The following is a 72089-nucleotide window of genomic DNA, read 5'->3' on the forward strand; positions in this document are numbered from 1 at the left end:
AAAGAAGTGCGAGTTGGCCATTCTGCAATAGCATAAAGCTTCTCCGGATATGCCTGAACTCCTAATCCAGAAATGTTATGGCCTAGATAGCCAATAGAAGTGACACCAAAGTGACATTTGGATAACTTTGCAAAGAATTCATTTGCGTGCAGCAATGATAAAACCTGTTCCACATGTAACAAATGATCAACCCAAGCAGGACTAACACAAATTTGCGTAAATATGGACGGAGCATATCATTCATTGAAGCTTGAAAGGTGGATGGTGCATTCGTAAGTCCGAACGGCATCACTAAAAACTCGTAGTGACCGTCGAAAGTGCGAAATCTAGTTTTTGGAATGTCTTCTTCTCTCAATCTAATTTGGTGATAACCGGATCGTAGGTCAATTTTTGAAAAATAAGTGGCACCTTGTAATTCATCGAGGAGTTCCTCAATGGTGGGAATGGGAAAACGATCCCTAACAGTGATAGCATTCAGTGCTCTGTAATCCACGCAAAACCGCCAAGTGTCATCCTTATTTTTAACCAAGAGGATCGAGGACGAATAAGGGCTAGTACTAGGTCGTATGATGCCGGAAGTAAGCATTTTAGAAATAAGGATGGACATGGCTTCCTTTTGATAGTGAGGGTTGCGGTATGGTTTCAGGTTGATCGGGTTTGAATTAGGAAGGAGGTGTATACGATGGTCATGTGGTCGGTTTGGGGGAAGTTGTGTGGGAATGGTAAAGATGTAGGAATAGCAGTTTAATATGGTAATGAGGTCAGAGGGAATTTGTTTTAGTGAAGCTAAGTCATCATCAGTAAAATAGGTGTTGGTATTGGGTTGAGTGGGTGGTGTTTGTGTGTTGGTAATTGGGAGCATGGATATGGTGTAGAGTGTATCAATGGCATCAGTTTGAATTAAGCGGTTGAGTTGGTGAAATGTTGCTGGTGTAAGGGTGGGTGTATTGGAACCTTCAATAGTGATGAGTTCTCCTTAGTGGTAAAATTGCATAGAAGGAATGGTGAAATTGGATGAAAATGGGCCAAGTGTTTGGAGCCATTAAGCTCCTAAAACAACATCAGAACCTTGGTTTGGTATGATGTAAAAAGGAATATGGAATCGGTGATGTTGGATTAACAGGGGAACATTAGGACAAAAACCAGAGCAGTGAATTTGTTCCCCATTTTCAACCATAACGAAAAAGGGATCAGTATTGTGTTAAGGAAGTTGGACGAATTTAGCAATTTTGAGCTGGATGATGTTGTGGGAACTCCCTGAGTCTACTAACACAACAACATTATGTCCATAAATGGAAGCAGTGAAATGCAGTGTGGGTGGTGAATGTTGGCCGATAAGCGCGTGTAAGGATAGGTGGAAGTTCTCCGGTGGGTTGGGTGGTGGTGTAGCAAGTTCAGTATTTTCTAGTGGTTCAGTGTTTAAAGTGGTGGAATCAGTGAGAAAAACACCTCTTCTTCGGTGGTATCATTGGGTGATGGCGGTGGATCTGGTTCATCAGAAAGTAAGAGGAGAAATTGTCGGGATTTGCATTTGTGACCTGGAACGAACCTTTCATCACAGTTAAAGCACAACCCTTTGGCACTGTGAGCTTGCATCTCTGCCGGAGGAAGACTGCGAACCGGCATCACGACTGTAACACCCATACTAGATGTATCTAGAAAGTCTAGCATGTGTATTAGTTTAGTACTGGATACATTAAAAATTTACAACAATACAACTACGAATGAATATATATACAACCAAATGCGTTCGTACATAATAATACAACTCAACTTTCTAAAGTATAATAGATGCATCCTTGAATTTCCACATCGTCCTACAGCGGTACGAACGAACACTTGTCGCATCATCCATTCGGCTACTAGCTTTCTAATCCAACCTGTTTATCTGAAACAAATAAGGATTGGGATGAGACATAATGTCTCAGTGAGTTCCCCTAAATCCTAGGCTATAAGCAACCTCAGGGGAAACCTACGGTCACCACGTGTCTAACAAAATCATGACACGGTTCTAAACCGGACGATTTGGGGAACCTAAGATCGTCATCGGCATATGTTTCTCTATTTGCTCTAATGGAAAATACGATGTTTCTAACAACGTATCTTATCTTGCTATCATACTAGTTTTGACGATCTACATCTATGTTCTACTATTCTTGACGATCTACGTCAAGGCTCTATGACATAACATAAATATGTCTAATAATTATGCACAGTCAGATTCAGTCATTTAGTTAGTGTTTAACAAACAAACAATATCTGAATTCATTTTACGGAGAGCCCCGGGGTGGAGTAAACCCGAGTACAATCCCATACATACCGAAAGTACCTAGCTAAGGTAATCGGACTCCCTCAGTGAAGTGCGGGCCCCTCTCGAAAGAAGCTTATCCCGTTCTCACGTTACTTACGTCTTACTTACTCATTTACCACAAATCCTTAAGCGATCCTAAGTGTGATAAACTACACATACATATCATGGTCTTAATATTCATAAACATTCATATTCATATATGAAGAGTTTGCTATCAATTCACGGCTTATCTTACATACTTAATCATTCCTAATCACGTGCGAAGAAAATATACTTCGCGTCTTAACCTACATAAGGTTCATGCTTAACTTCTAGTTCTCGACAAGCTATGTCGAGGCTCTACGTTCATTCCCTTTCTTAGTTCATCATCTACCCGAGTAAATCGGCTTAAACTCTCATAAGTCATTCTTGCCATTCATGTTAAGATTGCCATGATTTTCATTTCAAGTATCATTTGATGTTATGTGCATTGCCTAGATGTTGTTTTGGGGTTATAAAGTTATCAAACGATGAAAGAAAGGCTATGGAATGCACCACCGACTCTAGGATGGACCAACAAGCCAAAGCATGTTGGCCAAGACCAGTGAGCTGCGCTAATAGCTCATCTGGGGCGTGGCTCATCCTGAAGAATTTTGCTATTAGCGTAGATTTCGCTAATAGCGTAGTTCTTCGGGTCTGTGGTACCAAATTTCCAATTTTTGACCCAAAACTCATTCTAATGGTTCCTGCAATGCACCAAAACATCCAACAACATATATATACCTTATAAAACATCTTTCATGGCAATATTAACATGTACAAGACTAGATCAAGGCTAGGGTACTAAAAATCATTTTCCTCTAAACTTAACTAAAATCATGATTTGCTTGCAATTAAACACATAATCCCAATGGTGGGTTCTATCTAAGAACTCACCTAATGATTTGCACTTGATCTTCAAGCTTCAAGCATCAACCCTAGCTTCCACTTCATCCTTGATTCCTAAACTTTCCACCATACCATGCTTAAATCCATGCTTCCACTTGTTTCTTACTTGTTAAGCCATCTATTGCATGAATTTGGAAGGCTTAGATGACTTCTTTGAGGGAGGATGGGGCGGCCAAGAGAGAGAGAGGGAGAGAAAACTCTTTACCCAAAACATAGAGAGAGTAGGAGAATGGGAAATGAGATATTTTTGGTGTCAAAACCATATAAATATCTCTTTTTCGTGCAATTACCAGAATGCCGTTACCTCAGGCGTGTTAAATCCGACACTGATGCTAAACTTGTATTAAGTTGACATCACATAATAAATATTTTCGTCAACTTACTTTTCATAAACTTTCTTCCTCTGGCACGCTTGACTGATAACATTCCGATAGTGATAAGCGGGATATTACACTCTACCTCCCTTTAAAAAAATTTCGTCCTCGAAATTTAGAGATCATCTACAATCATCGCAACTATAATTTGCCTCCTTGGTTTCAGTTAAACAAAGTCTGATCATACTTACTCCAAAGAGTTCGAAGCATACTTATCATCAAAACATGTAATTCCTTCTCTTTCTTAAAATCCTTCAGCTATCTTAGAATATCGTGTTTAACACATCTCTGCTTCATGTGGAATAGTTATCTCAGATCCATAACTTATCCGCTTGACATGGCCATTCATATAAGTAACCTTTCATTAACTAAACACTCAGGATTTTCCTTTCAACTGGAGTTTTACAGGAATCCAGGTTTGCCCTGCAGTGCTCGCTTGCATTTAGAACATCTTATCATGGAAACACTTATTTTATACATCATATTACTTATTGTACCTTGAGACACATGCCTCTTATCTCTTTTCAGAGCCTTAGGAAATCTTCCGATCTAATTACACCCGAACTAAAGGGTAACTCATGTAGCTCGACATGGAGAAGCGAAATCAACAATGCCGATTCATCTGATAATTTAATAACCAACGTTGTGGTTCACATGCTCTTGAAACTTTCTAGTAAGTCCATTTGCACTTACGTCGAACACTCTTAACACAATTCCGTGTATCCTGTATGATATTGGATTTATACGAACATTGTTGTTTCCATAACGTGTACATACTTTCAAGTGCCACTTCTTGTTAAATGATAACGATACGTGTTCCATCATCTTGCTTTAAAATTTTTTCTAAACTTTGGTACACGGGTTCTTGGAACGAATAAACACTTGGCTAAAAAGAATTATCATTTCAAAACTGAGTCTGTAATGGTACTACATAACCACAAGACGAGTCTTTATATTTTGAAAAAGGTTTCACAGCTCGTCTTATGTGAACTTACTTGTTCGCGATGTACCTCCTTAGTTTCGACAATGAAAAGTTTCAAGTTCAAAATAAGCATCGTTCCCAAGTTCGTTGATACCAATCTTAACTTTAAAAATTATTAATCATCTGTTAACATTTCTTAACAAGTATCGTTTTCACTTAACAATTATTGCATACAAAGGTATGAATCTCATTACACAAAACTCAAGAGTTGCGTCTCCTTCGTGATAACAAGATTAATCTTTAAGAGTAGATTCTTCCTTTCTTAACTGATATACATAAATCCATAGCATAAACCTTAGAAGATCCTTGACCCGCTTGACATTTACTTGTTCCTCTTCTTCAAGAGCACTAAGCTTGAATCTTCACATTATCTTATTCGATTATTACTTGAGTCACGAGAGGAAACTGTCTGAATCCAACATGCTTTCCAATATCATCATTCATGCATCCTGATAATTTAATAAATAACGACTCCAGTCTTTCTCATCTTACCTAGGTAAAGATCCATCTTTTAAACTTTTACCTTAGCCAACACTGACTAGATAACCATCCATACTTACTTATCTCATCGAGAACTCCTCGCTTGTCTTATGATGCTTCTTGCTAAACTTGTGTTACCAACCGAGAATTCTTCACGAAAATTCATACATACTAAAATTTCCATGTTTCGTGATTAACGATTAACTTCCATGGCGCTACTCTGATTCTCACCGGTTGGCGTAAACCATTACTCTAATTGGTTAGAGCGATTGAGACTTCACATTCCTGCTTACCACTTGAATACTAACTTCATGAACTGTTCTCAAGATCCTCCATGTTGCAACCAACGTCACAACCTTACACTTGTCTTTACCACTGCCTTGTAAAATCAAAACTCATGATAACTTATCTTATGCTCATAATACTTGACTTGGGGATAGACCTTTCGTCCTTGTTAGTTGAGTTTGCCTGTTGAGGTATACATATCATATTTAAACTTGTTTCCAATCAAACTCGATTTCCCATGCCAAACTCATCTTGCTCTTGAACATACCTTCCTTAAACTTCTAACCTTGTACCCCCGCATTCTCGCATAATATGTTTTTCTTAATCATACCAATGCTTGCTTGTTGATTTTTCTTTTAAAGAAAACTTCATAAACTAGCGCACGGGACATTGACGTTGATGATTTTCTTACTATATATAAAAACTGAGTTTAGTCCCCGGTCGTTACTCTAAAATCATAGAACGAGTTGATAACACATATGTGCCATCAATTCGTAGATCCAATGAGTTTAGCCCACTCAACGCGAGTCGTAACAACCGGTACCTATAAAAATCTCTTGAAATTTTTTTATTCTTTTTTGGAATGTCAACTTCAATCACCCATACGCATACATCTTTCTAAAATTATTTAACTTTATGATTCAACTTCATAACGAGCCTTAGCAAGTCTATTAAGAAAAACATAGGTTCGAGAGATACGTCATAATTCCACCAAAATTCGAGAACCTTGTGATTCCTCATAACTTTGCACCGCTTTACTTCTTACTTCTTACCTTCACACCTATGACTTCCATATCAATACCGGAACTCCCAAACTCTTGATCTGAGCTCTTTCTTGACTCTTGGCACATTAACTTCCAAAGTTACCTCAAACCGTATCGATTCCGTTAATGCTTGCCCATGCCCTTTTTCCCTTGGAAACTTTAGGATATGATATGCATTTATTACTTGATGTCATAAAAGTTTTCGTCGCGTATAAGATTGTGAAGACAACTCCCCAATAGTTACTACAAACCCTAGAGTCGAACTGACAGTTTTTGGAAAAACAGAAAATTTTGTCCTAGGTTCGCTATTGGCAAGTTTCTCCAACTCAATTTTCCTAAAAACATTCTTTGCATGAAAATTTCTTATTCTCAAGTATCCAATGCACATCATTCAGTCCTAACATCGTGAATTATTCTATATCGTATACATGGCGAACATCAACCTATTTCGATACAATTCTCAGCACATCATAAACTAATGCCTTAATCTCGTTAACATGAAACTTCTACTACGAGTAGCTTACCTCATTACATTGCCGCTTAGCGTAACTTTCAAAACACTAGTACCTTGTCCACTCAGAACTGTTCCCCAGAACTGATGCTACTAGCTCAATTGGTAGTGGTAATGCATTGAACTAGTACTTATCCCCAGGTACTAGGTTCGATTCCCACGGGTGGCAAAAACCCTACAGGGGGTAGTGATTAAGCTTGTGAGTAACAGTGGCGGAGCTAGGCCGGCCCCGGACTTAAGCGGGATGAGTCGGACCACTGGGCTGTTACAGCAACCTTAGGTGTTGTTGGTGGTGGTGAGCTAGGCGTGGAGGCAGCTGTGGCAATAGTGGTGTGTTGTTTGGATGAAGAGTGTTTGGTTTTTGATAAAAGGGTTTATTCTGGGATGTGGATGGGTTGGGCTTAGTGGCCGATAGTTTGGACTCAATAAGTTTGGCAATCCCAATAGCTTGTGAGATGGTGGTGGGTTGCAATAGTGCTATTTCATTTTTGATATCCCATCGCAGGCCATAGACAAAGCAATCAAGGACTGCAAACTGAGATAAGCCCATAACCCTATTGCTTAGCCTTTCAAATTCTTTCTGGTATTCAGCAATAGTTGTGGTTTGGGTTAATTTGAAAAGGGCCTATTGGTGGTTTGTGTAAGAGGACGGTCCAAAGCGTATTTCAAGGTCTTTGATGAAAAAATTCCAAGTGGTGAGCATGTTGTTATTGCATAACCACTGAAACCAAGAGAGAGCATCGCCGGTCATATATGTGGAGAGGTATTGAAGGAGAACGGCCGGTGAGATTTGGTAGTGGGAGAAGAATTGTTCGGCCTGGAAAAGCCAATCGAGTTGGTTCCGTCGAATGCTGGTAGGTTGAGTTTGGGTGGTTTAAACGGCGGAAAGTGAGGTGGTGGTGGTGGTGGTGGTGTTGAATGATGGATGGTGGCTGTGGGATTTTGGTAGTCTTGAATCTGGGTTTGGATAATGTTAAAAGTGTAGAGGTAAGTGTCATGACGTTCATCTTGCTGAGCATGAAAGTCGTGGAAAGCGGCTGTGAGGGCGGCTATGGCTTCTTGGATTTGGGTGTTTTTCGATCGTTCTTGGTGGGGCGGCATGTTGGCGGTGGAGGTGAGTTACAGAAAACGAGAGCACCAATGATAGAAATTGAATTCTCAATATTTGGGAAAGCCTATAGAGAGAAGGAAATAATGATTGTTCAAATAATTTCTTATCCTTTTCATTCAGTACCTGTCACATATATATATCGAGTGACTACATAAAATGCATAACGGCCTATAACAGATGGCAATCATAGCCTTGGCCCTTAATTCTAGGAAAATCCAGCTATGACATACTGGCATACAAGGAATAAAATTTGAATGAAAAAAATAGAATGAATTCTGCTCTTTACCCAAACAGTATTGCTCACTCCCAAAGTAAATTACCTTTATACCCTTACGCATGTTAACTCATGCCACGCAAGTTAACATGTGTTAGCTATAACGGCAACGCAACTTAAGTTGCGCAGCATAACTTAAGTTGCGCAGCGTTACTTAAGTTGGTTTTCACCAACACAACAACACAAAACCTCCATTTTCAACTTTTCAAAAAACGAAAATTTCACCCCCAAATCCAAATTTCACCATTCTTGCGCCATTCAAACCGAATTTCTTCCAAAATATCAAGTAAGTGATTATTATACTACTTCTTTGCATTATTTTGGTTGAAATTTTCGAATTTTAGTAGAAAATTAACATTTTTAGGTTTTTAAAAAATTGTCTTCCATTTTAAAGATTATGGTTGTTAGTGATGATTAAAGTTAGGAGTTGTTGTTTAGATGTTGTTTAGGGTACAATGTGGTAGTTTAGGGTTTTGAAAATGCTAGATTACATAGTTGTTTGAAAAATGCACACTACGTGTTCGGTGAAATGTCTCATTGATAATTTTTTTGTTTTATTAGATTGTTAGTGATGTAATTAGTTAGAGTTATGTTTGTTAATGTTGATTATAGTTAATTTGACTGCAATGTGGTAGTTTATGGATTCAAATGTCACTGTCGACATTATAGTGTTGTTGTTGTATTGTTAAAGATTACATGTGAAAATGTGTTAAATTTTATTTGATATTTGTGCAGATATGTCTGAGCAGGAGAGGCTTGATAGGCTTAGGTTAGGGAGGATGGCCCCTACTAGTAGTGCACATAGGGAGAAGCAAGCACTACATCCTCCAGAGGGTCAAGGTCGAGGTCGAGGTCAAGGGGGAGTGGGGGCCACGAGTCTTGCTACTGTTGATGCTGCGGGGGGATCGACTTCACAGACGGGTGCATCCCAGATTGTGGACCCACCACAGTATTAGCATCAGTTTCAGGAGCTGGCTTATCAGGGCCAGCATTATCAGGAGCAGTCTGGATTTCAGCCGGGTTATCACTATCAGGAGGGGTATGAGTATCAACCTCAGTTTCAGAAGGGGTATCAGCCTGAGTATCAGTTTGTCGACCCTCCTCAGCAGCAGCATCCTGAGCAGCCTCCTCAGCAGCATAATCCTGAGCAGGATCCTGAGCAGCAGCATGCAGAGCCAGTTATGGAGGACGAGGATGGGGGCTTTTCAGGGGGCCTTACGAGTTGTCACTTTTACTGGACTTCGGTAAACACGTGGCATGCAAGCTTTGGAACGATAAAAGAGTAAGTATAATTTGCTTTATTTAATTTAATGAAATTTTACTACTATGTGAAGTTTATTTTACGTATAATATGTTATGTAGAATATTTATAGTTTATTATTTCATGTTTGTTTTACGTATAATATATATAGTTTATTCTATGTATAATATTCTAAGTATAATATTTCACGTATAATATATATAGTTTATTCTACATATAATATTCTATGTATAATATATTCTACATATTTTTATTTATGAAGTTTATTTCATGTTTAATGATATTCTACGTATAATATCTTACGTATAATATTATACGTATAATATATATATATATATATATATATATATATATATAGTTTATTATTTCATGTTTATTTTACGTAGAATATTTATAGTTTATTATTTCATGTTTATTTAACATATTTAATTATATTTTTGTTGTATTTCAGTTGCAAGCAGATCGTAAGATGAAAGGCATCTCTCACGGGAGGACACTGAAGCTTTCTTCCCTGTCCCTTCCAATGCCGGCAGATGCTGATCCTTGGTTCATGGAACCGGTTGATAGATCGGGTCTAAGGCCCCTCCTTCTGACTGGGTACGACAACATCTCCCACGGTTTAGTGTGTGCTATGGCTGAGAGATGGCATCAGGAGACCAGCAGTTTCCATCTGCCTGTTGGGGAGATGACCATCACACTGGATGATGTCGCTTGTCTCCTAGGCATCCCCGTCGCTGGATGTAACGCCCTCCTTTTTATTTAATTATTTTAAATGAGTTTTAGAATATATTTATATGATTAGTGTGATTTATAAGATTTATGTGATTTATATGATTTTAGAGAAATTTATGAGACGTTGTGACTTATTTTATTGTTTAATAAAATAAGATTCAAAAATAAAATAAATATTAAGTTGTGGGGTTATTTTGTGTAGAAATATATTTGTTATTTGATGAAAAGATATATTTTTTATTTTGTGTAGAAATATATATATTATTTGGTGTAGAAATATATTTGTTATTTTGTGTAGAAATATATATGTTATTTGGTGTAGAAATATATTTGTTATTTTGTGTGGAAATATATATGTTATCTGGTGTAGAAATATATTTATTATTCAATGAAGAGGTATATTTGTTATTTGGTGTTAAAATATTGTATCCTTATTTATTAATTTTGTTACGTCTGCAGCAACTTAACCTAATTTTTTCCCGCTCATTTGCTTTATTAGGTTTGCAATTATTTAACCTAACAAATTTCATCTAAAAAAATGCATTGCACACCAATTTCATTCCTATCCGCTTACCTTTTTTTTTTTGAAGAAAATAATTTCTACCATATCAATGATCTTACGGGTTAAAGATGATTTATTGGTCTCTATTATAGTCGAGAAAACCCGTGCGACGCACGGGTCAAAAGTCTAGTACATATATATTTTGATGAAATATGCTATTATTTGTTATATGGTGTATTATTATATATTTAGTGGAAGACTATATTTAGTAGAGAAATATTATTTATTAGAATATGAGGATTATTAGTGTGAGTGGATTTGGGGGTTAGAATAGAAAGAAGAATAAGTTGTTGGGCCTAAATAGATTTGGGAAGAATATTTTAGTATTATAAATAGAGAAGTTTAGGTTGGAAAGAGTTTACCTTAAAACCGCTTTTTGGAAAAGAGGAGAACAAGAAAGAAGAGAAGAGAAGAGAAAAGTCAAGAGAAGAGGAGAATACCTTAGGAAAGAAGAACGCTGCTGCTGATTCAAGAATTAATCTATGGGGAGGGTGAGACTATCTTGCTAATATTAAGTTGTTAAAACATTAGATTACATCTAACAAGTTGGGGAGAGTTTGTGAGAATTTGAGAATTATGGTTTTGAGAGAGATTTGATGATTAGATGATGAAAACTTGTTGAATTGATGTAGAAATTGTGTACATACCTTAAATAATCCATAGGATGATTATTGGAAGTAGTTTTGAGGTTAGAATCATGAGATTAGGTGAAACTTGGAGAAAATCTGCATTCTGCCCGAATTTTGATATTAAAACTGGAATTGATCAGCGCCGAATTGGTCTTAGGTCTAAACACGAAAGTTGTAGGTATGGATGTTAGCTTTCTAATGCCGTTGGTCTCATGTCAAAACGATTTATAGAACTTGAGTTATGGTCAAATTACTGCACATAGGTCACAGTGAATTTTTATGGACTTTCAGCACAACTTTTTCGAATTTAAAATGAAAACTGGTATTGATCGGTACAGAATTGGTGTTAGGCGTAAACATGAAAGTTTTAGATAATTTTGTTAGCTTTCTAGTGGCTTTGGTTTGACGTGAAAATGATATTTGATCTGTGAGTTATGATGAAAATACTACAGGGAGGTCTTAGCAAAATTGTACGGTGACAGCATTCTCTGTTTCATGTTCTTGCGTTTTGTTCATATGTTTCTGTTTTGAATTGATCTTTGTTGTAAACGTGAAAGATGTTGATATTTGTGATATCTTTCCAGTAGCTTTGGTTGGACATGAAAATATGTTGTGGATAATTTATTATGTTTTTACAAAGATACATAGTGAATTATTGTCGATGTTAAATACGATGCTATATGAAGTTGTTTATGATTGATGAATATGATGTTTTAAGATGTTATTTATTATCATTTGATATTGTTATATTATGATATGACATGAATTATTTATGTAATCCATATGTTGTCGAGATGCTAAGATGTCAAGATGTTAAGACGTTAAGATGATAAGAGTTGTTAAGTCGTCGAGTCGTTATGAAGTCGTCGAGTTGTTATGAAGTCATCAAGTTGTTAAGATGTTACGTTGTCAAGATGTCAAGATGTTAGGATGTCATAGATGTTCATGATGTTGTTTAAGTTGTCAAGTTGTAGGAAGATTGAGTCCATTGCATACTCATTAAAGATGGAGGCTTGAGGCCCGACAGCTTAATGCTCAAACTACGTTGGGGGCTTGAGGCCCGGCAGCTTTATGCTCACTTTTTGAAGAGCCTATTTACGCTCATATATGTTGGGGGCTTGATGCCCTGAATGGTACCACATGCATTTTCATATCAAGAAGTTTACGATAATTTAAAGTTGTTAAGAGTTGCATTATTATGATGAAGTCGCATAGTCGAGTTGAGTCGCATTGTCAAGTCAAGAGTCGAGTCGGTTATGGAGTCGTCTAGGATTATAATTAAGAAGTCGATTATGAGTTTGATTAGGATGTTGTTTTGATGATTATAAGATGCTAAATGATTATTGTTGTTGATGTCTATGATGTTTGATGATGATGTTTGATTATGATGATGATGTTTGACGATGATGTTGTTTATGATTGATGATGATGTTGATTATGATTTGTTTATGATGGTTGAATATGAAGTTGTTATGATAAGATACTATGTGATTTATGATAAGATGCTATGTGATTTATGATATGCTGATATGTGATTTATGATAAGATGTTATACGTTTACTAATGATAATGTATGATGATTCGTTGTGATTATATTTAAAATGGATTGTTTGTGATTATGTTTATGGTTGATATATAATGTATGAGATGATTATGATTAGTACTTGATGTTATATGATGATGTTTATGTCTATGATTAAGATGATGTATGATACTATGATTAAGAGATTATATGATAATGCTTATGACCAATATTTGTAGATATGTGATGATATTTATATGATGATATGATACGGAGTATATGACTAATATAGGAAGAATAGTGACACTAATTAAGGAAGTTTAAGTTGTTAAATATGATTAATGAATTATAAGATGTTTAAGTTGTTGAATGTACTTTATATGATTTATATGCTTAATACTATTGTTTGAGAAATCTCACCCCTCCTGTTTGAATGTTACCCTTACGTTGGTAACGTGCAGGTAACCAAGATTAGTTGCGGTCGTGAGTGGACTCCTCACAAGGGTGTGTGTCTTAGGTTCTCTGATACGTAATGGGATGGGGATTATGTCTTTACTTTCTATTCCTTACATATTGTTTTTATGAGAATTATAAAGAAGTTGTCGGATTGAACAAATTATGATGGTTAGACTATTTATGAGACATTTATGAAGAGGCCTTGGTGCCAAAGACTATTTTTATGATGTTGAACTAATTCCGCTGCAAAGTTTAGAAATACTTATGTTGAATGAATTTTTGAAGGATAAATTATTATTTATTCAGTTTGAGATTTTTATGAAATGTGACATTCCGTTAAAGATGTTAAACTCTGATTTTATTTTAAAAAATTTTATGTTGGGAAAACGGGGTGTTACACTGGACGGCTCATTCATGAGGAGGATTTAGATCATGACGCAGCTATGGATATGCTGGTGACCCACCTGTTGTTTCCGGTGGAGGCTACGGTTGGGTATGTGACTGATTTTGGTGCATCCGTCTCTTACACGGCCCTGAAAGACTAGTATGACTACCTGTTGAATAGGTGCAACCATTTGCTGAGGGAGGATTTATCAGGGGAGGAGGAGCAGGAGCTGAGTCGTATTAGGCCCGCCTGTGTGAAGGCGTTTTTGTTGCTCTTGCTTGGCTACACCCTTTTTGCCGGCAAGAACAGCAAAACTGTTAGTCTGCTGTGGATGCTTGCCATTCGGGATTTGGATCACATAGGCACGTGGTCATGGGGCACGATGGGACTTGCTTTCTTGTATGAGCAGCTGAATCTTACCTTAGATGCAAATGTTGGCTCAGTTGGTGGTTACATGAGCTTGCTTGTGGTAATATATTTTTTCCTCTTTTTTTAAGTTAAACATAAATGTATAGGTGCTTGTATGACATGTATATATTTTGTCTCTTTGTGTTTGCAGGGATGGGTTATAGCTCACTTCAGACATGTGGTTCTGAGGTCCAAATATTTAGATTACGACCGGGAGGACCCGTATGTGGGTAGATGGAAACCTCAAAGGGGGTTTGCTCATGCTGACCACTTCAGAGGCTTGTTGGACTCGATGGAGCATTGTCATGTCACCTGGAGGTCGTACGAGCACCGACGAGACGTGACGCCTTTTCATGACGTGTGCTGGTACTCTGGATGGATCTTGGCAGTAGTCAGAGGATGGTGCGTCACTTGCCGGAGCGGGTGCTGAGGCAGTACTGACATGTTCAGAGGGTTCCCCGACCTCCTACTGATGTTATGCCTCTTGCCGCAGCAGATGTGACTGCTGCCTTCTTGGAGTTTGCTATGCATGTCGTTCCCCACTAGCGGACGGGTCGCCAGGTCCCAGACGACGAGCCTTGGAAGCATTCAGATAGATACGTGAGGTGGTTCTACCGTGTGTCCCATCCTCTCATCGTCAACCCTGCTCCAGAGCCTGATATTGTCATGCCGAGACCTGTATACAGGATATTCTTGTTGACCAGGAGTGGGCCAGACATCCTCCCGATCCATTGCAGGTCATCGACAGCATGAGTGAGAGAGTGGAGCATGCGATGGGGATTCTAGAGGTGGTTTCTAATCCACTCTTCTTTGGCATTTTGGAGGGCCTCCGTACCGACTATAGCGTGTTTGAGCAGTAGCCGGTTCTGAGGAGGAGGTCTAGGAGTCCACAGGGGGACCAGTAGTGTCTTATTTTAGGATTACATTTTATGACTTTTTGGATATATTTGTAGTATTTTATCGACTTTTTGATTGTTGCATTTAGGTTTGGCATTTTGTATGATATTTACATTTGCGCGGTTTCACCTCTTTATGACATTTGCGTTAATTTCCGTTAAAATTGCATTTCTAAATTATTATTGAATGAATGCATGTTCTTTAAATTAAGAGTTTTGGTTGAATCAATGAATGCATGTACTGTAAACAAGGAATGAAGGAACAAGACAGTAGCTAGTGCCACTGCCATTCTGTTCTGGTGCCACTGTCAGTCTGTTCTGCTGCGAGCAGTGCACCAGCAGCAACGTGAGTTAAGTCACGCTAGTTTTAGTACTAGCGTGAGTTAAGTTGCGCTAGTGTTAAAACTTGCGTGAGTTAAGTCACGCAAAAGATCCTAGGCATGGGCTTGCTCTGAACCATGGTTTACACTAGCGTGACTAAAGACACGCTACGTGACTTAAGGCACGTTATATTTTGTACTAGCGTGAGTTAAGTTGCGCTACGTAACTTAAGTTACGTACGTTTTGTACTTGCGCAAGTTAAGTTGCGTAGGGTCATATGTGTAATTTACTTTGGGAGTGAGCAAAACTGTTTGGGTAAAGAGCAGAATTCAAATAGAATAAACTAGAGCATTCTAGAAGTTTGATGTGTAGTCCCTCATCCAAGCTGGTTTGTTAATGGGCCTTTTGTCTTGCTTTCCTTGGCCCATTTCTTCAATTACCGTATCAGTCCCCCCATTTGGCAGAAAAGTGTTTTTACACAAGAATACATTATTAATCACAAGAGCCATACAGTGTTGTTGCTGTTAGTCAAGTTCCTGTCTTTGAAGCTTCCGAGTTCTGATCTTCAACGGCTTTACATTTTCTATACGGATTCCAATTTGTGTACTAAGATTGAAATTCTCAAAACTCTGCAACCAGTATAATTGTGCTGCAAAGCATAGCATTACTCACTGCTGTTTCAAACAAGCAACGAATTCTGAATTTCAATTCAAATAGCCATACGACTACAGATGGTTTCCTGACAATGTACGGTCAACGAACAAGTAAATGCTTAGTTTTTACTTAATATTTAATCATTCATGTAAACCACATGTAGATTTTCGAGAGGTACATATATATAAAAAATTGATTTCATCTAGAGGGATATTGCTAGTTAGAGTGTAAACCTTTAAGAGTATCCTTCTTGTACACAACTTTCCATTCATATGATTTTCGAGAACTAAAATTCGTTTATTTACGGCATGTTTTGTTCCTGAAAGAGTAGTGTTGCTCACAAAATGTTGATGACAATACTAAATTTCTTTAGGCGATGATACAACTCCTTTTACTGGAGCTTTGATCTAAATTTTATTTAATACCTATTTTTATTGATTATTATCCCATATATGGATCGAATTAATCTAAATCAATTCAAAAGACCAAATTATTACTATGAAAATATTCAAATTTTATTGATCTAAACGTGACTATATATATATATAGAGTTTCGCTAGAAGATGCCTTTTATGAAGGTGTCTTTTAGCAAGTTATTCAATGAGCATTTGCTAAAAGACACCTTCATGTGTGGCTTCTAGCAAAACCCATATATATATATATATATATATATATATATATATATATATATATATATATATATATATATATATGAAAAACAATTAAACTTTGGTCAGTCATTAAATGTGATTGATTTTTGTTTTTTAAGAACAACACATTTTTTACAACTTTCATTTGCTTCAGCGTGAAGGTTTTTTTAATCTTTATAGGATTTACAAGTGCCAACATTGTGGTTTTACAAAAACTGTTTCAAATGACAACTTCTTTCACATATGTAATCCCTTTCAAAAAATACGTAAAAATGATAAAAGCTCATTCAGAAAAAGCGTCTAACATATCCAGTTAAGGCAAAGATGATGAAAGATGTTGTTCACCCAAACCTGTGTAAATCTGGATGTCGAAGGGGAAAGGTCGAAAAAATTTACACCGTAGAAGGTTGTTGGTTTATTGAGAAGTGCTAGCTACACCTTCTTTTTAACAAATTCTTTAATATTCACTCTTTTATTGGCTAAAATCAATATAAATATAAATATATGTTATTTTTTTTAGGAATATACTAATTTCTTTAAAAATACAATCGCATTCAGAATTAACTTTTCAGCTAAATTTCCACACATTCACATCACACAGTTTATAACCTGCAAAATTTGTCTTTAAATAAGATATAAAATTATTGGATATAAAACCCAAATTAATGTAATTATATAATATTTATTTGAGAATAAACATATAAAAGGTAATACAAGTTAAACCTATATATGATTTGCTCTCAAAAAAAAAACCTATATATGATTTTTAATGCTTTTTTTAATGTGTAGAATATTGCACAGAACAAGGATTATTAATTGCTCAATTTTTCAAAAGAGGAAAAATTAATAAAGGGTGATCTGTAGAGAGAAAAGTGAGCAATGAATAATTTATATTTTGTGCAACATTGCACCCATTAGAAAAATTAATGAATCATATACTATTTGGGGATGCTTCATAACTAAATCGGATCAAATCAGGAAAGCTCTTTCAATTAGACCCAACTAAGGAAATAGAAAACCACCATTGAGATGGTTAAAATCCAATAAGAAATCCTCTGACATATCGGTCATGTTTGGTATCATAATTTCTTCATCGTCATCACAGTTTCCAATAAGTTTGTTTCCTGAAGGAAGGATTTGTGATTCACCGGAGTAAACCTGGGCATTGCTACTCATTGGCTCATCAAACTGTAGCCTCGTCACATCATATGAAAACAAGTTTTCAACATTAGGAGATGATTCAATTTCTCTAGCAGCGGGTAAATGGGTCTCTATAAGTTCGGTTTCCGAATAAGTGATTTTTGATTGACCAGGGAGAACTTGAATATTCCTGGTCTCTGGATGATCGACATGCATCATCGTCACATTTTGAGAACCCAACTTTGAAACATTTGGTGACGACCTGAAATTTCCAACATCAGGTAATCTAGTCTTTGATGACTTGTTCTGGGAGGTCCCACCAATAGAGTTCCATTTACCTGCTGGTTTTTCATGGTTGTGTGCTCCAACAAATGTCACAACAAAAGTGTCCTCTTTGGTGTCACTTTTTTGTACTAGTTTTTTTGCTGAACAATCTTTAGAACTGCTACATTTAAAGTAGCTCCTGCAAAATCATTCATAGATTGTTTTCTTTATCAAACACCTCTAAATCGTATCACTTTAATAGCTAATATCATATACTAAAAATATATGTTTATTGGGCCAAGTTTTACATATATCTTACAACCCAACAAAATACAAACAATGAAAAAACAAAATGGTAATGTTAGAGACCACTATTTAAAACCCTAGGTATCATGTTTGTATTAAATCACATAATTATTGTTTTTATTATGAAATAAAACAAGAATATGTAAAAGTTAGATTTTTGGATGTGAAAAGACCTTGGATGTGGGGACCCGCTAATGTTTTTTTGTCCATATGTTGTCCACGACCACCAATCTTCTGAAAGCTTATCTATTCTCACATGGCATTCCAAAGTTACCTTGTTGTTAATCATTTAAATTTTTTGATTATTAAAATGCATTAAAATAGATTTATAATAAAAATAATTTAAATAAAAAGAATAAATGATTTACCTGATTCTTGAATTATGTTTTGCTTTTTGTGAATCTGAATTAGGTAAAATCCTAGATCTGGTGTTGGGTAATTGAATTTGTGATTGATTGAGCTTTCTTGGGGGTTGTTGTGGAACAAATGAATAGTTGTATGCATGATCAAGCACTTGATTGTTATTGTTTGGTTCAATTTGTTTTTGTTTGATGAGTATTGCATAATCTGAAATGGTAGGATATTGACTGGTTCCATGAACACTAGTGATAATGTTAGTCAAGTTGGTGGTGGTGCTAGGGCTAATAGGTGCAGTGGTGGTCGGAGTGAAAAAGGTTGTTGTGGGGTTAGCGAAAGCGTTGGTAGTGGTCATGGGGGTAATTCTAGTAGGAGCGCAAGGAGAAGTGAGGGTGGGATTATTGAAATTATTGGTAGGGGTGGGGTTAGCAGGATTTTTGTTGAGTATAAATTTATTTAACTCGTGCCCATTTGATTGCATTTCTTGTTGTTCGATAAGTGTTGGACAATCAAAAAAGGTGAATTTTTTATTGAAACCATGAGCACTAGTGTTAGTGATTGTACCAAATGTTATGTGGCCGGGAATAGTGGTGGTTGAAGGGGTTTGGATAATAGTGATTGGGGATGAAGTGGTTGTTGTAATGAGGGTTGGGATAGTGGTGGTAGTTGGGATGGGGGCATGGAAAGAGGTGGTGGGATTGGAATTGATTTTCAATTTGTCTAGATCTATGAAATCATTTTGTTTAAGTGGGGAAAAAGGAACAGGGTTATTGTCTTGGGCAAGGCTAAAATCATCAGAATAAAATGGTGGGATATTTTGAGGAGATATGACGTTATTGGTGGTGGATGTGGTGGTGACAGCGGTTGGTGTTTGAGATGGAGATGGGGTTTCAAAAAAAGAGGCGGGGTTAGTAAAGGTTGTAGCCTTGTTGCTATTGACAAAGGAAAAGAGATCCCAATCGTCAATGTCCATTGGAGAAGAGGGTATAGATTTTTGGTTATTTTCACAATTGAAGAAAATTGGATCTAAGTGCTTATGTTTCTGCTTAATATATGTAAAGGGGTATACAATGCATAAACTTCATGGAGATCATGTAACGACAGGCGCAAAAAATAATGGCATTGACTTTTAGGATGTACCAAACAAAAAGGGTTAAGAAATTATGTGTGTGTGTGTGTGTGTGTGTGTGAGAGAGAGAGAGAGAGAGAGAGAGAGAGAGAGAGAGAGAGAGAGAGAGAGAGAGAGAGTTGAGGGCAAGTAATTTGATAATGGGACATGACCAACACAATATTTATTATTCTTTTCCATTAACATAACCATATTTATAGCATTTCAACCATCTATAATTATTCCACTAACTACAATTAATAAGGGTGTTTTAATAAATGATACACATTTTACCATTGAAGTCAACATTATTAATCATTTACTTAATAACCGTGTAAAACTCAAATGGAACACCTAATATGAGACGGAGAGAGTAACAATTTATAAGAAGGAAAAAAATATTTTTAATGACAAATATACAGAAAGGTGATCAATATTTTCAAAAACAATTATAAAAGCTAAACTTCTTTGTTTCATTATTTTATTTGTTTTGTAAATCATTTATTATTACTATTATTTTATTATATTATTACTATTATTATATTCTATCCTCATATTTTCAACGATTTTTTTTTCACGAGTTCTTCTTTAAAGGTAAAAAAAAACCACTTTCCTTTTTCATTGACTTTGGTGATACATCAAAAGCATTCATGATTGAAGAAACGTACATTCAATGTCACACGCTCTCAATCTCAAACGGATATATGAGTCAATGGGCACTTAGTGTCGTTTTTAAAGAATTATGAATTAATATATTATATTATACTTCAGAAGTACCAATTTTTATAAACTAAAAATCAATTTTTATTATTAAATAAATATTTGACGCATAGAATAATTTTTTACAATTACTAACAAAATAAATTGTTAATTCATATGCTTTCAAACCATTGGTAATTGATATATTTTATTATTTTTTTACAGTTACTAACAAAATAAATTGTTAATTCATATACTTTCAAAACATTGGTAATTGATATATTTTATTATGAGTTTTTAACGGATTACTTTTAAGCTCTTGTAAACAAAAACTATTATAAGCAGAGTAAAAATCAAAATAAAAGATAATTTGTATGCATACTGATAATATAGAATTCCTTCAAAAAAAGATAATATAGAACTGTTTTACACATATATTCCACCAGTCATCACCTTAAATTGTTTAAAATAGCTTTGCACGCATAATATTTCGATCTTATAACTATATGGGTAACTATTTCATAAGATAATACTGTAAATATAAATGACAAATAAAGTTGCGTAAAATTCAATTAAAACAATCAATTATAGTAAAAAAAGTGTTGTGCATTATTAAACAAACAAAATATGATGATCTAATAGAATTATTCAAATAACTGCCAAAAATTGACATAGGTTGTATGGTAACACAAAAATGATAAAGTATACTAACGAATAAAATTGTACGCTCAAAACCCATATTAATAGTTTGAATAAAAAAACTACTAAAAAAAGAACCTAACTTGAAATAAAAATTCAACCATCGCTTTCCATTAATAGGCTCAACTTTCACACAAACCAACTTATGTGCTTTAGTGGCAGATGCCTTTCCAATTTCAACAACAAGAACTTCAGTAGAATCTACATTGTTAGATGACCTCTTCACACCGGAATTGCTAGTTAGAGTGTCGACCATGTTAATATTGCTGCAAGAATTGGCACACCCATTTTATTATAACCAAAACAAAGTAAAAAAAAAAATAAAAAAAAATAAATACGATTATAGAAGAAAGAAAACTTATGGATTTTTGACTGAGGTGTGTAAAAGCTGGTATTTCGCCACCACATGTAGATTATCCGATGAGGTACGATCTTCAGGATACACTTCTTGCTAGCAAGCACTACTCTAATTAACAAAGTTTCAGGAACAATTTTTGGATGCTCAAAGGAACTTGGTGCTTATTATTTCTTATTAGTGACTAAATATGAAAAAATAAAAATGAAAGAAGTTATACCTTTTTTTTTTAGAGAGAAAGAAGTTATACCTTAGCAACCTATGTATCCCTCGAGCAAGTTATTCTATCGAGCAAAAACCTTAGACGTATTAATTAGCATTGACCAACCGTAAATAGGCCACAAATATTTTTGATTGACTAAGTAATATATACCACGTACATGTAAAGTAGCACTCTACTTTGATGGGGCTAGAAAACATGCATTAAATCAAAAAAAGAGTTGGAGGCCTAAGATGAGACCCAAAAAATTTGGAAGTGTAAAACCCTTGCTACAGTGACCGCCCCTTAAACCAACCCCCTTCAAAATTGGCATGTAGATATGATGATATATAATAAATCGTTTGCCTATTTTATTTTAAATTGTTTGCCTGTTTAATTTCACAGGAACTTTGAAATTGGTTTAAATTATTTGATAAGTTATATGTCGGCGATATCTATATAATATAAATTTACCACCCATTCCATAGCATTTTATGGAAATGTTTTTCTTCTCTTCTATTCTTGACAAGTGTCACAAGATTTCAAGGTTTTAAAGTTTCTTTCAACTAGCAACATGTGACACTCTAATGTTGCTCCATTCTCAAGCATTTGTGTATTAATTTTTCTATGGAACCATGTGTTTTTTATTTTTGGAAGACCAATTACATTGTACTATTATTTTTTCTATCGAACCATTTTTTTTTGGAAGACCAATTATATTATATTATTATATTATTTGTATAATCGTGTAATATATTGTTTTATTATCATATATATTATAGTTGATATTAAGGAATGAAATTTTAACGAGATTGTTTTATAAAATAATATTTCAATTATAACATAAAAATATGTTCAGAATAAATTGCATATATTTTTAACCTATTAAAAAGATTACCAGATTTATAATTTATTGCAAAATATAAAATATAAGTCATATTTTTATGAAAAAATATAAAATGTAAGTCACATTTTTATAAAATGTAAATCACACAAAATAACCGTTGTTAAATCATAATAAATGATTTTTTTTTTAAAAATATTATTGTGACAATCACCGGAATTGGCATTATAATTTCGAAATGAATTTGCGCACAAAAATGCATGATTGATTTTTTTAATTGATCTACAAACTTTGCTCGACCAAAAATATATGGATTAATTTTTTGAAAGAAAAAAATATATTGATTTTTTTTGAAAGAAAAAAAATATATCGATTTATATCGCGAACATAATTTTTTTAAATGATGTTGCAAACATAATTTGTTTTTTAACATTTTTTAAATTTTAATTTTAATATGAATACATTAGTATTTTTTTCTTGTTTTTAAAGATGATCAGTAATGTTACACATATTTATGTGAGAAATTGTAATATCTCGTCTATCAGTATCAGAATATTTCCAGTCGATCGTGTCAGAGGATAAATATTACGGAAAGAAGCTTAATGGAAATATTTATTATGTGATATCAGCTAAATACGAATAAAGTATCAGTGTCGTATTTATCACGCTTAAGGCAAGGGCAAATTGGTAATTGCGCACCAAAGGAGATATTTATTTGGATTGGCCCCAAAATATCTCATTATCTTATCTTCTTTCTCTCTCTAAGCTTGGCAAAAAGTTCCTCTTCCTTCTCTCTACTCTCTCCATCGCCCTCCTCCTTTCCTTCCCTCCACCAAGCCTTCCAAAATCTTCCTCTCTTCATGGAAAGCTTCTAGTTTATGCTTCCTCATGATCTTTCAAGCCTAAGGAAGCTTGGGTTTCATTTGATATCTCTATTTTCTCCTCTCAAGAATGAATGCAAAGGTTAGGGTTTGTTGTTTGGTAAAGAGGAAGCTAGAGCTTGCATATGTTATGGTTTTCCTTGGACAAAGAAGTGTTATGAAGCTTGTAGTGACATCACTATTCTTCCTCACTTAGAGATTCTCTTGAGATTAGGGTTTTGGTGAAGAAGCTTGAGATGGAATATAAACTTGAAGATTGTTGATCAACAAGGGATCATGGTGCCTTAGATTGCAAGGAAAACATCAAGATTGTATGGTTTGATCAAAGAAAGCAATTGACCAAGAGCTAGGGTTTTGGATGCTTGTAAGCTTGGTTATCAAGTGCAAAACATTAGGTGAGTTCCATAGCTAGTAATCCTTACCTTTGGGATTGTGTTACGATTTGTTAGAATAATATGAAAACTTAGGGTTTTTATAAGTAAGTTAGTTGCCCATTTCTTGCATTGCTTACCAAACTTGTCAATACTTGCCATATGAGTGTTTTACAAGTAATTTATGATCAAATATGTTCCAATATACTTAGAGACACTTAGTTTGAGGTTTTTGGGTCAAAAATACCATTTTTGAGGGTTTTGGACTGTCACAACTCGCCACGGCGAGCTAGTACTTGCCACAGCGAGCAGAAGCAACAGAGCACGTGATTTGCTCGCATCCTACTCGCCATGGCAAGTAGGTACTCGCCTCCCAAGTGAAGTTCCTCGCCATGGCGAGCAGGCTGTGTGGTCACACACGGTTCGCTCGCTTCCGGCGGCTTTGCCATCTTTTCGAACGATTTTCTTTGAGCAATCTTTTATAGAAGTAAACCCCTCAAACCAAGGTCCTATTTGATAATATTTATCAAAGTTTTCTTGAGAAAGAAGCAAGTATTTGACAAGTTAATATAGCATGGCAAACGAGAGAAAATACGATAAGAATCGGGTAGAAAGTTAATCATTCGGGAAGGGAATGAAAGTAGATCCTTGACATAGCTTGTCAAGAACTAGAATAGTTAGAAAGAAATAGAATGCTATACATTAGTAATATGCTTGATAATACGCGAAGTGATTTAGAATAGTATCTTCGTATAGGAGTTAAGTGTCATACGAGTATGGCAAGACGTGAATCGATTAGATATCTATTCACGAAGTAGGTTAAGTAAGCATATAGTTACCTCTAGTGGGATTGTTTAAGGATCCGAGGTAAAAGAGATAGTAGGATTAGGTTTGACCTTCATACATGCATAAGACAAAGATTTTGTTAAAGATGTGGTGCGATTAATATCATATTCACAAGAAAGTTAAAGCAAGTTTTAAGATAAGAATCATATATGGTCAAGACCATTAACTAAGAGTAGTTGTCGTGTCTCTTGTAATCCTTCCTAGGATGGATTCAAGGGCGTTCTCCGAGGGGGACGGGCAAGCCGTAAGGGACCCGCACACCACTGAGGGAGTCTGGTACGCCATAGCTAGGCATTTTAAAGGTAGCAAGGGATTAACTTCCGAGGTTACTCCACTCGGGACTAATCCGTAAAATGAACTCAGATAATATTTGTTTGTTACACGCTAACATAATAAATGAATATGACCATGCATATTGTTCAAACATTTATATGTCATGTCATAGAGCCTTGACGTAGATCGTCAAGAACTAGTAAGTTAGCAAGAATCACTTTTGTGAAAAGAGATGATATGTTGTTAGATACATCGTATTCAAGCAAGTAGAAGTAAGTAAAGAAAGATATGCCGATGACGATCTTAGGTTTCCCCTAATCGTCCGGTCTAGAACCGTGTCATAATTATGATATGCGTAGGCCTCGATAGCGTATTTTGGCATCGCGGTTTTAGATTCCCCTTGACCGCCATGACACGTATAGAAGAGAAGCCTATAACAAGTTAAGATGAGGCTATGACGGCCCTAGTATGCACGACCGTCTAGAAAAGCAAGTCCCCACACACGTATAATTAACCGGCAGGTTGTATTGTAGACACGAGGTGACCGTAGGTTTCCCCCAAGGTTACCTTTAGCCTAGGATTAGGTGGAACTCACTGAGACATTATGTCTCATCCCAATCCTTATTTGTTTCAGATATCAGGATGGTTTAGCAAGCTAGTAGCCGGATGGATGTTTCAGCAAGTGTTCGTTTGTACCAGCTGCAGCATTATATGGAAATTCAAAGATGCCTTTATCATATTTTGGAAAAGTTGAGTTATGATCTTATTGTACGAACGTATTTGTTGTATACGATATTCATTCGAAGTTTTTATGTTGTAAATTTTTTTAATGTATCCAGTACTAAACTAACGCACATGCTAGACTTTCTAGATGCGTCTAGTATGGGTGTCACATTTGGTATCAGAGCAGGTCGATTCAGACCGTGTCTTTGGCCATTAAGTTACAACAAAGGCTGCGGGACCATTGGGTTCTGGGTAAATGTTTTAGTTGTTGTTGCTAGTTGAGCCTGATCAACTCAATTTAACATTCGATGATTAGAACGAATGCCTGAGAGCTGAATAGGACCCTGGAGGAGCGAAGTATGTGATGAAGATGCACTGGAAAGTGTGAACCCAGAAGTAAGAACTCGGAATGAATATTAGTAAGAAGTTGATCGTGCCAGTAGGTGGCCGATGAACTAAGCAAGTAAGAGTATGAATCCTCCGGGAAGGTAAGGCAATGTTAAGAAGGGACGTTTCGACAGTGTTGGGTAAGTGTCATTGATACTTCGTATACCCGTAAGTAAAGAGTTCGAAATATATTAGTAGGATCTGAAGCTTCAGTAAGGGTTGTTGTTGGAACGGGTTTGAAGTATAGAAGGATTTGTAAGTTCAGAGTGGACAAGGTTCTAGTGTTCGGGAAGTTGCATTACGCGGCAATGTAATGAGGTAAGCTACTCGTAGTGGAAGGAGCTAAGGATTTAAGTGGAGGTGTTATGTTATCAGGACTAAAGCATTGATTTCCAATGTATCGAGAATTGTATTGTATTATGTTGATGCTTGCCGTGCATATATTATAGAATATTTTATGATGTTGGGAATGATTGATATGCATTGGGTTACTTGAGAAATAAGAATTTTCATGCAAAGTATATTTTTAAGAAAATTGAGCCGAAGAAACTCGCCAATAGCAAACCTGGGGCGAAATTTTCTGTTTTTCCAGAACCTGTCAGTTCGTCTCTAGGATCTGCAGTGACTATTGGAGAGTTATCTTCATAATCTGTTATGCGACAAAAACTTTTATGACATCAAGTGACGAATGCATATCACACCCTGAGGTTTTGAAAGGAAAATGGCATGAGCAATCATTAACGAAATCGATTCGGTTCAAGGTAACTTAGGAAGTTAATGTAACAAGAGATAAGAAGGAGCTTAGGCTAAGAGTTCAGAGGTTCCGGTATTTATTATGGATGTGAAGACATGAAGTAAGGAGTTAAAGTAGTGTGAAATCACAAGGTTCTCGGTTTTTGCTGAGTTATGAGTACCCCTCGAATCTATGTCTTGCTTGATTGACTAGCTAGGGCTCGTTAGGATGTTGAATCATAAAGTTTACATGATTTTAGAAAGATATACGCATATGGGTGATTGAAGTTGGCATTTTTGAAATTTAAAATGAAAAATTTGTAGGTACCGGTCTGTTGCGACTCACGTTGAATGGGCTAAAATCACTAGAGCCAAGATTAATAGCACGAATGTGTTGTCAACTTGTTATGTGATTTTAGAGTAACGACTGGGGCCTACGTTCAGTATGTTTTTATAAATAACGATATTGAGAAAAATCATCAACGCCAATGACCCGTGTGCTAATTCATGAAGTTCTTTTTTTAAAAAGAAAAACTAACGAGCAAGCATAGAAATGGTTAAGCAAAACCTAGTATGCGAGAATGCGAAGATGCAATGTTAGATGTTCAAGGAAGGTATGCCTGAGAACAAGATGAGAAACCGTGGGAAGTTGTAAGAACGATTCATCGAATAGTAGATATGTGGTAGCAAGGATGTGCGCTATAAGTCAAGATTGCTCATGAACAAGCGTAGTTATGGCATTGCTATGTCAAGAGGTAAGTTTACCTTAAGATTTAACCTTACAAGCAAAGGGGTAGCGCAGAGTTATAGAGTTGTTTGCAACATAAGAAAACCTTGAGAAGAGTTTAGGAAGATAGTAAGGTAATGGTAGAAGAAGAGCGAAGTTCACTCGTCTCAACGGATTAGAGTACTGGGTTAAGTCAACCGGTGGGAATCAGAGTAGCGTAACTGAAGATAATCAATAAATTTCTATCTATACTTATAAATGATTATTATAGTTTTTTATTTACAGAAATTTCGATTTTTATTGTTTTTATTATAGATTTTTTTATTATAGAAATCATTAAAAAAGTATTGATTTCTATAATCCTAATGTGCATTAAACCAGAATTAAAAAAGATATTTTATCAAAAGATAAAAAATGACAATTGGATATTTAAATGTTTGAGTTTTAATAAGAAAAATAATACATAATAAAAGAGAGTACAACGCGTTGTCTAACTCATATTATACAATGCAATACATCTCCTTCTCCTGAAAAATAAAATAAAAATATACATGTTTTTTTGTCCTAAAAAAATAACCTTTTTTTTTTAAGTAAAAGTGGGATGAGCACTTTCAACATGTCATTGTTTTTTAATGAACTGAAGAGAGTTTCATTGATGAGGGAAATAAAATCAATCAATAGTAAATGACCATTAACATAGGAAATATAATCATTTAATTCCTTCGTCGTTTGTAAGAAAAATCATTCAATAAAAAAAATTAAGCAAACATAAGTTTATGATCGTCATGGGTATAAAAATTTTATTATGGATGATGATACCTATTTAAAAAGAAATTAAGCAAACATGCTTCAGCATCCATGCCTACAGGTGTTCACGGGATGAGTCGGTTTTCATTGTAATCTATTACCCGATGCAATCAAGTTTCATTAGGTTGGATCAATAAATAAGTACACGTAACTTTTTTAAAAAAATCTTAAAAATATATATAATTAAATGACATTCTATATTATAAAAATTTCAAGACTTGGACTAGATTCTACTAATTAAAATTTGAACACTTGAATTTAATTGAAACACTTGAAATCTATATGACATGGACCGAGTATATAATAGTGTGAACACTGGGTTAATATGTAGAAGAAACGCGTTGTATAGCTTAAATACAATGTTAAATGAGCAAGAATGGATACATCGCTGCCTGAATGCAGTAAAAAATAAGCAAGGGTCTCCACATCTTTGTGAATGAGTATGGGTAAAGAAGTTAGTTAATGAGAGTATGATGTGTTTTAGAACATGGAAATAGTTGACGCTATGACTAAAATGAAGATTAATTTTATGTGCCAACAAAAAACTATGTGGGTAGGTGAAAAGGCGAAATAATTTGATAGTTCAAGATTTAAGCATCGATAAACTGGAAAAGTTAGATCGAGAAATGGTGTAGGCATTATTGTGGATAAGGAATTGAAAAAAGGATGTTGTGGATTTAAAGAGGATGTGAGATTTGATTGTATCCCACAAATTTTTCGTTTAATAAGACATCTTTATTTTTTATCTTTTTTAAAGGAAATAAGACATCTTTAATGTTATGAGTGTTTACTCACCTTAGGTAGGTTTGGAAGAATATTCTAGAGTTAAATTTTGGAAGGATTTGAAAGGTTTAAATCAAGATATACCACAAGGAGAAAATGTTTTTCTAGGAGGGGATCTAAATAGGCATGTAAGGAGTGTTTAATAAGTTTTAAAGGCGTGAATGAGGGTATAGCCTCGGGGACATAAATGCATAGGGTAAATCCATTCTAGATTTTTTGTTGTTTTTTAATCTTACTTTAGGAAAATAAAAAGGAAATTTATTACATACAATATTGGGATTTCATGTTCTCAAATAGATTTATTTCTTATTAGGAATTATGCACTACTAGAAAAACACGATTTAGGGACGGATTTTAGGGAGGGAAAACAATCCCTCACTAATAGTGACGGATTTAGGGACGGATTTCCGTAATTTCCACGAAAGTTGAGCTGCCAAACATTAGCAACGGAATTGTCTAGATATCCGTCACAAAAAGTCCCTCACTAAACTTCCGTGACTAAATCCCTCACTAAATTCTTTAGCTGAATGTTTGTGACGGAATTTGACATGGATTTTATCCCTATCTAATGTATCCCTCACTAAAATCCTCACTAATATCAATTGCATATCTCTATCTAATGTATCCCTCACTAAAAACCTCACTAAATTCATTAGCCAAAACTGAATTACTTCCCCCTCATTTATTTTCACGTTTTGGTTTCCCTCCTCTCATACCAAAATATTCCCCCTCTTTTTTTTGGCTCACAAACCTCAAAATAATTATCCCCAAAATTTTCCATTAAAAAAAAAAATTATCCCCCAAATTTTATACTCACAAACCCAAATATTCATCTTCAAAACTTCTCACTCCTAAAAATTCAAGATGAACCCAAACCCTAAAATAAAATTAACCCAAAATTTTCCCCAAACTCACAATCACTCTCTCAATCGCAAGCTTCTCATTCACTCTCTCGGAATCGCAAGCTTCTCACTGAACAACTCTTTCCTTCTTAGTCCCTGAATCGCTCTCTCAACCTCTCTCATCTTCTCAGTTGGAACCCTTCTTTCCTTCTCAGTTGGAATCGCAAGCTCTTCTCAGTTGGAATCGGTCAGTTTCAGATTTCTTCTTTGTTAATTGAAATTTCTTCCCATTCTTTACTAATTTATGTGTTTAATTTGTAGATTCTTCTTAATTTGAAGCTGAATTTCTCCTAAAATCTGAAGCTGAATTTGAACCCAAATTTACGGTGCTCATGCTCTCACAGCACAGATCTTCACTGAATCTCACTCCCAAAATCGAATCTTCTTCCTTCTCCCAAAATCCTTTGTCAAATCTTCAGTGAATCTCAGACTGACGGTAACATCTCTCTCAATCTCAGAATTTATTTATTATTTATTTTATTTTTAATAGTTTTTTTATAGTTTTTCTCTTTAGTGAAGTTGATGTTGGTGATACTTGTATTTCTGATGTTGTTTTAATTTATATATTTATTGTTATTTTCATCATGACCTTACTTGAAGTGGCACTTGGATTTTGGGTTCGAAATTTGTTGTTATGTGATATGGTGTTGATACAATTTAGAGCAGGGTGCTGTACATGATCTAGGCAATTTAATTTGAAGAAATCGTCAAATTTGTACTTGGTTAAGCTTTTATGACTTACCTGATTTTCTGTTTTTCTATTTTATGACTTACCTGATCTGTTTTATGACTTACCTGATTTTTCTCTGCCTGATCTAGACAATTTAATTTGAAGAAATCGTCAAATTTTTTGTTATGGTGTTGTACCTGATTTTCTGTTTGCATATATATATATATATATATATATATATATATATATATATATATATATATATATATATATATATATATATATGGCATATATGATGACTACAATACCAATTTATTAGTGAAGAAAACATTTGTTAGTGAAGATGATGTTCTTCAAGGCATAGATCATTTTTCTTCGTTATAATGTAAATAAGCATCCATTTGTTGACAGGACAAAATTGGTGCATGGTTTACTTTCTGGGAAATACTCTGTTCCGGCATTTAAGGTATGTATGTCTCCATAGCGTAGTAAATTCATCTGAAAATTTATATTGTGCCTTTGCAAAATTTAATGTACTTCATGCTTCTGCATATATTTATTCTCTAATTTCCCTTATGACAGTCATTACGAAAAATGAATCACTCAAATGTCGTGAAGCTGAAGGAAGTTATTCGAGAAAGTGACATTCTGTACCTTGTTTTTGAGTACATGGTGAGCGACTGGATTTTATGGCATACTGGTGGCTGTTTTGAAGTCTAATACTAACTGTTTTAGGTCAATTTTGGATATGCAGGAATACAATCTCTACCAACTTATGAAAAAAAGGGAAAAGCTGTTTTCTGATGATGAAGTTAGAAATTTGTGTAGGGCACCGTGTGATGTATATTAATGACATGTATTAATGACCCATGGTCAGGTATCGTGCTCCTAAAGTCCTGCTTCAGTCCTCCCTTTATAGTTCCAAAGTTGGTAAGTGTCTGATAATGAATAATTGCACATAAAAAATTATGATCTTGATTATCGCATTGCTTATAGTGATGATGAGTACCATACTAAAAAGAAAATTTGGCTACATCAACTACGACTGCTGTAAGATTTCTGCCTCTTTGATGACTGTTGAATTTGTATATATTGATTAAGCTGATCTGGAAGAAACGTGTTTCTTATGCATTTTATTTGCCCAACTTATAGGGCTATTATGAAGTAGGAAAATTGCATGTATTACACTTGAATAAATGCTTTTTACCTTATTGAGAAAATGAATTGACCCCTCTTAATCATCTTTCGATGAAACGAGGCTGCTGTGTTTTTTCTGCTGCTGGTGTGAGTGTTTTCTCTGTGCAGGGAGGTGCTGACAGCATTTGGGGCCTGTTTTCCATGACTGTTTTTTAAGCCTAGTGGACTGTGTGTTGGACTGTGTGTGTTGTGTGTGTTTTTGTGCTGTTTTTAGGACATTGAGGTGTTTGAATAGCAGCAGTTTCAGACCTGTTATTTATCATTCAAATTTTACATGATATGGAGGATATTGCTGTAAGTTATTACTTCATGACCTTATTGAACTTGATGAATATTTAGTCTATTTTTAAAGTAGTTGAACTATGATATGGAGGTTCTGCACTGATGCTAATTGTTAAGAACTGATACTATTTTTAATTGTTTTAATAGTTCTGCACTGAAATAATTGTTCACTGATGCTATTTTTATGGAGGTTATGCACTAGTGCTAATTGTTCAGCACATATTAAGAAATAATATAAATGTACCTATGACTTAGACAGAGCACTACCATTTCAATTTTCTTTTTTTTTTCTTCCATACCAATCCTAACTCCACTTGATTATTTTTTTGACATAAAGAACTACATATGAAACTATGTCCATATTTAAGAAGCAGATTGAGAAAAATAATGAATTGTCTTGACAGGAAGATATATTAGAATGTTAGTTTGTTTGATGCTTCTAGAAAACTGATATAGGCAAGCAGTGAACACATCATAAGTTTTTAGGACAGCATACCGGGTAAAAATCAACAACATTGTTTTTAGATAAGGTTTTAGGCAAACATTTCATATAGTTATCAGGTGACAAAGTACTGTGTTTAAGACCAGGGGAGAATAGTTATCAAAATATTTCATATACTTACTTCGAATTATTCATGTATTGAAGGCTCATGAGGAGTTGATTCGTGCATCGCAGGAAGATTCACGTTTTCTTAGGGAGCAAATGACTAAATTGATGGAAATGGTTTCTCAAGGTCATCCACCTCCACCTCCACCTCCATCTACTTGATATATAGATATATAATATGTATAATATATGGTTATTTTGATAGCTTGGTTGCAAACTTAGTTAATGTGCTACTTCTAGTATCGTTAAAAATGTTTAGCGTTTATTATGAAACTGATTTTTGAGAGTTTCCTTGTGACTCTATGTATTTTGAGAGTTGAACAATGGTTGTAAACTTATTGAGATTTTCCTTATGACTTTTATGGTGATGAATGTATGTGTTGGGTATGAAGACAATTTATCAAGTGTTTTTTGTTGTATATTTATAATGTCCAACAAGTTCAATATGGTTTAATATAGTAAATGCATATACAATATTAATATAATTAATTAATGAAATATGGTTTGAAATGGAACATTTATATTTTGATGTAAATTTCTCTTTGAATTAGTGAGGGAATTCAATTTCCTCACAATTTGTGCCTTCAAAATTTGAAAGGGAAAACCAATCCGTCATTAATTAGTGACGGAAATAATGGTAAAAAATGATGGAATAGTCCCTCACTATTAGAGAGGGAACAAGAATCCCTCACTAATTACTGACGGATTTGTCCAATTTTTAGGATATTTCTGGTTCATATTTAGTGACGGATTTAAATAATTAGTGAGGGATTGTATCCGTGTCAATTAGTGACGGAAACCAAAATCCCTCACTAATATTTAGCAAGGCCAATATTCTTAAGGGATTACCGGTCGTCACTAAATCCGTCCCTAAATTAGCTTGTGAGGGAATTATGGCAGTTTAGTGACGGATTTCTACCCTCTCTAAAATTGATTTTTCTAGTAGTGATGACAGAAATATTTGTTTGAATTTAAAGTTTTACATGGAGAGAGTTTATTTATCCAACATATAGTATTGGTTATGGATGTAAGGGTTAAGATAAGAGCGGAGATGCGAGGCCATGATTGGGATACAAGGATCAAGTAAGGGTTACTAACTCTACGATACCATTCAACATTTTCTACATTTTTTAGGCTGATATGTTTAAATATAAAGGATTCTCTTCAACGTGCACACATATGCATGCAAAGGTGTTAATATTAATTTTGCGACTTTACATTTAATATGCAGATCTGTGTATCGGTGACGATGACTTGAAGAACCTTTGTTTGCTTCGGGAAAACGGACAGTCGCTTACTGATTTCAAATCTATGCTCAGGCCAAACGCAGCAGACATGCCAACTTTCACAAACAAGCTTATCGTTCATGGGCTAAACTACAACAAAGATGAATTGGAAAAGACACACGATGATATGTTACTGATGCTGATTGATGAACAAAGATGTGTGCATGACAAGATTATGGAGTTTGTTGGTTCTGACGACGATGGTTTCTTTTTCTTATATGGTTACGATGGTACTGGAAAAACCTTTATATGAAAAACATTGTCGGCTGCTGTTAGATCGAAGAGGTTAATTGTATTGAATGTTGCATCCAACGGTATAGTGCCTCTTCTATAAATAGTTGGAAGAACCTCACACTCGATGCTGACAGTCCCTAACAAGATTAATGAGGCATCATCGCTTACGATGGAAAAGGATAGTCCTAGGGCAGACATGGTGCATGCTGCAAAGTTGATAATTTGGGATGAGGCTCCAATGATGCACTGATGGTGTTTTGAGGCAGTTGATCGATCAATGCGTGATATCATGTCCAAGAATGATCCCCTAAACGAGTTTAGACCTTTTGGTGGAATGACAGTAATTTTAGGTGGTGATTTCAGGCAGATATTACATGTTGTCCGAAAAGGAAAGAGGCAGGATATTGTTGATGCCTCAATCAATTCATCAAAGATATGGGCTTATTGTAATGTGTTGAGGCTTACTATTAATATGAGATTGGGTGCATCTTCGGTACCTGCAGAGCAGGAAGAAGTTGCTAATTTTGGCAAGTGGATACTCTCAATTGGAGACGTCAACGACGCTTCAGATGAGAATGGTGAAATGAAGGTAGAAATTCCTGAAGATTTGCTCATATCGGACACAACAAATTCGTTGATGTCGCTTATAGACTTTGTGTATCCCGATTTGAATGATAACCTTGGTGACCCGCTAATTTTCCAAGAAAGGGAAATACCCGCGCCAATGCTTGATTTAGTTGAGCAAGTTAACGAATATATGATGTCACTTATTCCAAGTGAAGAGAAAGAGTATTTAAGCTCTGATTCTATTTGTCGGTCGGGTGAAAATTCTGATGTCCAAAGCGAGTGGTTCACAACGGAATTTTCTTAATGGTATTAAAAGCTCTGGAATTCCAAAGCACCGTTTGAAACTAAGGGTGGGATGTCCAGTTATGCTGATGAGAAACATCGATCAGGCCAATGGCCTGTGTAATGGTACGAGGCTGAAAGTTACACATCTAGGAAAGAGCACGATAGTTGCTACCATAATTACAGGAAAAAGGGCAGGTACTAGGGTATTCATTCCCAGTATGAATCTTATTCCGAGTGATCCAGGACTACCCTTCAAATTCAAGCGCAGACAATTTCCATTGACGCTTTGTTTTGAAATGACAATAAATAAAAGTTAGGGTCAATCTTTTTCTCGAGTGGGAGTTTATCATCCTAAGCCCGTGTTCACGCATGGGCAACTCTATGTCGCTGTCTCTCGAGTTACTTCTAGAAAAGGTTTGAAGCTGCTCATCTTGGATGAAGATAATAATGTTTGCAAGGAGACCACAAATATTGTGTATCGTGAAGTTTTTCAAAAACTACATGATCATTGGTTATGTTTTAGAATTGTTGTTGCTATAATTTAAAAAACTAAAGTTGTGTATTGATTGGAAGTCGTTTTTTTTAAATTTCTTTGTAAGGCGTACTGGTCATTACAGGACATGCAAATTCTATATAAGCAGATCCTCCTGCCTTTGACTTTTAATTGATGCAATTTTCAAGTATAACAATACGCGGAACTTTTTTTTTTTTTTTACATCGTTGTTACCCTAAAATACAATATTTACATTAGACCATTGGTTTTGTAAAAAATAAAAACAAATAACAATCGGCGTTTCTGTAACCCAAACTATATTTATAAACACCCGTAAAAAATTTAACGTTTGCATTTATAGACTAGGTGTATACATCTGACACTGACTATTATATAAAAAAAATATAAATTTTTTAGTTTTTATGATTAATATACATTACGTCAACAAATAATAATATACAGTACGTTGACGTATTTTTGCAAAAATATTACATATGCTAAGTTTAACAATGAGTACATCTTATACTACAAATAATTAGTATAAGTATAAATCCAAATACTTAAATCGTTATGTGCAATTTTTAGATATTTTAAAATATATACAAAATTAACAAAATTAAGATGATATTTTTTCCATATCAAATTTAAATTATAACCACACTTATAACTTTAAGATAACATAATATAAAATCTATACATTTGATAAAAAAAAAAAAATTATTTCCCATGCTTGGCACGGGTCACTATACTGGTTAAAACAAAGCACGTCAAATTATAGCAAAATAAGAAAGTGAACAAACATTATGAGGCCCTGGAAATTATTAGTCGTTTCTTTGTTAGTTAGAGAATCAAAATTATGATCCAAATAGTTATACGAGACCAAACAAACATTAATAAAGTGAACACAAAGAGATTTGAGATTTAATTTATATATGGATATAGTAAAGCATTCAGTTTCTCTTATATTGATCTTAGCAATAATTTCCCATAAATTTATGAACATACTAATTAACAATACTTTTCCAAAAACAGTACTTTATGAACATACTAAAGCACTCTATTGTTATTAATAGTCAATATGGTCTATAACAATCTTTCTCTTATCAATTAGCGTTGCAATCAACTTATTAATGGAAAGCTATTCTTTCTTCAAAAAAAATTAATGGAAAAATATTCCTTAATTCGAATGGACTAATTCATGAGTATAAACAAGTAAGAAATTGACATTGATAAAGAGAGTAAGAAATTGGCAATAGACTTAGTGTAGTAAGAAATTGGCAATAGACTTAGTGTAATAACCCGCTTATTAGGAACCGAGATAATATCTGGAAACGATAAAATGCACGCGTTAAGACAAGGGGTATTTTTGGAATTTCACGCTAAGTTGGTACTTAAGCATGTTGGTACCAACATCCTTCACAATTCTATCATCTTACTCTCTCTAGGGTTTCCATTGGTTTCTTTGCTCTCCCTTCTCTCTAGAAATTGTCACCACTACTCTTCACCAACAATTGATTCTTCACTCCCTCTTCTCTCAATCTTCCATCAAGATAGAAACTAAGTAAGGTTAGGGTTTGGCTATGTTTTTGGCAGCAAGCTTCACCAAACATCTTTCTCTCATCTAGAGTTTTGTTCCTTAAGTTGTGTTGTCCAAGTCTTGAGGTTGTGAGCATATTTCCAACTTGTTAAGGTGAGTTCTTAGTTAGTTCAAACCATGGGATCATGTGTGTTATGTTTGCAAGAAGACTATGAATTTTTCCTAGGGTTCACATAGTGATTTATTACCCCTATCTTTACCATGTTTGCTATACTTGTGTATACTTGTTCCATGACTATTTTTCAGGTGTTATAAGAGTATTAGAGTCACTATATGCCTTGGGATACTTGGATTTGAAGATTTTGGGTCAAAAACAACAAATATGCAGGTGTTGGACTGTCAGTACTCGCAACAGCGAGCAAGGAGCTCGCGATGCGAGCAGAATGGTAGAACTGGAGGTTTACTCGCCTCCTAGCTCGCCACTGCGAGTTGTTACTCGCCATTGCGAGTAAGTTCACTCGCGAGGCGAGTGAAACAGTGCCCAGTGCATTGTTTTTCTCGTCTCATCTCATTTGTCATACTTCGGTCCAGTTGGCTCGCATGCATTCTTTTCCATTGGTAAACTTCTTATATCAAGACCCTAAGGCATAGGTTTTCAAAATGATTTCATGATATAAGAAGCAAGTATTTGGCAAGTATGTTTAAGCATGGTAAACGAGAGAATAAGATGTACGTATCGGGTAGTAAGATAATCTTTTAAGGAAAGGGAAGAACTAGAACCTCGATATAGATATCGAGAACTAGACAGTCAAGCATATGTTCTATTATGTGCTAAGATACGAAGCGAATAGCTTAATATTCACAAGCAAGTTTAAGACAAGAATTAAGTGGTCAAGACCATTAAGAAAGTAAAGGTGTCGTGTCTTTTGTATTCCTTCCAAGGTTGGGTATGAAAGGTTCTCCAAGGGGAATGGGGTGAGCCGTAAGGGACCTGCACGTCACTAAGGGAGTCCGGTACGCCCTTGCTAGGCATTTTACCGGTAGTAAGGGATTAACTTCCGGGGTTACTCCACCCGGCACTAGTCCGTAAAATGAATTCAGATATTCTTGATTGTTCAACGCTAACCTCTAACTTAATGTTTGAACACTTATAATATGCTATGTATGTAATGCGATGTTTATTATATACAAGTTTAGAAGCAAGGTAAGATTAAGAAGTTATGCCGACAACGATCTTAGGTTTTCCCTAATCGTTCGGCTTAGTTTCATATCGTGATCATGTATTGTTAGGCCTTGATGTGTAAAGCGAATCTTGGTGTAGCGGTTTAGTTTCCCCTTAACCGCCATGACATGTATAGGAAGTTAGACCTATAACAAGTTAAGAAGAAACTATGACGGATCTAGTTAGCACAACCGTCTAGTCAAACAAGACCACACATGTATAATCAACCGGCAGGTTGTATTTTAGACACGTGGTAACCATAGGCTTTTCCCCAAGGTTACCACTAGCCTAGGGCTAGATAGAACTCACTGAGGCATTATGTCTCATTCCTCTCATTATTTGTTCAGGATCACAAGTTACTCGAGGTAAAGGTAAGGAAAAAGCTTTGGATTGACCGTGTGTTCGTGGTAACATACTTGAAGTTGGACTTAAGGATGCTTATGTATAATTATAAGACATGTTGTGTTGACTTATTGTAAACAAGTTTCATTTGGAAGATTAAGTGGTCTATGTAACATAAGACTTGGATGTTTTGTATCTAAATTCTCGACTTAATGTCGTTTCAGTATTATAAATATTAATGTATCCAATATCAGTTATAACGCACTTTTGAATATTCTAGACATTTTCAAATTAGGCGTTACAATTTGGTATCAGAGCAAGTCGATTCTGATCGTGCCTTGGGTGATTAATATTACAATCCAAGTAGTCGTTCTTGGTGTTTATGAAATTTGTCCTCGTTGTTATATTTAGTTGAAATTGATCACTTTGACATAAATATGACAATTAGAGTGAAAATGTCTGGAGCACGAAGGGGATGAGGCCGGCCAAGAGCTAATCAGAATGATGACGAGGATGTTAACCCTGGTGCTCAGATGTGGGCACAGATGATGCAACAGAATCAACAGATGATGCAAATGATGCAGCAGCAGATTCAGCAGAACGCTCAGTCCCAGCAGCAGTGGGCTGCCGTTATGCAACTAGGTCCTGGGGTGCATCAACAACATCCACCACCTCCAGTTGTGGGAAATCCAGCTTTCCGAGAGTACAATCGGAACGATCCCCCAGAGTTCGATGGTCGCGGTGAACCGCCAGAGGCTAAGAGGTGGATTAAGCATATGGAAAGGATTTTTCGTATGGCTGTTTGCACTGAAGAAGAGAAGGTTATCTTTGCGACTAATCAATTCTGTGGTCCGGCGGAAGATTGGTGGGAGACTGCTCGACGCCGCATGGTAAATAGTGGCATGGAGATAAACTGGGACAACTTCAAGCAAGTGATGTTAGAGAAGTATCTCTCAGTGACATACAAGGTCCATAAGGAGCAAGAATTTCTTCATATGAAGCCGGGCAGTATGTCGGTGACAGATTTCACCAAGAAGTTCAAAGAGTTGTCTCATTACTCTACTCACAATGAGTATGCAGGTAATGAGATGAGGAAGATGAATCAGTATAAGCATGCCTTGAGGGCTGAACTGTATGCTGTGGTCAGTGAGCAGAGTTTGACGAGTTTTGATGAGATGGTGCATAATAGCTTGGAAGCTGAGCGAGGTTTTGACAAAGCTGTTAAGGAGGGTACTACGTCTTTTGATAGGAGGAGGGGAAGTTTTGTTGATAGGCATCATGATAAGTTGAAACCAAAGGGGTCTCCTCAGAAAGGGAAGCCGACGGGTTCATCTAATCCTTTTGTAGCTTGTAGGAAATGTGGAAGGACCCATGCTGGGCAGTGCAAGATAGGTGACGATTCATGTTATGCTTGTGGTCAGAAAGGACACTTTATGGTAGATTGTCCAACTCGAGCTAACAAGGGCAAAGGTGTGAGTACCACAATGAGCAAAGGCAGGGTGTACTCATTGGATGGGAAGAAGGCACAAGCTAATGAAGACTTGATTGGTGGTACGTGCTATCTTGGTCAGAATCCTATTAATGTTTTATTTGATTGTGGTGCATCGTGTTCTTTCATTTCTTTTCAATGTGTGGAAGCTCTTCATTTATCTGTTTCATTATTAAATCCCCCTATGATGGTAACTACGGCCACCGACAGAGGAATTGTAGCAAATTATGTTCGTGAAAATTGTCCTATCACCGTATCTAGTAAGACTTATTACATAGACTTGGTATGTCTTCCGATGAAGCAACTTGATGTGATATTAGGGTGTGCAAAGAAAAGTATTTATATGCCAACTAGTAATACGGTGGAAGGAGTGGCCTTGTCAGAATTACTTAAGCACGCATATCAGATGGTTCAATTTATTTGTGCTCAAGATAAGGGTTTTTATGTTATGCTCACTGTGACTTCAGAGTCAGATTTAAGTCTCAGCGATATTCCAATTGTCAACGAGTACCTAGATGTCTTCTCAGCCGATATTACAAATTTACAACCAGAAAGGGAAATCGAGTTTTCAATTGATCTGATTCCAGGAGCGGAACCAGTGTCAGTAGCGCCGTATAGAATGTCTCCCTTGGAACTCAAGGAATTGAAATCCCAACTGGAAGAGCTTATTCAGAAGCATTTCATCAGGCCTAGTGTGTCACCATGGGGTGCACCAGTGTTGTTGGTCAAGAAGAAAGATGGTAGTATGAGACTGTGTATTGATTACCGCCAGTTGAATAAGGTAACTATCAAGAACAAGTATACTCTGCCAAGAATTGATGACCTACTTCATCAGCTTAAGGGAGCGTATGTGTTCTCAAAAATTGATCTCAGATTGGGTTATCATCAGATTCGTATCAAATCTTCATATGTGTCCAAAACGGCTTTCAAAACACGTTACGGGCACTATGAATTTTTGGTTATGCCTTTTGGTGTATCTAATGCTCCAGAAGTTTTTATGGATTATATGAATAGGATTTTTCAGCCATATCTAGATCAATTTGTCATTATTTTCATTGATGACATACTGGTTTATTCTAAGAATCCGCAGGAGCATACTTAGCATCTGAGGATAATGTTGGATATTCTTTGGGAGAAACAGTTATATGCAAAGTTCAGCAAGTGTCAGTTTTGGTTGACAAAAGTTAAGTTTATGGGTCATGTAATTTCTCAAGGAGGTGTGGCGGTTGATCAGTCGAAAGTAGAAGCTGTTCAAAATTGGACTAGACCGAAGAATGTTGCAGAAGTTCGAAGCTTTTTGGGATTAGCTGGTTATTATCGACGATTCATCATGAAGTTTTCCCAAATCGCTTTGCCTTTAACCCGACTCACAAGAAAGGAAGTGCCTTTTGTGTGGAATGAAGAATGTGAGAAGAGTTTCAGAACTCTGAAGAAGAAGTTAACTTAGGCACCAGTTTTAACTATTCCAGACCCAGATAAGAGGTATGTTGTCTTTTGTGATGCATCGTCTAAGGGACTCGGAGGAGTACTTATGCAATAAAACAATGTGATAGTTTATGCATCTAGACAACTCAAGACACATGAAGAAAACTATCCCACTCATGATTTGGAGTTAGCAACCATAGTTTTTGTTTTGAAGATATGGAGAAATCACTTGTATGGAGCACAATTTGAATTATTCAGTGATCATAAAAGTTTGAAGTATTTGTTTGATCAAAGGGATTTGAATATGAGACAAAGACGTTGGATGAAGTATCTAAAAGACTTCGACTTTGATTTGAAATACCATCTAGGAAAGGCCAATGTTGTAGCGGATGCTTTGAGTCGCAAGGCCATAGCTCAAGCTGAAGTTATGATGCACGTTTGTAAAATGTATGAGAAGGTTCGAGACCTTAACCTTGAAGCCACAGAGGATGTTGATGGTATATGGTTACACCAATTGGAAGTTTCATGCGATTTGCAGTTAAGAATCGTACAGGCACAAGGTGTGGATTTAAAACTTCAGAAAAGAAGTGGTTACCCAGAATTTTCGAAGGAAGAATATGTGTCCCAAATGATCAAGAGCTTAGAAGATTGATCTTAGAAGAAGCTCACAAGAGTAGTTTCTCAATCCATCCTGGTGCTGCCAAGATGTACCAAGATTTGAAAAGAGAATACTGGTGGCCTGGCATGAAAACGGACATTGCTGAGTTTGTAGCAAGATGCATTGTGTGTCAACAAGTCAAAATTGAACATCAGAGGCCAGCGAGTTTGCTTCAACCGTTGGAGATTCCTTAGTGGAAATGGGAACACATTACTATGGACTTTGTAGGAGGTTTACCTCGCACTCAGAAAGGCCATGATTCGATTTGGGTGATTGTGGATAGATTAACCAAATTAGCTCATTTCTTACCGGTCAAGTCTACCTACCGAACACCTCAGTATGGAGAATTGTTCAACTCAGAGATAGTTAAGTTACACGGTGTTCCAGTGAGTATAGTGTCAGATAGGGATCCAATCTTCACTTCACACTTTTGGAAAGCTTTTCAGAGAGCTTTAGGGACTCGTTTGAAGCTAAGCACCTCTCACCATCCGCAAACTAATGGACAGTCAGAGAGAATCATTCAGACCTTGGAAGACATGTTGCGTGCATGTATACTAGAAGATGGCGGAACTTGGAATTACCACCTACCTTTGATAGAATTTTCCTACAATAACAGCTATCACTCTAGTATTGGAATGGCACCTTATGAAGCGTTGTATGGTAGGAAGTGTAGAACTCCTTTGTGTTGGGCTGAAGCTAGTGATAAAAGTATTATTGGACCAGAAATCATTCAAGAGACAACTCTAAAAATTAAGTCAATCCAGGAAAAGATGAGAACAGCTCAGAGTCGCCAGAAAAGTTACGCGGACAAGAGACGACGACCTTTAGAGTTTGATGAAGGTGATCATGTGTTTCTAAAGGATACACCTAAATTGGGTTTAGGAGGAGCTTTTAGAACTAAGAAGTTGTGTCCAAGGTATGTGGGGCCATTTTAGATACTCAAGTGTATCGGACCAGTAGCTTACCAGTTAGCTTTACCTCTGGCTATGTCGGGATTACATGATGTATTTCATGTATCTCAATTGAAGAAGTACATTTCGGATCCTTTCCAACCCGTTGAGTTAGATTCCATAGATTTGAGATTGGATTTGACATTTCAACCGGAACCAGAAAGAATAGTAAATCGTGACGTCAAATCCCTCAGGAACAAAGAGATTCTTATAGTGAAAGTAGTATGGAAGGGTTCGCCAGATGGGGAAGCTACATGGGAACTTGAATCAGAGATGTTAAATCAGTATCCACATTTGTTTTCAGGTATATTCTAAATTTCGAGGACGAAATTTTTTTAAGGGGGTAGGATGTAATAACCCGCTTATTAGGAACCGAGATAATATCTGGAAACGATAAAATGCACGCGTTAAGACAAGGGGTATTTTTGGAATTTCACGCTAAGTTGGTACTTAAGTACCAACATCCTTCACAATTTTCTCATCTTTCTCTCTCTAGGGTTTCCATTGGTTTCTTTGCTCTCCCTTCTTTACTTAAGCACCAACAATTGATTCTTCACTCCCTCTTCTCTCAATCTTCCATCAAGATAGAAACTAAGTAAGGTTAGGGTTTGGCTAAGTTGTTGGAAGAAAGCTTCACCAAACATCTTTCTCTCATCTAGAGTTTTGTTCCTTAAGTTGTGATGTCCAAGTCTTTAGGTTGTGAGCATATTTCCAACTTGTTAAGGTGAGTTCTTAGTTAGTTCTGTAACACCCCGTTTTCCCAATATAAAAATTTCCTAATAAATCAGAGTATTTTTCAATCATAAACGGAATGCTACACTTCTTAAAATCGTAAAATAGAATAGATAACAATTTATCCTTCAAAATTATTCAACTTAATCTTTAAAACTACGCAGCGGAATTGGTTCAACATCATAAAAGTCGTTGGCACGCAGGCCTCATCTTAAAAATCTCATAAAGTCTTTGTTCATCATTTATTTCATGAAAATTCAAAGCAATACGTATGGAACAGAAAACAGTAGCATAATTCCCATCCCGTTACATATCAGAGCACCTAAAGACACATAGTGAGGAGTCCACTCACGACCACGCCTATTATTGATTACCTGCAAGTTACCCATACGAAGGGCAACATTTTCAAGCAGAAGGGGTGAGATTTCACAAAAAAAAGATTAAGCATATAATTCATCAAAATATATTTAACAACATAAAACATCATAACAACATCAACAATAATCATTTAGCATCATATTATCATCATAAATAACGTCATAATCAAATTCATCATCAAATTCTTAATTAACTTATAAATCATATCCTAACAACACGACTCGACAATGCAACTTGACTCGACAAATGCAACTCTTATCATCTTAAACCATCTTGATATGCAAATGCATGTGGTACCAATCAGGGCATCAAGCCCCCAACTTATATGAGCGTAAATAGGCTCCAGGGCATCAAGCCCCCAACTTAATTGAGCAAAAGCTCTAGGGCATCAAGCCCCCAACGTGGGTGAGCAATGGCTCCAGGGCATCAAGCCCTCATCTTTAAATGAGTATGCAATGGACTTAACTTCTCACAACTTAGATCCTCATGAACATCTTTAACGACTTCAAAAATATTGATAACTTCTTACATCTTTACAACTTAGACTGACTTATACAACTTCATGACATTAATGGTCGTCAACAACAGAACATCAACAAAGGCAGTGTATAATAGTTCTTAAATATCATATCAACATTTAGGAATGAATCACATCAACTTAATCATCAAGAATAGCCACATAGAGCATATACATTAATATCACATTAATCTTAATCTTAGTCATCTAAATCAGGCTTCTGGACAGCTTATATTGTTCTAAACAATCTTCATTCTTACTTCTAGGATCAACTCATAACTACACGTGCGAAAGGATCGCAAGGAAATAACTTTGGGCAACTAACAGCTTAACCCGCGAGGCGAGTGCTATTGCTCGCAAAGGCGAGCAAAACACGCTCTCTGGAACTCCTAAAATTACCTCCTCGGGAGGCGAGCTACTTTGCTCGCAGTGGCGAGCGTTCTGGGTTTACTCGCTATGGTGAGCGATCTTGCTCGCTCGCGAGGCGAGCTATGCTGCTCGCAGTGGCGAGCGACGAATGTCAGCTCGACCAGAATTCCAATTTTCTCAAATTATCACCTAATCTCATGGTTCTAACATCAAAACAGTATATAATTATCACCCTATGAAATATCTAAGGTCTGTACACAAGTTTTACATCAATTCAACAAGTTTTCATGGTTCAACCATCAAAATCGCTCTCAAACCCTAATTCTTAATTCTCACAAAACTCAACCTACATCATGCTAAATCTATTTTTTCGAATCATAGACTTAATAATATTGAAAGTTAGTCTCACCCTTACCTTATAGCAGATGAAATCGGCACTCTCCAGGTCTTCTCCTCTTCTCTGACTTTTTCTCCGTTTTTCACCGAAAACGTACGTACTATGTCTTTCTACCTAACTTCCTCTATTTATAACCCTTCATCTAACTTATCTTTTTTCTTCTTTCTACCACAAACTCTCCAAATTCACAAAATAACCCACAACTTAATATTTTATTTTATTTTCGAATCTTATTTTATTAAATAATAAAATAAGTCATAACATCTTATAACATCTCTAAAAATCATATAATTCACATAAATCATAAAAATCACATAAATCACATATAAATCATATATTTCTCATAAATCACATAATTCATATAAATATATGTCAAAACTCATTAAAATAATTAAATAATTACGATGGGCGTTACAACTCTCCCCAACTTAAAGAATTTTCGTTCTCGAAAATTTACCTCAAGCAAACAACTCTGGGTAAGACTCCAACATCTTACTCTCTAGCTCCCATGTCAAGCTTTCACCAGTCGCAACGTCCCAAACGACTTTCACAAGGGGTATCTCTTTGAAAAAATAAATGATCTCAGTCTTCAGTTAAATCACAGTTTGCAGAACAACTCTGCTCGACCTCCATAAGAATCCTCCTTTTAAATAAATTGTCGTTTTTAGGAAGACGATTCAAACCCAAACGCCAAGCAAAAATTGATACTTTGAGAGGAACCACTTTAAGCCAAAGAACCTAAGAATTTTGAATAGTAATATTCTGCAATCCATCTGTCAGTTTATCATAAGCACTATTGACTGTGTAACCATGAGATGAATGTAAATGCCAAATCCATCTATCCTCAGAAGCCACCTGCAAAAAACCAGAATTAATTTGTTCCACACATTCCACCACCATCTCCTCCTTTCACACAAACAGTCACCTCCATCACTTCCAAGCCTCACCATTCACCCCCACCCCAAAGAAAACATCTCCGCCACCGTCGCCAACTTATTGACAGTTAGTTCAACCAACCTATGATATCGAACCTCCAAGCAGATACCTTCCAACCAAGGATCTTTCCAAAACAATGTAGAAGACCCATCCCCCACCTTACAGCTAATGTTATCGATCAACCAACCCCAATCTAGCACACCAACACCTTCTCTAATAGTATTCACAGTCTTCCACCTAACTGACCTCTTTTTCTTTTTCATGTGTTTAAAAGATTGGATTAATGCTTTTCTATATGTGGTAGAAAACCTTGCAATACGTTTCAAATCCAACAACGACGGATGATAATTGTGTCCTCTAACTTTAGGTCTATGCCCACGCCCCATACTCTTGGATGGTTTGTGCTCCCCTTGCTACCCTGTGCGGATTCAACACCTACTTCACCAAAAAAAAAACCTTTGGAATTTAGTGTCTTTTGGCTCCAAGGTCCTTAATTCATAAGTGGCGTCCAACTAGGTGAGCATCCGATGTTATCCTGGTTGATTTTACCAATACCACCAGCTCCCTGAAACATTGGTTTCTCAACCTGATTCTCTATTAAAACCTCACTGTGAACCTTCTATTTTACCCCACCACAACCAGCGTCACTCCCAATCAATGACCCTGTAAGTAAGTCAACCTCTTGTTTCTTCTGATTTAACACCTATTAACTCTTGAGACCAATCTGCTTGAATCTGATTCACCAAGTTCTCTACTAGAGGTTCATCTTCTTGTAAACAAGTTGGCTCTGAACAATGGGAAGCATTCTCATCCACATATTCAACTAGGCATGCATCCTCAGCTAGACCAAACACAAGATCTTCCACAAATCGAATTAGAAACTTTTATCCATCTATCCAAAATTCATCCACGTCATTAATTTTTCCCAACAGCCTCGTAGTAATCAAAAGATGGGCATAGTCAAGTCTCACTCTATCACTATTGCAGTCATCAATCTTTAATAGCCTACCTTTCAATGCCGCAATTACTGCAAAAAAACTAGCATTCCATGAATGTAACGGAATACCATAACACCGAACCCAAACACATCTTTCATACACCATATCCCACTCTTTCGTCCATGGTCTAATATCATACAAAAACTGAATGAAAAATTCAGATGCCTTATTGAAAACAGACATAACTTCCTCTGTTCCCACACTCCGCAGGAAAAGCTTGTCACCTCACAACGACATCACCTTTATCTCATTGAAACCAACATCGAAAATGGTTTGTTGAAATGCGTGAAGAATCACACCATTTCGCACTCTATAAGTTAATCCTTTACTAGCCCAATTCAAGTCCTCCGCCACTGAAACATATTTTTGATGCACCACCGTCACCTTTGGCTCTCGGGACTGAACAACCTTCTTCACATGCCCCACTCCTCCCCTTTCAACTGAACTCACTTTATTTTGACCCTGCAAAGACCCATCGACTCCGTCATTCTTCTCCAAAACAACAATGGCCGACACCCCCTCCCATACACCCTTTATTTTTTTCTCCCTCTCTTCCTCACTACTAACCGCTTCCACCTTAACCCTCTCCAACTCATCTTTTCTACTCTGCTCATTCTCCATCTCACCTCCACCTATCTCCCTCTTATTTTACCTTTCAAATCTCTCTTCATTTTTTCTCCCTTACTCACATCATTCCGATCTATCAAACCTAGCCGCATTTGCAAACATACGTAAATCACCAAAATACACATTGTTCAGTGCTTTGCAACGTTTATCAACATTCCTAACATTCGAGAACCGAGCAAAACCATAGAGATGACCTTTAGCATTACGGTTACATGAAAGGAACACATTAGTTAAAATGCCACATACCTCTAAACCCTTCCGTAAATCGACATACTGAATATTAGACGGAATATTTGTAAAACAGAAGTATGCAGTATTGTTATACCCTAATTTTGGACCTAAAAATACTTGTTCAATTCTTCTTTTCTTGCATTTTAAAGTCATTTGAACTGTCTCTGATCAATTACTTCTTTCTCTGCATTTTATTTCAATGTTATTTGCAAAATTCACATAGAAGGGTATTTTAGTCATTTCCTATGTCAAAATTTCTTTCAGTCTTTTAAAAATTTGTTTGAGTCCTTTCAAGTAGTTTGAATAAGTCCTCATTGCAATTCTATGTCAAAATCCATTTCAAAAATTACATTTGAAGTCATTTTGAGTCAGTTTTGCCCCTAGGGGCTTATTAGTCTTTTCATGTGTCAAAACCCTGTTTAAACTCTTAAAATTGTCTCTGAGTCTTTTAATTTTGCTCGTATGAGTCTTTGCTTCAATTCCTTGTTAAAAATCCGTTTTAAAGTTGCATCTGAGTCATTTTCAGTCGTTTTAGCCCTAGGGGCATTTTGGTCATTTCACACAAAATTTCGGCAGAGAGAGGTTACTTTAAAGTACCTCATTTAAGCCATTGGTTCGTTTTAGTCCGTTTTGTCAAATTTTAATCGTTTCACTTTACGTTATTTTCCGGTTACCAATTTTAATTCATTTTATTTTAATTTTCATTTTAAGTCTTTTTTTGTTAAAATTGCAGTTTAATCCCTTTAGTTTAGTTAATTGCAGATTAATCCTTTTTTGTCCAAGTCATAAGTCGAGGCCACATGTCAATTTCTCATTAGTCCACAAAAGTTTGTTACAAAGTTATGCCACGTGTCATGTTCTTATTGGTCCAGCAGTCACTGCATCAGCCTATAAAGCTGACCAGTCATCAGTCAAAGGGTCAACAGATCCATTCATTTCATGCCAACTTACCACAAACAGAATTTCCTTTCTCTCTCCACCCAAAAACAAATCAAAACCGTAAATCCTCAAGAACAAGGTTGAAGATTCATCTTCGACCTTGAACCCTAATCCACCAAAACTTCTCAGAATAACCACAATCAAAGCCAAATTAGTACAAATCAGTCACTGATTCTTCAACAACTAGTCGAATTCATTCAAATTCAACACAAATCCACCGCAAATCCATTACCAATTCCAGAAACAATAAACACAAATCCGAATCATTCATAGATCATAACAAACTCCAAAAGGTTCCAAGAATTTACAGAAGCTCTCAGAGATTTATCATCATCGAGCAAAATCACGCAATCTCTGCAATTCGAACGCGAGCTCGTTACAAGGAGTAACAAGCTCAAGCATTGATCACTGAGGCGCGTGTGTGAGTCAGAGAAGAAGAGGAATCGAAGCTGGATTGAACTAGAGAAGAAGGAGAGCGAATCTACGCGCGCGTAATACCTCAGAATCGCAGAAGGAATCAAGAACGGAAAGGGACAAACAACAACAACAACAACCGTTCGTAGCATCTCCAGATCGTAATTGATCCAGAGAAGGTACGAATTTCACTTCACAAAATTTGCCTCTGCCGTGTTCCTCTCCTTTCCTCATGAGTAATCGTTTTGAAAAGATGTGTAAAGAATGCAAAGGAATCCTTCCTATTTGTCTCAAATCCGAACCAGTCCTTGTTCCTTTCAAGAAGATATTTTCGAAATTCAAAGTTAGATCTAGACTTTTCCGTAACTTTTTGGTGAAAAACAGCTTCGGATTTGAGACGAGGAAGGAAAAGGATGTTAGAAAACGTGGAATTTTTTTGAAACGGAGGAGTTTGGAACTCCGACGCGGTGGCGCCACCACCGGCCACCACGCCGAAGTGAGCCACCTCGTCGGAGAAGACGAAGCTGCTTGCAGAGCTTCTCTCTCTTCCTTTCACATGTTAGAGAGAGAAAGATTGGAAGGAAGTGAGGGTTGGACCGGTTCAAACCCTTATATACCGTTAACAAACCGGTTCAACCCGCCCCATGCTCCAACCCGATCCATTCCCTGCATTCTTAAGCCCAATAACTGTCCTAAGCCTTTCCTGCACATTTTTTGCTATGCGCCCCCTCCCCTTTCTTGCATATACTTGCTGAAAATTGCTATATACACCCCTACCTGTCCAAATTTGTTCACAAAAAATCCTAAAAATTTTCTATGTGTTCTTGATTGTTTTCTTGACATTTTTGTGGTCTTGTTATGTGTTAAATCTTGATTTAAAAATATGTAGTATTTTCTTGTAAAATGTTTACCATTTTTTGTTAAAAATTGTGAAGTTTATATGTTTTGAGTCTAAAAATCTTTTAAAAAATTCTACAAAAATTCATATACCTTTCTTGATAATTTTGTAGTGTGTTGTGATGATTTTTGCATATTAAAATTGATAAAAAATAATGTGTTAATTTTCTTGCTATTTTGTGATGTTTTGTGTTAAAAATTGATGAAAATTTGCTTGAGTCCAATTCCAATTTCTTGATGAATATTTGTGACCTATACCACTTGATTTTATGGAGTTTTAGCCACTGTTTGTGTTTGATATTGCTGCATGAGTGTGAATCTTGATTAGCTACTTAGTTTACAAGTTACTTGTGTAAATAAATAATGCAAATATGCCTAAGTTTGCTTCCAAAATGTCAAGTTAACCATGTTGCCTTAATTCCCATTCCAAAATCTGATTCTAAACCTTTAAAAGTGTGTTGGAATGTGAGAATTATAGGTCACATGAGTCTTGCACTTTATGAGCAAATTTTAGTCATGTTTTGCACTCATTTTTGCCTTTATTTTGGGTTGTTTCCTATGCTTTGTGTTGTAGTGTTTCTCTTGCTTTATTTCTTTTGATATTACCATGTGTTACTAACCATTTCATTTCATGTCTCATACTTTTCATAAGCATTCCCATTTCATTCCATATCCATCTTATTTCTTGCACTTTAAGTTTCACCAAAAATTAGAATGTAATACTTAGGACTTTTTGTACTTTACTTTCATGCCATTTTAAATTTCTTGCAAGACCATAGAATGTATCTAGGCCAATGATGTAAAGGACAATGGACTCTAATAATGTACACCGACACAAGCACCGACACATGCACACACCTCACTTTAGGTATATAGCTAGAATATGCATGTTTAGATGTATGTTTAGGATTGTATGTTTAGATGAATGCTTAGGATTTACACTTAGAAAAATCAATTTTCCAAAAATATGAACAATATCATTCAAATGTTTTATAAATAAACCTTGGGATCAAAATCCCATTGTAATTTTCCCTTTTATTTTCTTAACCAAATTTCAAAGAAAATTAATCATACTTGACCTCTTTTGCAAATAACTAATTCAACCTCACAATTTCATAATCTCATGCCCTTGATGCCTCTCTCTCTCATTCTTAAAAATTCAAATTTTCAAACTTAAAATCAACCAACAAAAACAAAAACATTTTTTTGGAAGAGAACTACGGTGGATTTGATCCCTTAAACGGGTACGTAGGCAAGGAACAAAATTCCTTCAATTCAACTAAAATAAAAATCCAAAAACATTCTTCTCCCTCCAATTCTTTACTTAGTAAACCTCTTAGGCTTAATATCATCTTTCAAAATAGCATTTAAAAATAAAGCGCGCGCGTAGAAATTAAAGACGGTTCCTATAGGATACTATAGTCGTTATGGGTGCCTAACACCTTCCCGTAGCGAAAACAACTCCCGGACCTCGATTCTCAAGGGTTTTGCTTACTTTTTCCCTTCCCAAGAAAAAATAAGATATCACTGGTTTAAAAGGTTCAAACTTAATCAATGTTTGACACCCGAAAACCAAGATAAAACAAGTATCCGCAATTACAGGTGAGTAACTGTCAACACGCCTCCCCTCGCCATAGTTGTCACTCTGGTTGTTATGGAAAGGAGAGGAGTGTCGTTCTGCTGCCATAGAATGATAACGCAACTCCCTTCTGCGAGAAACCGACCTACCGTTCGACCTGAACCCACCACCACGGTCATACTCCCCCAAACGTGAATCATCGCGGCAATCCAAACTATCAGGTGTCACACCTTTTCCCCTTCGAACCTCTGCATTCCTGTGATAACCATCATCTGCACTCCAATAATCATATCCCTAACCTCTCCGTCGAATGATTTTATATCAAACATGTTGTTACTGTAATAGATGCGTTGCTCCCTGCCTTGGTATCCTCTTTCAAACCCTTACCCTCTATGCCGCTGATAATCTTGTACTTTGTCCTGTCCATGAAGAACTTGTCAAATCGCTTTTCGACGTCGTGACCTAACCTCGGTCCACTCTTCTCTATCCCCCCCTTTTTTTGCCACCCAGGTTGGAACCCCATCCCCCCATGGTACCTCACCTGCGGTGAAAAATATCGGCGCGGTGGTCGTCGGGGTAGCCTCGGACCAGCACCTCTCTTCCTCTCCCAATCACTCTCTCTCTCTCTCTCTCTCTCTCTCTCTCTCTCTCTCTCTCTCTCACCATGTCGCTCTCGCTCCTCACGTTATCGCTTTGTGTGTTTTCACGTATATGCATGTCTTATAAAGTTACCTCCCTTATTATCACTTTTTTATTATGTTGGTTTAAATAAGCACCTGTCCATGTTGTGGTTGAATCTGCTTTCATATTTCCCTGATTAATGTCTAATTACAATTTTCTTCTACTGAAAGGTTGGTGAGGGTATGGATAAAATAATTGTTTCTTAATGTTGGTAGGAATAAACTCTGGCTAATTTACTTCATTTGCTATTTACACAACAAATTTGATTTTTTTTTTTTATCAAGCCAAACAACCACAAAGTAAATTTTTAAGGGTCATGCTAACCGGTGTCTCCGGAGCACTGATTAATGATAGCAAAAAAGGTAATTATTACCATAAAAGGAAACATTTTTGACTTTTTTAATATTAATTACACAGTTTTCAATGCAATAACTACTATATAAGTTCCCATTTTAGCATCCTTAACTAGTTCCCCCGGAGGCACTAGTTAGCATTTCCCAAAATCTCTAAATAGACAAAACTGATATACAATAATGATAACCGACAAATAGGTTAATTATCAGGCTGCACTTAACCCCTATATTGGACAAGTTATTGAGTGATTGAATTGCCCTTAACATCTAATAAGTGTCTATTTTTGGATTTTTTTTTAGTTTTTAGTGTTTTTAGTACTTTGGAACTAGTAATGCTTCTTTATGATGTAGGTTAAGGATTGACTCTAAAGATGTAGGAAGCTGCATCATGGATTGAAGATGTGTCGCTGAAGATGTTGAAAGCTACAACATCCTGGGACTCTAGTCGGGTCGAACATAGTACGCATACCTGGGTCCAGTCTGTCCATTTCTTAATGAGGAAAAATATGAGTTGTCCCCAACGATTGGAATCCTAGTAAGAGTAAAATAATATGCCAGTGGGTAGTTAGGATTTGATAAGGACGGATGGATAAGGACAGACCATGTAAAATGACCAAAGGGTACAACTTGTACTGGGTGACCTTCTATTATAAAAGGACTCCCATGTGTTAGTGCCAAGGGTCCAAAAATTTACCGTAGAATTGGAGAGGCCAGGTGACTGCTAGGGTTAACAACTTTAGAGATCTCATTCCATCTCATATTCTACCCTAGATGAGCATGGTAGCTAGATTCTAGAGTTCTTATAGTAGATTACTTGTGATGTTTTGGCTTACCTCATTCCTTCAAGGATTGTAATCTTGTGACAACTCTATCTATTATATTAATTTCTTTTTCTATGTTTTCATTTATTTCCATCTTCATTTCCATTTCTATGGTTCAGCTCACCATGAGCTAAACCCCTTCAAGTGGTTTAGACATGGTGAGATTATGATTCACTAAATACTTGCGATATATAAATTTATAGTGTCGTGCTTTATTCCGGTAAATTGTTCGTATTGCAAAACCACTAGAAGTGATTCCAGATAAGTTTTACTTCTAGTGATATTTCTCGTCAGGTTGCTAAATAAAGAGCAGAGTATGTTTACTTGATACGAGTTAGCCCTTAAGCACTTATAGAGGGAAAGTGGACAAGGGACCTAAAGGTAAAACTAACGCTATAGGAGGCAATAGCTCGGTGAACCTCGGTTAGCTTAAGAGGCTAATAAACGGCCAAAAGTTCTCTTTTATTAAAATTCCAATTTCCATAAGTTATATTTAATAAATCCACGGTTCTCTTTTATTAAAATTCCAATTTCCATAAGTTATATTTAATTTTCGTATGCTTTGTGCTTAATGCTTTTCGCACTAGGTAGTGGCACACTTACACTGTGAATTGATCTTAGGTTAGGTTAGGGTTTAAAGATTGGCCTATTGCTATAATCGGAGCCCGTACAAATGTATTTGATCCAAGAGTCGTTGATTTATTTTGGATCTTTAGTGGTTAGATTCTAAGACACATCTGTGACGTGAATTGTTAGAATATGAAGATATTCATTATTAGCCTTTAGTTACATATTGATGTATATTGATTAGCAGATCATTTTGATGAGTCAACCATGACTCCACATCATTGTATATATACTCATTACTGTATAATGAAACATACAAACAAAATTTTATCATGGTATCAAGAGGCTAAACCTATTAGTAACCCTCATTTCTTTTCTCCAGCAGCGCCGCCATTCCTCCTCTCACCCTCAAATCTTCTCAATCATGTCTTCTTCCACCCCAAACTCTCCTACCAAAACACAACCACAACCCGAAACCACTGTCAAAATTGCCACTCCCTCCACTCATCCTGCCCTCACTGTCAACAATATCACAAACTTTATCAAAATTACTCTTGATAATGAAAAGAGCCAATACACTACCTGGTCTGAATTGTTTACCATTCACGCTCAAGCCTATGAATTTCCACTTCTTCCTCTCCTCCTCTCAAAGAAACTGATCCACCCCTATGGAAACGTCTTGATGCCATTGTTCTACAATGGATTTACGGCACCATATCCACTGACCTTCATCATACCATAATTGAGCGTAATTCTACTGCACAATCTGCCTGGGAACGACTGTTCAACATCTTCTTTGATAACAACAATTCTCGTGCTCTCTATCTAGAGCAAGAATTCTCTTATGTCACCATGGACCAATTTCCAGATGCCTCCTCATACTGCCAACAGATCAAATCTCTATCTGATCAATTGTCTAGCGTTAGTGCACCTGTGTCCAACGAATGTATGGTGCTTCAGCTTGTCTCTGGCCTATGCGATGCATATGCTACAGTTGGCTCTCAAATCCGTCATTTTGAAACTCTGCCTCCTTTTTACAAAGCCCGGTTTATCGTAGTCTTGGAAGAAACAGCACTGGCTCAACGCACACAGAACACAACTGACAACTCTGCGTTTATTGCTTCTCAGGAGAACAATTCTCTCAATTCTACACCTACTCATGCCAACCGAACCAACAACACCAGCAGTCGCGGCGGACGCGGTGGCTCAGGCAACCATCGTGGAGGACGGAATCGCGGCCGTGGTAGTGGTCGTGGCGGACGATCACACAATTATGCACAAAGGGCATGGAATCAGCCGTGGGCCTATCCTCCATGTGCTTCACAGTGCCAGCCTTGGGCCACTCCTCCTTGCCCATATCCCACAGCTGGCAATTGGCAGCAGCCAGTCACTCTAAATCGTCAACCTGGCATCCTTGGGCAGCGACCTCAACAGGCACACGTTGCTTCAGCACAAACGACATACAATTCAACCAAAATTCAGGCTGCAATGCACACTCTGTCTATGGCTCCTCCTGATGAGTAGTGGTACATGGATACAGGAGCTACATCTCACATGACGGCAAATCGAGGTAATTTTACGTCTTATTCCAATATCAGTAATCATATAATTGTTGGTAATGGTTATAATATTCCAGTTATTGGTCGTGGCAATGCATTATTACCCAATTCCCATACTCCCTTAACCTTGAATGATGTCCTTCATGCACCTAAATTAATCAAAAACCTTGTTTCTGTACGAAAATTTACCATTGACAATGAAGTTTCTATTGAATTTGATCCATTTGGTTGTTCTGTGAAGGATCTTCAGATAGGGGTGCCGTTAATGAGATGTAATAGCTCGGGTGAACTTTATCCTTTAACTCCAAAATCAACTCATCAAAGTCCAACACCCTCTACTTTCGTTGCTTTATCCAACAATTTATGGCATAATCGCTTAGGGCATCCGGGAGCAGCTGTTTTAAATTCTCTTCATCGAAACAATTTTATTTTATGTAATAAATCCCAGAACAATCATGTTTGTCTATCTTGCCAGTTTGGAAAACAAATAAAAATGCCTTTCTATGAATCTTTGTCTCATACTTTATTTCCGTTAGATATTGTGCATAGTGATCTTTGGACATCACCAACTCTTAGTTCCGGTGGTCATCGTTACTATATTCTATTTCTTGATGATCTTACAAATTTTTTATGGACTTTTCCTCTTTCAAATAAATCTCAAGTTTACTCCATTTTTCTTCAATTTCGTAGTCACATTAAAACACAGTTTGAACGAGATATAAAATGTTTTCAATGTTATAACGGAAAAGAATATGACAATACTTCCTTTCATCATTTTTGTAAACAAAATTAATGAGCTTTAGGTTTTCATGTCCTTATACCTCACCTCAAAATGGAAAAGCCGAAAGAAAAATTCGTACTATAAACAATATCATTCGCACACTACTTGCACATGCCTCCCTACCACCTTCCTTTTGGCATCATGCTCTTCAAATGGCTACTTATTTGTTAAATATTCTTCCAAACAAACAATTAGCTCTTCAAACCCCAACTACAATTCTTTATCAAAAACTTCCCTCATATTCTCATCTTAAAGTCTTTCGGTGTCTATGTTATCCATTAATCCCGTCCACCACTAGAAATAAACTCCAACCAAGGTCATCACCATGCGTCTTCTTAGGGTATCCCTCTAACCATAGAGGTTATAAGTTCCTTGAATTGTCTAGTCGTAAAATCATCATTTCTAGGCATGTTACTTTGGATGAAAATGTCTTTCCATTCTCTACCTCTCCTGCTCTTGCATCCTCATGCTATGAATTTTTGAATACAAGCAATGATCCCTTTCCTTATCACATGATCCCTACATTGAACACCCATCAACCAATTCCCCTCAATCCTACACCTCACACGCCACAAATCACCACCAATCCCCAACCTAACTTCTCGACCTCAACCATACCTACATCACCCCCATCTTCTATAACACCAATCACCACCATAAACAACACTACTCTTCCACCAACGCCTGCTTCTCAAAACTCTTCCCCCTCTACCGTTCCCACACCTACTTCAACTCCAACCAATCCTTCATTTTCTCCTAAAATGACCACCCGAGCACAACATGGCATCTACAAACCTTGCCAACTTTTTAACTTACACACTTCTACTTCACCCATCATTTCTCCTTTGCCTATTAACCCTATAAATGCATTACAAGATCATAACTGGAAAATGGCTATGAAAGACGAATATGATGCTCTTATTGAAAATAAGACGTGGGATTTAGTGATACGTCCAGCTAATGCTAATGTCATTCGTAGTTTGTGGATTTTCAGGCATAAGAAGAGATCAGATGGTTCCTTTGAAAGATACAAAGCTCGCCTAGTGGGGAATGGTTCTAATCAACAAACTGGTGTCGATTTTGGCGAAACTTTCAGTCCGGTTGTAAAACCAGCAACTATATGGACGGTTCTCAGCATTGCTATCTCAAAATCATGGTGTCTTCATCAATTGGATGTCAAATATGCCTTCTTGCATGGAAACATAAATGAAACTGTTTATATGCATCAACCACCAGGCTTTCGTGATCCTCACCATCCAGACTATGTCTGTTTACTCAAGAAGTCCCTCTATGGCCTTAAGCAAGCACCTCGTGCTTGGTACCAACGATTCATTGAATTTGTTGTGACATTGGGCTTCTCACATAGTACTTGTGATCATTCGTTGTTCATATATCACAATGGTAATGACACTGCATACATTCTTCTATATGTTGATGACATCATTCTCACTGCCTCATCTGATACTCATCGTCAATCCATCAAGTCTAAGCTTAATGGTGAATTTGCTATGAAAGATTTAGGACCTCTCAGTTATTTTCTGGGTATCTCAGTTACTAGACATTCAGATGGTATTTTTCTCTCTCAACATAAATATGCAGAAGAGATCATTGAGCGAGCTGCCATGTCTTCTTGCAAACCAGTCTCCACTCCCGTCGACACTAAAGCAAAGCTCAGTGGACTTTCAGGTAACCCCTATCATGATCCATCTGAATATAGAAGTCTCGTAGGTGCTTTGCAATATTTAACTTTCACAAGACCTGATATCGCCTGTGTCGTCCAACAAGTGTGCCTCTTTATGCATGATCCACACACACAACATATGACTGCCTTGAAGCACATTATTAGATATACTAAGGGTACCATCCACCATGGACTGCATATCTCTCCTTCCCTAGTTGATAGTCTCACTACATATACGGATGCTGACTGGGGGGGATGCCCAGATACTAGACGCTCTACGTCTGGATATTGTGTCTATCTTGGGGATAATTTGGTCTCTTGGTCTGCAAAACGACAACCAACCTTATCCCGCTCTAGTGCTGAAGCCGAATATCGTGTTGTTGCCAATGTTGTTGCTGAATCTTGCTCGCTTCAAAACTTACTTTTAGAACTTCAGTGTCCGATCAGGAAAGCCACTCTGGTCTACTGTGACAACATTAGTGCTGTTTACTTGTCAGGTAATCCTATCCAACATCAACGCACAAAACATATTGAAATGGAAATCCACTTTGTACGTGAAAAGGTTGCTAAAGGTCAAGTACGTGTTCTACATGTTCCGTCTCGCTATCAAATAGCTGACATTTTTACAAAGGGTCTTCCGCAGCAATTATTTGTTGATTTCAACAATAGTCTCAACATTCGTTTACCTCCCGTTTCGACTACGGGGGTGTGTTAGAATATAAAGATATTCATTATTAGCCTTTAGTTACATATTGATGTATATTGATTAGCATATCATAGGTATTGATGTATATTGATTAGCAGATCATTTTGATGAGTCAACCATGACTCCACATCATTATATATATATACTCATTACTGTATAATGAAACATCACAGACAAAATTCTATCATGAATCCTTTGGATGACAATCTAGAAGCCACACATCTGTCTTGACTCAGTTAGTTGTGAGAGTTAATTTTGTTTTATCAACTAGCTAGGTTGTCTTCAACATAAGCTAAAACATAATCCAACAGTATGGCTTCAAATTGCATTGTTATTTGCATGACTGAAGCTTAAGATGACTTGGTGGAACATGACTGTGTCATTGGACTCAAGTGACATAGCATAAGATCTACATCCTAACCTGAAAAATAAGGTGATATCAAACTTTGAACGTAGACATTTGGGTTCATACAAGCATCGATGTTTTGAAACCTAGGTGTAGTAAAAGTACCATTTTTTGAATCATAAACAACCAGCTTCAGTTTTATCATATCTTGAAAATATATTATCATTTGGTCATCCTCCCTAACATATAAAGCATTGCCAGAAGGATACTTACCCCAATCTCTTATGCAAGGAACACTATACAATTTAGTCCATGATTTGTTATTTCCATATTACTTCATAATCCAAACATCCACTGACGCATAACTAGTTGAAAAGATGCACAAGCAATCCCTCAGGTTTGACAAAAATCCTTCTCCACATTAGGCATCAAAAGTTTTTATTACGACTCTTTCTCGAAATCAAGAAAAACAATGTCACGTGGAAATCTACTTATTGCATCTAGTACCAACCAATTGATGGAACCACTCACGAATACTCCCGATCTAAGAATGTAGTTGCAAGATGGAAAGCCTTGGATCCTCAATACAACCAACAAAGATTGCTAAGTATTTTCATATCCCTTCCACAAAAACAATATTTTCATATTATTTTATTAATATAAGTTACTCTTCCTTAGCCTTTGATCAAGCTCAGTTGGTATGGACAATGCATAATATATGCAAGGTATGGGGTTCGAACCCCGGCCACCACAAAAAAAAAAATGTGAACAAAAAATAATGATAAAGATTGGATTTTAAATCCTCTAAAAAAAGATTTGTAACAAACGTGACCAAAATTTTGTCAAAAAAAAAAAACGTGACCAAAAAATAATGATAAAGAATGGACTTTAAATCCTCTAAAACAAGATTAGTAACAAACGTGAGCAAAAAATAATGTTAAAGATTGGACTATAAATCCTCTAAAAAAATATTAGTAACAAACGTGAGCAAATAATAATGTTAAAGATTGACCTTTAAATACTAAAAAAAAAAGATTAATAACAAACGTGAGCAAAAAATATTGTTAAAGATTGGACTTTAAATCCTCTAAAAAAAAGATTAGTAACAAACGTAATCCTCTAAAACAAGATTAGTACAAACGTGAGCAAAAAATAATGTTAAAGATTGGACTATAAATCCTCTAAAAAAAATATTAGTAACAAACGTGAGCAAATAATAATGTTAAAGATTGGCCTTTAAATACTCTAAAAAAAAGATTAATAACAAACGTGAGCAAAAAATAATGTTAAAGATTGGACTTTAAATCCTCTAAAAAAAAGATTAGTAACAAACGTGAGCAAAAAATAATAATGTTAAAGATTGGACTTTAAATACTCTAAAAAAAATATTAGTAGCAAACGTGAGCAAAAAATAATAATGTTAAAGATTGGATTTTAAATACTCTAAAAAAAAGATTAGTAATAAACGTGAGCAAAAAAATAATGTTAAAGATTCGACTTTAAATCTTATGATAAAAAGATTAGTAACAAACGTGAGCAAAATATAATGCTAAAGTTTGGACTTTAAATCCTCTAAATAAATATTAGTAACAAACGTGAACAAAAAATAATGTTAAAGATTGGACTTTAAATACTCTAAAAAAAATATTAGTAGCAAACGTGAGCAAAAAATAATAATGTTAAAGATTGGATTTTAAATACTCTAAAAAAAAGATTAGTAATAAACGTGAGCAAAAAAATAATGTTAAAGATTCGACTTTAAATCTTATGATAAAAAGATTAGTAACAAACGTGAGCAAAATATAATGCTAAAGTTTGGACTTTAAATCCTCTAAATAAATATTAGTAACAAACGTGAACAAAAAATAATGTTAAAGATTGGACTTTAAATCCTCTGAAAAAATGATTAGGTCTCAAAATATTTTGGAAAAAGATTTATTAGCACTATATTAAATATTAATAAGTAGGGTTCTCACAGTTAATAGTACGTTCCCGCATTGTTTAGTTTTTCTCAACCTCTCAACCCTCTGCATTAGAATTCAGAATTAACATGTTTAATTTTTTTTCTTTTTCTTTCATGTTACAACTAATCAAAGTCGATTAATTTTATGAATTATATATTTGACTTTGCTGGTTTATAAGCGATTATGATTCAAATTATTTACGATTAATTTTAAGAATTATTTGACTTTGCTGGTTTATAATTGCTTATACAAACTATGATAACGTGGCTTTTTTTTTTATATAAAGAGAACCGTGATTTTTTTAATTATTAAATAAAGAGAAAATAAGCAATAACATCCATTGTCGTTAAGCTCCTTCCACTGCAGTTTAAAGGAATAAAAGCATTGCTTTTTTTTTTTTGTGATTCCAAACGTTCTGCATGTATGCAATTGATAAACTGCTCCCATGGCCCCCATCCAATATCCAACAAAATATAGTGAAATTAAACTGTTAAAACCATTTAAATAAATCAAAATTGTTAAACGATAATCACACTCATGTTACCAAGCACTAAAAACAGAAACACTAGAAAGCTTCAAATCACCATCTTTTATTTTTTGTTACATTCAACCCACCATCTGAGCGGCCATAAAAAGAGAGAACCGCTAAGAAGTACGGATACAAACACCGACACCAGATACACTGACACGCCAATAACGTTCATAATTTGAGAAAATCACATAATTTAGGGTAATTATATTTGTGGATGCGGATGCAATACGTGTTTAGACACATCTAATATGAGGAGTGTATGTGATTCATAGGCGAGGAGTAGTATCATAATTCATATATGGTCGAAAGAGCCATAATTACATATAAAAATGATGATGTTCAAAAATTGAATGACATAATTATCAATTAGTTTCAAGAAGAATAACATAATTTGTTGTCATTTATTAACGAGGTTGAAGGGGATACTCATAACTTATATCAACATGAATTCCTAAACTCAACTGCTCAAGAAAGTATCCCACCACATATATTAAAGGTAAAAAAAGCTGCACCTTTGATGTTGTTGCGAAACATAGACCCTAGATATGGTATGTGCAATGGAACACAATTGTTACGTCGTGGTTTATTTAAGAATATGATGGATCTGGAAATCCTAACAGGAAGCAATGCTGGAAAAAGAGCATTCTTTCCCATAATTAAATTAAAAACAAATGCGAGTTCATGACTTCCCTTTTTGCTTAGTAGAAAACAGTTTTGTGTTAGACTAAGTTTTGCTATTACCATAAATAAGTCACAAGGGCAGACCATTCCCAATGTCAGAATCTATCTTCCACTGCATGTTTTCAGCCATGGTCAATTATATGTAGCTTTATCAAGAGGAGTTTCTCAAAATTCAACAAAAGTTCTCATTAAAGAAGGGAAAATAGAAGGAGAAGATGAAGACTTTACGAAAAATGTAATTTTTAAAGATATTTTTTTATCGGAATCATATCAATGTTTCTTTTACATAACATGTCATTTAAACATTTATTTATGATGTTTCTTTTACACAACACACACATTTATGTTATGATGTTACTAATTACTATTAGAATAAACAATAAATGATCATTATTTTACCTTAATTTTCTATACAAGCAAACTAAAATATGTTGAGTTCAAAAATAATTTTGTTATATGCCTTGACAATATTTTGTGTTTTTTTTTTGACACGAACCAAATTAACTCATTTCATTCATAATATCAAATTCGATACAAGATGGCATATGATCATGACATTGAGACCTACCATATGACAATGAAGCCCTTGCTAACAAATGAGTTACATTGTTTGCTTGTCGTCTGATAAAACTTATCTTAAACTTTGGTAATCTAGAAAGTGAAGCCTTGCAATAGTTTAGAATAGCTCCTAATTCAGAATTGGCACCGATTTTGTTGGGGATGCCGTCTACCACTTGCTTGCAGTCAAGTTCTATGGACACCGCCGTCAATCCTTGTCAACTCCTCCACGTTTTTTTTACTATTCCTAATTTGATGAATTACCTTGTCAATCCTTATTACTCTCTTTATAATTTTACTTAGTGATCTTTGCCACGTTTCCTTTGATTCATGTGCATGATAAAATCTCATGATCTAGAGAACTTTTTATTTTGGTAGTATTTTCCTAACTCAGTGAGTCTAATTATTGTTTAAAATGTTATTTAGAAACTACATCAAACAATGCAAGAATAATGAAGCCTGTTGTAAACCTGCAGATTTGATACATAAACTGATAAACTTATTTATGTTGAGATGGTATTCATCTAGAATTGTTTGGACAGAAATTTAATTAACTAAAAAATGGGTTGATGTTATTAAGTGTACATGCTGAATGAATCAGGAAAAGCCAAGTAAGTTTCATGTATCATGCTTAATGTTTTGATCAGTCATTTGATTGTAAAACATGTATAAGTTTTTATGCATCCAAGTGAGTATTTTTTTGTATACTTACCATCCATGTGATGAAATGACTTTGATTGAGTTTATGTAATAAATCCATATACTGAAATCTCTTGGTAGGTTTGAAGTTTGTGTTTTCTATCCATTATGCTTATTATTTTATGTGTTTGATATGGCATATGTGCTGATCAATAATTTTATATTCATTATATTTTAAGTAGTTTAATTGTTGAATCTTGTCTTTTGACAATTTGAGTTTTCAATACTTAACTTTGAATTTGTATATGGATTGAAGAAAGTTAGAACATTTAAGTTCCTATACTCTGTTATCTAATTTAACATATGATACATACATATCTTTGCAAAATGAAGAGTGAGTTTCAATGGATTTATCTTATCATTGCCATTGTCACTGGTCTTAAGTACCATAAACATGTATTTAACAAGTGGGATGTATAATACGGTGAAAAATTCATAGATAAGACGTCAAGAATGTCGTCCTTATATATGCTCAATACCTTCATGGAAGGTGCTTGCAAATACAAGCATGGGAGATGTTTCGAAGTCACCCTAGACAACTCCTTAGCTTTGAAAAGCCAATAAGAATGTAGTCATCCAACCCAACTAATAACAATCAACAATCAAGAAACAAATTACAAACTTAATTATCTCATGGGCAACATGTGACTTATTGTCCATGAGATAATTAAGTTTGTAACTTGCTTCTTGTTGATTGTTATTAGTTGGGTTGGAGGACTATATTCTTATTGGCCTTTCAAAGCATACGAGTTATCTACAGTGACTTCACAACTTCTCTCATTCATGTGTTTGTAAGCACCTTCAAAGAGGGTATTGAGCATAACAACGATATTCTCAGAGTCTCATCTATGTTTTATTACACCATTATGGTCATCCCACTTGTTAAATACATGTTTATTGTACTTAACTATTGACAACAACGGAAATTGTAAGATAAATCCAATCGGTATATTTTATTAGTTTTTCTTTATTTAGTTGTTTAAACATTAAACTTTTATTCCTATTATAAGTGTTATATTTATCAATAAATAAATATCTAAGATTACGACTTAATGATACTTTACTCATTCTTACTTGCGTTAGGATTTCCATCTAGGGAGAATCCCATCCAGCGTAACATGGAGCTTTAAAGGACACATCTTATTTGATTATTATCTAAAATATTTTCTAGATCATACTTAGTCATACGATATTTATAAGGTATTTTCTCATAACATACGGGTTAGCATCCTACTCATAATCGTTCGGGATTGAAAGACAAGTTAGTACTTGATTTATTAAGGAAACAAGAAAAGGTGATTTCTAACCAATTTCCAAGTGTAAATCTCATTTTCCTGCCTGTTTCCCGCAGATAATCAATTACCGAATAGGGTTGATTGACTTAAGCCCATAATCAACTTTTCAGTGCAAAAATAACTTTTTCATTTACAACACTCACATATATGTCTTTGATTCCAAGAATATAAAGATACAATTTCCATGGTTTCGGCAAATCAAATAGAACATAACACAACAAATGCATTATAGATATATTAACATACTTAGATTAATATAACATAATAATCCTCTCAATCAATCATAATCATAATCTACCCAAGTGGTGGGTTCTAGAACTAAAGGAACTCGCCTAAATTTTCTTGAATTCCTACAACAGCTTATGCTTTCCTACTTTCAGCTCAAGCTTCTGCTTCGATGTCTCTCTAAGGAAAGGAACATTGGAAAAAATATTTGGAGAAGACAAATTTAATATGAGGTTTGTATGCAAGAGCATGTTAGAAGCCGGACATATACCATAAAAGAAAAGAAGCAAGCATCACAGGACTGAATTTCATCATTGAACTACGCTGACAAAAAGAAGTTACAGTATCAATTCATCGTGGTCAGACTTTTGTATTATTTTTAAAATATATATTCATTTTAAAATTGTAATATGATGTGTCAAAATTGTTAGATTTGATTGGTTGAAGGTGTATAGTTTCTATACAATGTGTGTTTACCATCTTTAAACTATTTCCTTTGTACCAAAGTTGTTTTTTTATTACTAAAGTTAATTTTTATATCAAAGTAATTTTATGTTGTATTCATCATGTTTTGACTAAGTCCTCCACGTTTTTTTTAATTATTCCTAATTTGATGAATTACCTATTCAATCCTTATTACGCTCTTTGTAGTTTTACTTGGTGATCTTTGCCACCTTCACTTTGATTCATGTGCATGATAAAATCTCATGATCTAGAGAACTTTTTCTATCAGGATACATGTGCCAAATACATGATTTGAACCATAATAAATAATCCAAACTAATAGGACATGAGCATGTGAAAATACATCATTTAGTTTCCTGTATTGTCTCCCTTACCACATACAATTGTCTCCTTTGCCACGTACAACATGTTGATCTGAAATAAATAAAAGGGATTGGTGTGAGACAGGATATCTCAATGAGTTTCACCTATCCTATGTTGTAGGCAATCTCAGGGAACCGATGATCGCCATCTGTTTATATACTCAACCCATTTTGGGTTTATACCATTCTAATTTGTATAATTGCGCGATCAAGGGGAAACTAGGATCGCTAACTTAGTTCTATCATAATTCTTGTCAGAATCATATTCTTATTCATAATCATAATCATAATCATAATCATATTCTTTTTCATATTGAGGTTAGAAAGTTAGCGTTGAACAAACAATATTATCTAAGTTCATTTTATGAAATAATCCCGAGTGGAGTAGCCCCAAAATTTATTCCCATAACATAACCGATGAAATTTCTAAAAAGGCTAACATCGGACTCCTCTTGTCGTCGTGTAGGATTGAATGCTTGTCCACTACTAACAAGAACTTCAAATCCATTACTAATGGGAGCCAACTCCACTACTAACGGGGAGTTAGAGGGTCACGACTTAGCTAGTTTCTTATATTCATGAAATGACCTCAACTCCACAACTAACGGGGAGTTAGAGAGTCATAACTTAACTCAATTGATTTTCTTATAACATGGATACCCTCAACTCCACTACTAACGGGGAATTAGAGAGTCAGGACTTAACTGATTTCCTTAAAGTTGTAATTTTCATATCATATATCCAATATGTCATATCTTAGGCATAACTTATACTTTGACATACTTATCTGAGTATGTCTCTAATTATTTTCTGATAACAACTAGTTTCGGCTAACTAATCCGAAGTTCCATAACTAAAATTCCTTATTTCAATGATTGAAAATCTACCCATTAGTTGTTATTAACAACTAAGTTCATTCTAAATATACTCATTATGTCAATATGCAACGATTCTTATGCTAGCGCATAAGTTGGAGGATTACATATCATTCCTTGTAATATGTTTAAAATATAAGTTTAACAAATTTTAGCCGAACAATGGTCAATTCGCACTTGCTAAATATTCAATTCCAAATAATAAAAGAATTGAAATAAACTACTGACCAAAACATATTTCAAATTCAATTTTCCAAAATTATATATATATATATATATATATATATATATATATATGTATGTATGTATATGTATCGGATATTTTGCCTTGATTCTATCATCCATCATTAGTGCTAGCAAGTGCATACACATTAACATAAAAGAATTTAGAACAAATTAATAAGAGTGTCCTGTTAAATCATTAGTGCTAGCTAAAACCTTGACCATACTAACTATATCAAAATCATTCTAACTAAAAGGTTATCAATCATGGACATAAATTCACTACCAAAAAATGAAGGGTTTACTAACTAAGGAACTCATTTTAGCATTTTCCTGAATTCTCTACACCAATTATGTCCCAAATAAACTCCTGTCAGCTCCGTAATCACATTTCCGCAAAACATCTATATAAACTTGTTTGGGGCTTAGGGTTGCAAACTTAGTCCATTTGACGCTTGGATAAGTTCTCAAAGCATGGGTGGATTTGCTACATGGCACTTGTTCGTACCTACTGCCTACAAAACGAAGCTACTGTTACATTCTTACTAATAAAATGTTTAAATTTAATATTTGTCTAGTTTGTGACTCATATACTAATTTGTGCATTAGAGAGCATATTTCCAATATCATTAATTTGAGTAAGTGGATGCGACAATTATCTTTTCATCTTTTATTTTCACTACAAGAAAATATGGATTTTGCTACCATTATCTTACTACGGATGGTAAGGGTAGCAAATCTCAATTAAAAATACTACTAAAATACACGGGATATAAAAAAAAAAAGACAAGTTATTACATTTTATTATTGTTTTTTATTTTTGAGCTTATATTACCTTTTGAGAAAAGAAAAAAAAAATAGACTATCACTACAAAAAAAAAAAAACGATTATTTCCAAACAAAACTTTTGAGAAACAAAACTTCTCTTTTGGATTCACCTCCGATTCATCACGAAATCCGATTCACAATCTCCGATTCAACTCGGATTCAACTCCGATTCATCACGAAATCCAATTCACCATCTCCGATTCACAATCTCCGATTCAACTCGATTCATCACGAAATCCAATTCACCATCTCCGATTCACAATCTCCGATTCCGTCTCTGCTTCATTTGATCCTTCTCATCATTCATGGCGCATGCTTCAGGTATGATTTCTTCATTGTTTCATAAATGTTTCTTCGTTCCATTCCTGATCCAAATCGATTCTGCATCTTTCGCCGATCCAAATTATTTGTCGATTCTATATTCGTGCCTTCAATTTTGAATCTAAACGCTCTAAGTCTCACATTTCTAGTGTATCCTGCGTGTTTATTTTTCTTAATTTTAAGTCAAGTTTTCAGGTTTTGATTTTTGATTTTATCAGCTTGAATCGGTGTTATGAATCTCATTCTGAAGCTTTCGAAGTTCTCAATCTAAATCGGCGAATCAGTTATTCGTTTTTCATCGCAACTTCACTGCATTTTCTTCAATCTTCGCGAGTTTCTCTGATCTACACTATCAACTCAAGGTATTTATTAACTTCAATTTTGTTTTTCTATTCAGCAGTTATTGATTTTTGTGTTGATATAAAAGAATGCATAATTGATTGTAGGATTTTTTGTGCATAATCTGTGTTTTTTATGTAAATATGATATGTTATATTGATTATATAAGTATCAGATAAGTGCATAATCTGTCATAGAAATAGTTTATACATAAGCATTAGATTATAGCTTATGATAGCAGCTTATGGCTTATACACAAGCATTAGATTATAGCTTATAATAGTTTGAACAACACTGCTATAAATCATTTTTCATGATCTATGCAGTATCAACACTCCTAATTGAAAACATGTCGAATGTCCGACAATAATAGGACACTGACACATGTGATAATTACATTCAATCACTTTAATTTTCTCAAATGATTACTTATTACTTACCCGTGCTGCTGCTTTAATTTATAGTGAGTCTTATAGAGCTAGTGTTGACTGTATGGTGACATTCTCAATATATATTGTTATAGTTTATGAGATGGCACATGAGTAAGTTTTGAACTATAGATATGCTAGTGTTTACCATAAAATCGTATAAAATTAGTTATTGAAATAATAGTGTAATTCAACTTAGTAAAAGTATAGAAATAGGACATCCCTATATTTACATTGACATTGCCATTACTGTCAAGAAAAAACAAGATTTTAATATGATATGTTATGATAATAAGGTATAGTTCTGTTTTACTAGATTCCCTTGATAGCGGGAGAGGTCGCAATCCACCAAAGCCTTCACTAGTGTGGGAAGAGGCGTCAGGTCCCAATAAGAAGAGACGGACTTTAGGGGGCCGCAGCTTGGACATCAGAGGATCTACTTCATTTGCAGATGGCATTGGTCCTTTCGAAATTCTAGCTACGACAGAAGAAGCTATCCAGAAAGCGGTAGATAAAGCAATGACTTCTTTTGTCCAAACACAATTGGTGCCAATGTTGGAGCCAATCCTATCTATGATTAGCTCTATGCAGCAAGCACAAATGCAAGGTGGAGTATCTGATGGTATTTGAGGTAGGAAAATTATAAATTATTCTATGTTATTCAAAAGTAGGTCCCTAGAGTTGTGAACCGTGGATAATGACATATTGACATGCAAGTGATACTATTAGAACTAAGCCATATGAGTTTTTGTTGTATGACTGAATTATGATATGTCATTCAGATTACACTTAGACTCATTCAATATTGATTATGCTGAATTATGGATATCTCCAGTTTTCATATATAGGTTCTGTTTGAATAAAATATTTTTTTTTTAAGTATTTCAGCTTAAAGTTGTTGTCTTGATTGTTATGCAACAAGTAAAAGTTATTGCATAAATAGAAAGATAATAACGTGGACATTTTATGGCAGTGCTTGGAATTGTTGATTCTTGAGAATGGTCAAACACGTGGTGGTAGACGTGCCTCTGATGTATCAATTACTGGACTAGCAGCTACTAGCAATGATTTTGTGGTGAAGATATGGGAATGATGTTTTAGTTAATCCAGTTTTTTTTTTTGGTACAAAGTTAATGAAGTTTTAGTTAATGTCTATGTATACCTGAGGATACCAATGTTGTCATGACCACATCTCTCTTTATAATGTGTTGAGATAAATTTTTGGTAGAGATATTGGATCATTTGTGATCTATGTATTGCTACCTTTTTGGTACCTTCAAGTTGATGAATATATCACAAACTGGATTATGGTTCTATTTGGAAGAATATATTGTATAAGCTCAACTAATGTTCTAATATTAAGAATATCTTGTAGAATTAATATAGTAAAAAATTATACCATTAGTTTTCTTAAAAATAAAAACTGCAAAAAAAAAATAAAAAAATGGCCGCAAACTTCCAATGACTAGGATCTCGTCGCAAATTAGTTAGCTATGGAATTGTTGAGGAATTGCTACGATAAGTTTTAGTCATGTTGCTGTGGATTTGATGCTAATTTGCTATGACAATTCTTAGTTATGTTGCTATGGAAAATACATTTTCAATACTTATTTGCTATAGATTAACTAAATACTTGCTAGGAATTTGTTTCTCTTAACTATGGATTTACTAAGAAATATTTCCCTAGCAAATTTGTCTCTCAATCCATGCTACGGCTGAATCAATAGGTATTCCATAGCATATCTCTAGCTAAACTCGTTTGCTAGGATTTATTTTCGAATTAGCTGCGGAAATGGGCGTAGCAAATCACATATTTTCTTGTAGTGTTTGAGTCATGTATGAACTCACTTCAAGTATACTGTGAAATGTCTCTGGTTTTGTAGGCATGTATTGTAACACCCACGTCGTGGCTTTCGATATCCCGCTAGGTGGATACGAAAGGTTCCCGACCTAAGGGGAACGGTTTAAGCCGCAAGGGACCCCCACGACAATAGTAGGAACCGAAACACATCGGAATGAGAGGGATCCGGAGGCCGTGTAGGTATGGGACTACATGGTTGAAGGAAGGCTTATAAGAATTGTTAGGTACTACCCATATCAACAAGATGCATCTTCTTTTCGGGAGCTCAATCCATAGGAACTCCACAGTTAAGCGTGCTTGGCTTGGAGTAGTACTAGGATGGGTGACCTACCGGGAAGTTTCCCGGTAAGCATGTGAGTGAGGACAAAGCATGCTGAAAGGACTCGTGTTGGTTTGTGGGGTTTGTCGGCAATCCTGTAAGCAGTCTGGGATGTTACACTTGGTATCAGAGCAGACCTCTCCCAGTACGGTGTGGTTCGGGGACGAACCAGGCGGAAGCTGGTGGGCATGTAACACCCACGTCGTGGCTTTCGATATCCCGCTAGGTGGATACGAAAGGTTCCCGACCTAAGGGGAACGGTTTAAGCCGCAAGGGACCCCCACGACAATAGTAGGAACCGAAACACATCGGAATGAGAGGGATCCGGAGGCCGTGTAGGTATGGGACTACATGGTTGAAGGAAGGCTTATAAGAATTGTTAGGTACTACCCATATCAACAAGATGCATCTTCTTTTCGGGAGCTCAATCCATAGGAACTCCACAGTTAAGCGTGCTTGGCTTG

General features: G+C 35.7%; 2 protein-coding genes and 2 long non-coding RNA genes across 6 annotated transcripts; 3 read left to right on the forward strand and 1 right to left on the reverse strand.

The window, feature by feature from the left end:
* Positions 1-17497: 17497 nt before the first annotated feature.
* LOC146915199 (uncharacterized) lies at positions 17498-19535 on the reverse strand. The gene is made up of 2 exons (XM_085721276.1): positions 18574-19535; positions 17498-18098 (listed from the first exon to the last, which is right to left on the reverse strand). The coding sequence occupies exons 1-2, from the start codon at positions 19533-19535 to the stop codon at positions 17498-17500; spliced, it is 1563 nt and encodes a 520-aa protein (XP_085577402.1).
* Positions 19536-29316: 9781 nt separating this feature from the next.
* On the forward strand, positions 29317-33058 carry LOC146915200 (uncharacterized). Of its 3 annotated transcripts, none has more exons than XR_015014503.1 (6): positions 29317-30085; positions 30160-30334; positions 30980-31034; positions 31151-31240; positions 31323-32059; positions 32694-33058. It is a non-coding gene; the product is annotated as an uncharacterized LOC146915200 (long non-coding RNA). The 3 variants fall into 3 exon arrangements; XR_015014504.1 differs by having other exon boundaries at positions 32724-33058; XR_015014502.1 differs by having other exon boundaries at positions 31323-33058.
* Positions 33059-33715: 657 nt separating this feature from the next.
* On the forward strand, positions 33716-41211 carry LOC146915201 (uncharacterized). The gene is made up of 6 exons (XM_085721277.1): positions 33716-33737; positions 33886-34143; positions 37363-37514; positions 38626-38685; positions 39154-40171; positions 40259-41211. The coding sequence occupies exons 1-6, from the start codon at positions 33716-33718 to the stop codon at positions 41209-41211; spliced, it is 2463 nt and encodes an 820-aa protein (XP_085577403.1).
* A 28597-nt stretch (positions 41212-69808) lies between these two features.
* Positions 69809-70761, forward strand: LOC146915202 (uncharacterized). Its single transcript, XR_015013257.1, has 2 exons — positions 69809-70076; positions 70419-70761. It is a non-coding gene; the product is annotated as an uncharacterized LOC146915202 (long non-coding RNA).
* The last annotated feature ends 1328 nt before the right edge of the window (positions 70762-72089 follow it).

This window comes from Medicago sativa, chromosome 6, assembly GCF_051527215.1.
Source record: "Medicago sativa cultivar Bolivia chromosome 6, Bolivia_mono, whole genome shotgun sequence".
NCBI lineage: Eukaryota > Viridiplantae > Streptophyta > Magnoliopsida > Fabales > Fabaceae > Medicago > Medicago sativa.

Bases quoted from the DNA above. Each gene is read 5' to 3' on its own strand.
- LOC146915199 (XM_085721276.1), bottom strand. From the start codon at position 19,535: ATGGACATTGACGATTGGGATCTCTTTTCCTTTGTCAATAGCAACAAG. The intron at 18,099-18,573 runs GTAAATCATTTA...ATGATTTTGCAG, and splicing joins AAACATAATTCAAGAATCAG to GAGCTACTTTAAATGTAGCA.
- LOC146915201 (XM_085721277.1), top strand. From the start codon at position 33,716: ATGATTGGGATACAAGGATCAA. The intron at 34,144-37,362 runs GTTTCTTTTTCT...ACTATTTTTCAG, and splicing joins TGTTGGTTCTGACGACGATG to GTGTTATAAGAGTATTAGAG. The intron at 38,686-39,153 runs GTAACATACTTG...CCTGGTGCTCAG, and splicing joins GGATTGACCGTGTGTTCGTG to ATGTGGGCACAGATGATGCA.